This window comes from Lampetra planeri, chromosome 7 (assembly GCF_965212315.1).
Source record: "Lampetra planeri chromosome 7, kcLamPlan1.2.h2, whole genome shotgun sequence".
NCBI classification, from domain to species: domain Eukaryota; kingdom Metazoa; phylum Chordata; class Hyperoartia; order Petromyzontiformes; family Petromyzontidae; genus Lampetra; species Lampetra planeri.
In genome coordinates, this window is record NC_136113.1 from 947,731 (window position 1) to 1,010,202 (window position 62,472).

Below are 62,472 nucleotides of genomic sequence, written 5' to 3' on the forward strand. Positions count from 1 at the left end.
GCAACAAGAAAACTACTAATATTCGGTCACCATTAACGGCACATTGGATTTGGTGTCGTGTTTCAAACGTTGACAAATGTCACTACGGTTATGTCCACAACGGAGGCACTTTCACTGTACGTTATTGTCTTAAACGATGCTGTACAACTCTAAGAATATCTTGTTAGGTTTCTCATCAGGCTTGGCCCAAATGTGACCCAACTCCATGGTTCCAGCCACCATCACCGCACAACCCCAACCGCCCCCTCTCATCACACTTGCCCCGGGTCTCCCTCTTTCAGAGCAGCTTGCCAAAGCGCTCAAGTGGTTTCAAAAAGCCCAACTCGTCCCATCCAAAAACCTTCCCTGTCGGTGGTGGCGGCTTTTGGCTGGCCATCAAAGACGGTCACAGCATCGCGTGCTTTCGGATGCACTTTTGCGGCCGTCTGGAACGCTCTTCCGTCCGATATTAGGAAGCCACTGAAGCTATGCACTTAAAAAAAAATCTCGATTTATAACTAATTCCTTGAACTTATTTTAGTATTTAGTTTGTAGTCCTCCCGCACCTCTGATTAGCACGGTTGGCTACGTGCGGTGCAAAAGAAGTTCAACATTCATACGTATAAAGGTGATGAGGGCTGATTGCTCACACCACTGCTTTTTCGCCACCATTGCTGACAGAATGATCTCTATAGAGCTACTCGAGGCTCTCGAGGGCATTCTGGACAACTCTGTGACGCTGCGAGTATCAACAATTTACCCCCACCGCACGCAATCTACCGATCGGCTGACTTTGGTGGCTATCAGACATTGGGCATCTAACGCCATACCCGAGCATAGAATTAATGCAAAAGTTGTGAAAATTGAGAGGGGAGTGCGAAGAGATGGGAAATCGTTCAAATGGCAGGCCCTACGCAGTTGTCAAACTATTATGCAACATTGGGAGTTGATGTCATCAACGACGAACGGCAACACCCAAAAGCACTGTGGCTGCTCTTGGTATGCGGTTGCCATCGTAGCCTTTGGCTGACTTGGCTTAACTGGTCACACATTCCCCACACAGAATGTGCACCCATTCTTTGCAGCACCTCTCAGCGGTCTGCAATAACACTTGTGGCCAAAAAAATATCTTTTAGAGCTGTAAATTAACGTGGGTGTTAAAATGTCCATTCGTGTTTTTTTATAGAAGTTATCCCCAGTGTTCCATTGTGATTTATAAATCCTTGCAATAATTACATGCACTTCAATTATTAATGTATAATGCACTTTCAAAGCCTTCATCGGTGACATATTTGACGATTGCGTGAACTTACACTTTCCGAGGCAACATTCATCAGCCTACACAAGTTAATTTAACATAAAAAAACTAATCATTTTAAGTCGTCGAATTAGTCACAGCTTGCTTAAAATACTGCTCTCTCATAGATGCGACATCTATTCGATTAGTTTCTGAAAAAGCGGAACACAAACACACTGCACTGGGGATTGTTTTGTATTAGCGTATTATTATCCATAACTTAATACAGCATGAATTTGAGCAAAAGTCTCCTTCGAGAAAACTCGTAAAACAGCTCAGCAGTAATTACTTTCTCAACTCGTCCGAAGTGGATTATATTCAATCGAGCCGTGAGAGCGAGATGAGTTTTGACGCCCTGCTCAGGGACGTCGGGGAGTTTGGCCCCTATCAGAAGCGCGTCTTCGTCATGCTCTGCTTGCCCTGCACCGTCTTCTCATTCCAGTACCTCGGCGTACTCTTCCTGGGGCAAGTGCCCCGCCACCGATGCAAGGACCCGCCAGAGACGCGGCAAGCGGCCACCCCCCACTGCGGCGTCAGCCCGGCAGCCGCGCGCGGCAACTGGAGCGAGACGCGCGCCGCCGCCGCTGCTGCCGCTGCCCATGGGTTCGGATGGGACCTCCGCTGCAAGCGGCTCAACCTGACATCGTGGGCTGCAATCTTGAATTCCTCCTCTTCCTCTTCGTGCCAGCCGCCCGCGCTGGGGGTCAGAGCCGGGTGGCCACCCAACGCGTCCCTGTCCGACCACCTCGTGCCCTGTGACCACGGCTGGGAATTTAACCGTGAGGACGCAGAGTCGACGATCGTCACGGAGGTGAAGTCCACGAATTAGAGCGATTGTAGCTCGCGTGCTTCAATATTAAAACATTGCATTGACGGTTTTTGTAACAAACAAAAACGTATTTATGAATATAGGAGGAGTTATATTTCACGGTTAGGATAATCTTTTTCAGTATATGAATATTGGAGCAGTTATATTTTACAGTTAGGATAATATTCTTAAGTATATATCTTGGACGTTGTCCTACCCCGCACCTCAGATTAACACGGTTGGCTACGTACGGTGCGAAAAAAGTTCTACATACATACATGCATATTTTTCTTGTACATCTGTTTCAATTGATGTATTGCTGTTTGTGTGCTGACGTCTTGTGCTGTGTGTGTGTGCTGACGTCTTGTACTTTGCTTGTGCTGTCTTGCAGTTCGGGCTCGTTTGTGAGAATGCTTGGCTTCTCGATTTCGCCCAGGCCCTCCTAAACCTGGGCTTTTTGCTTGGAGCCATCATCATGGGCTACATCTCTGACAGGTGCCCATGTCACGAACTTCAGTTCACTCTCAGAGATAGTTATAATGACCACATCGCCTCCAATTACCACGGTTGACTAAGTTCGATGCGAAACATCAGAATCAGAATATGTATTAATACTCAAGGAATCCGATGAGCTATAAAGCACTTTTCCACAAATTTCTAGTAGGGGCAGGTTAGAACGCTACAACAACAAACAGTAAAAAAATACGATAGGAGTGCAAAGTTTTGGAAAGGTAAACAAATCACTTAAAATATACAAATAAAACTAAACTATATTTATCATATCAGATAAAGCCCACTGAGGTATTAACTTATTTTTCAGAAGCAACCTGGCCATAAATGATAGCGCAACAAAGTGGCTTATCATGTGGACATTTATGGCAGCAAAATAATCTAAATAATCTCCATGCATGTTTCTAAATGTGGAGGAGAAAACCGGAGGACCCAGAGAAGAAATCCACGCGACCACCTCGAGAGAGACACGCAAACTCCAAATATACAGCAGGCGTCACGGTCGGGATAGAACCCACGACCTCCTGTATATCAGGCAAGGAAGATAACTTCACACCACCGTGGTGCCCCCTTAAATAAACAAAGTATATAAGTAAAAATCGCATAAACAATTCCCAAACTTGAGAAAAACAGTAAAACAACAGCAAAAACAGTCCCAGACGAAACCAAGACAACACACACTCAGTCCCTCAATAAAATTGGCCATTTAAACTGAAGATCGATACATTGCTAACAATTACATTTACAGATCACGCTAATGTGGCTGTATCCAGCACTACTCTCTGCTTCCGAATATTTTTTTCCGAAGATTTATTATTTTAAGGTAAGAAATAAGGTTCTTCCAAAACGTTGGTGCTGCAACGGCAAATGCTTCGTCATCTATTCCAATTCTTGCTCTTGGGATAGTTAAAAGGCAATTAGATGGACGTCTTAGATTTCTTAGATTTGACATTGGGGTAAATGAATTAGCTATGTAAAGCACATATTTGTCAATAAGGATGTTATGGATGAACAGGACGAGCAGCGACGCAACCAGGACCTGGACCCCACACTAACAACCCCGAACCTCTGGTTCGGTCCCCCTTACATCTGCCCGGCATAGCCAAGGTCCACCTCTGGCCACGCCCCCTTTCCGGAACCTTCGGGTTGGTTCCCGGAGCTTCTCGACTGACTCTGCCCTTGACCTTTATCCCAGATACGCCCCTTCATAATAAGGCATTATGCAATGCAGCTATAACCGTAATTACCCCTACAGGTTGACAGGTGTCATCCTGTCATTACACATACACAAATACATACGTCAAAGGCCAATGGCACAAGATTTGCCATCAGTGTTGGGCGATATGTTTGCCGTTGTGTGTGTGTGTGGGGGGGGCGGTAGTGTAACGGTTAGCACGCTGCGCTACAAACCTGACGACCCCGGTTCGATTCCCACTCACGGCCAACACCAGTGACGATTATCTGAACCGGTTCTGAGCCTCCCCTAGGTCAACTCAGCCTCAAGTGAGTACCTGATGCGGTGTGTAAACATCGTCACTGGGGAGACATTTAAGGTGGCTGGGCGTGGTATTTGGCCACCCACCCTCTTGTGCCGGCCTTCAGAGGTGCTCGCTAACAGCACTTGCCCCAACAGTCTGTTAAGGCTACACGGGGGATCTTTGTGTGCGTCCAAATGACCGCCAGGTTCGGACGTCGCTGGAGCTTCCTGATCTCCATCGTGCTGCAGACCGTGTCCGGGGTGCTGGTGTCCCTCGCGCCCAACTACGCCACGTTCGTCGCCCTGCGCACCCTACAGGGGATATTCAACATGGGCAGCTGGACGACCGGCTTTGTGATTGGTACACTATTGTCTGGACTTTCCAAAATTGCATCAATTACTCGCAGCAACAACAACAACAACAAAAGCCATTGTACAAAGTCGCCCGTTCTTGGCAGACTTGTAGGCAGGTGCTATGTTTGCCTTGTGCTCCACATGGACAAAGCAATATTTAGACTTGTGAGTGCTGGAATTTAGCCAATTTGAGCGCAGAACCAAACGGAATGTTGTTCCTTTGTGCAATCATTGGTAACCGGGCTGACACTATCAACTCACTGTACTTATTGCACGTTGGAATTGGACAACAGGGCAATTATCAAAGGTAAAATAAGTAAGGATTTTTGATATTCATTGTTTTATATGAACATTCTTAAGTGCACATACGCTCATTTATCATAAATTAAACTGTTTGGAAGTTCAATTCTGTAAAATAATTTCAAAAGCTGCAATCATTGACAAATGAACAACGCATTTTTCCTGCGAGATACTGTATTCATCAAGTGAAGCCCCACACTTATTGTCTCTATATGTTTAGGCCATTTCAGCAGCCTATTTAAATCGGATTTTGTCATTGAAGTGAAATAGATTGTGACCTATCGTGCAAATCAGCCACTTGCGAGGTGGACTCCAACTGGATATATGCAGTCCTATGTTTACGCTGCTACAATTCCCGTCGCCAACGAATTTGGGAACGTAATTCGATTTAAAAAATGCATCCATTCACTGCAACGTCGTTATGAATTTTTGAAAAAAAAGAAAACGCCGAGGTGTGGTGACGACCCACAGCGCCCCCTAGCGGACGGTCCGGCATCTGTGTTTACATCTCTGTGTTTACATCTCTTTGTTTACAAACATCTCTGTGTTTACAAACATCGCAATGTTGGGTACCCTAACTCCCATCTCTGTGTTTACAACATCGCAATGTTGGGTACCCTAACTCCCATCTCGAAAAATAAAGCAATCTCCGCCGGTCATCTCTGGTGAGGAGTACTCAGTATTTACTTATTTTATAGCGTTAAAACTTGGTATAATGTAATATATTTCTGGGAATCTTTTGTCAAGGAAAACCATGCAGCCGCTGTGCATCTTAAAAGCAAAACAGTGGCAAAGAATGACGTGCGAAATAGTAAAAAAGAATCCAGTTGGTGTCCCTTGCCAGAGAATATTTGCATAGAACGCTCACCGAGTTCTGCCTCAGAGCAATGGATTGCATGGTATGAAGTAACAACTGGAATTTATCTGCGGTGGCTTCAAATGAAAAATGTCAGCATCGTTGCGAAAATCTGTGGGCAGAGTCCCTTCCCATGTAGTAGTCTGATCCAGTGGTGGAAGTTCCATGTTCTTTTGCCAAGAATCAGACCGTCTTGTTGCCTTACCACAAAGAAGGTGCTCCACTAACGCCCTCTCGTTTAACCGACCTTGGAGAGAGATGATGGGCACAGCTTGCCATGGCCCTAATTTCAACTTATAATCTCACGACTGGGTGCCAGTTACTCTACGAATCCAGCAAATTATGCCGTCGTTCAGTTTTAAATAGTGAGGATTAAATACAAAATGTGACCTGTGTGCACGTACACGGATAAAGGTTAACAGGTAAAACAATAGGTTCATCTAAATAATAGCAGGATTTCAAGAAATATATTGGTGTTTGTAGAGGCAGTCTTCAATAGCCTTGGGTGATGCATATTGTCAGATGATGGACTTGCTATGGTCAGTGATTCATCAGCATTTGAACATTAATTCCAAAGTGAATATTCAGATTCTCTCACTGAAATGTAGGGGTTTCTCACTATGAATACTTTACGGTCAGCAGGCCTATCTATCAGCTGGCGAAATGTGGCCGATTAAACCTGCTGTAATGAACGTGACTGTGAATGGGACTATCGAACACATAAGCCACGGGTCAGTAAATGCTGGCTATGCGTATTTGTGTCTGCCTTTAACCGCCTTCCCATATTTTTTCTGCGCGCAGTGACCGAGTTTGTGGGCTCCAGCCAGCGCAAAGTGGTGCACATGGTGCTGCAGATGTTCTTCAGCTTCGGAGTCATCATAACGCCTGGCATCGCTTACTACCTACGCACGTGGCGCTACCTGCAACTTGCGTTCACATTACCTAACGCCATCTTCATTACCTACTACTGGTAAGTGAAGGTGCTTCTGATGTGATGAGTGTGTTCAGCGCTCTGCCAAACCACTGTTCGTTGAGGTCCAGCCCCACATCATGCAGGTCATGGTAGTTTATTTGACCATACTTCACCACGCTGGCCAGTGCGGGTTGGTGAAGGTGGGGAGCATATACGTAGGAGCCGTAGTGCTAACCTTTATTATTTTTGTTTAATGGGTGACCACCACGCTGTGTGCAAAGCCCATGAGAGTAAAGCATCTCTTGATACAAGTGAAAAAGCCATGAGGTAAGAAGAAACCAATATCGACGAGGACATTTGTACTATGCAATGTTGAATAATGTTTGTTTTAACAAATGTATATATGTAAGGAATGAAGGCTGCCATTACTCTGTGTGTACTAACTTATTGTCTTGTTCACGACTGCAGGTTGCTGCCTGAATCTCCGCGCTGGCTGCTCTCGCGGAATCGTAAGAAAGAAGTGGTGGCCGCTTTTGAGAAAATTGCACGAGGCAACAGGCGAGTTCTGTCCAGCTCCTTCCAAAAGGTGCGCCCCACAAATTATTTCCGCCTCCACCCCAACCCCAGCTAAGTAATATTTTCACTGGCTATAATTATCTATCATTCACGTCTGGTGAGGATGGGATTACACCAGGGACGTGCGGTCAGGGGAGGCAGGGGAGCCAGATCCTCAGCTGTCATACTCCAATGAAAATAGCTGTTACGAAAAGTACAAAAAATAAATAATAAAGTACAATAAATATTAATATTTTTCCACTGATCTGTGTTATAAATATAATTTCTGTACGATTCCAATAATTTTTATAGTCAAAATCGCCAAATTTGCGGAGCTCCGCTGCAAATACAGGAAGAGACGAGAGGTGAGGCAGCGACGAGCTCAGCCTCCCCTCTGATTGCGCAACCCCTCAGTAACTGAGTGCGTGCCTGTTACTATCTCAGTATATCACCAATGTAATGTTTGTAGACCCCTTCATTTCATGTCCTCGCCTTCCATACTCCAGGTAACCTATTTCACGTATGTGTATAAAGATATTTAGGCTCGCTGGTCTTGTCATGAAACTGCAATTAAAAAGCACCAGGGGAGGCAGTTATCACCACTGCCTCACTGAGGGGGACGTGTCTAACCCCCCTCAGTGAGGACACGCCCCCCTCAGTGAGGCCATGCCCCCTCCGTGAGGCCACGCCCCCCTCAGTGTGTGAATCTGGCTCTGACACTAGCCAGTGCTTCCCCAGCCATTGACCTCACTGCACGTCACTGGATTACACTAATATGATAATTGTATCGTGGACATCTAATTTTCGTTTGTTCATTCGTTTGTCAATCTGCTTGTCCTGGTGAGGTTCGTGGCAGCAGCATGTTGAGTAGGGCGGTCTATACTCTCGCTCTTCCTGGGGAATTCCCAGGCGTTCCCAGGCCAACCGAGCGACGTAGTCCCGCCAGCGTGTCCTGGGCTGGCCCTGTGGTCTTCGCCCAGGGAGACGTGCCCGGTAGTTTTCAAGGCGGAGTCTATTGGGCGGCATCCTTACCAGGTGCCCGAACTACCTCAACTGGCTCTTCTCGATCCGAAAGAGCAGTGGCTCTACTCTGAGGGTCTCCCAGATTATTGAGCTTCTCATCCGATCATGGAGAGTGAGCTTGGCAACCCTACAGAGAATCCTCATTTCAGCCCCTTGTACCCGCGATCTCATCCTTACGGTCATTACCCAAAGCTCATGACCATAGGTGAGGGTGGGAATGTAGATCAACCTGTAAACCAAGAGCTTTGTTCAAAATCGTTACTACTACGGAACGGTACAGTGCCCGCAACATTGTGGACGCCGCACCGATCCGCAAGATCATCTCCCGCTCCCACTTGCCATCACTCATGAAAGAGACCCTGAGGTACTTAAATTCCTCCACTAAGGGCAGCTGTTCCCCCCTCACCTGGAGAGAACAATCCTATTCCACACCGCCCGCCCCCTACATCTCTTCTCTCTGGTTCCTCCCCCCTCTTACCTTATATAATCGCTTGTCACAAACAGCTCTCTTTGCCTACTACAGTATTTTTTTGTTTTTTACTGTGGTTGTCGCACCTGATGACGGAAGCTTGTGTTGCTTCTGAAACGTCCTGATTTAATTTGATTATTTCTATTATTATTTTTTCACCTACGTGACTTTACCGAAATAACCAAAGAGTATGGATCCTTGCAGTCACGAAACCTTCAAATCTAGAATGTCCAGAACATACGCCTTAGGTCCAATGATACAGCCCAAGGTGCTCTGGTACAAAGTACACTTATGAGTATCCCTGTGTTCGAACATGGTGTTTGTCATTGACATTCATTGACTAGTGCAGAATTCCAAAAACATCTCGCCATTCGGGTTCAGATCAGGGGGGCCATTCCTCCCAATCATGCCTCTCCAGCTATCTCAATCATTTCCCACGTGAGCATTGAAGTCGCCCAGTAAGACTATAGAGTTGGTAGGCCGCACTCTGTCGAGCACTGCACCCACAGTCTCCAAGAAGGTCGAATACTCTGAACTGCATAAGTTTTCTTTTCTGAGACCCGAAGTCTCATTGAGGCGACCCTCTCATTCACTTTGACAAACTCCAACTGAACAGCACCCAGCCAGGGGCTTGTGAGCTGCTACTCACTGGGACTGCTACTCACTGGGCCTGCTACTCACTGGGCCTGCTACTCACTGGGCCTGCTACTCACTGGGCCTGCTACTCACTGGGCCTGCTACTCACTGGGCCTGCTACTCACTGGGCCTGCTACTCACTGGGCCTGCTACTCACTGGGCCTGCTACTCACTGGGCCTGCTACTCACTGGGCCTGCTACTCACTGGGCCTGCTACTCACTGGGCCTGCCTAAGCTGCTGCTCCTTGGGTCTGCCTGAGCTGCTGATCCCTGGTTTGCTCAGAAATGCTCCTCATCAGCAAGGAGCCGAAGCTTCTGTAGGAAGCTCTCGACCGTCTTGACCAGCTCCTTGAGGTTTTTACCCTTCACCTGCTTGATCAGGTTATTGCCCTGTTCGCTAATATGTTCATTGAGAAAAAAAAGATTGAAGTGTTAGGTCACATCCACGCTAGCGTAGAAGCCGTACATGTGCGACGAGTGTTTGGCAAGACATTTTCTCGCGCTCGGCCTACCTGTACGTTTTTCACTTGTGTGTTTAACTGTTGTGTACCTTTGTTATTTTAAAGATGGAAGTTCTGCTGTGTATCCGACTGCTGTCCCTCCCGGTCATATCTAGTGCCATACTCAACTCTACCACCGGCAACCCTCGTTATTTCTCGTCCGTACTTGATGCTCCATTTACCACAACACATCCTAGTGAAACAGCTTATAGCCACTTCTACACTCCATCATTGTATCCTTTTAAACCTATCTCTGTCCCATTACTTCACCAGCACTCCTTCCTAACTTCATTCTGCTCTTAGAAATGTCGCCATCTGTGAGCTCTGCTATTCGTCTAAGGTTCGCCACTCTTCATCCTTTCACAGAAAATACCTGTGCAAACTATTAAATCTATTTTTCTTATTTCTGGGAGGTATTGAGCTTCACCCTGGCCCAAATGTAAAGAACTCATATAATTCTATAGATTTTTCTGGAAGAAAAGGTGTTGATGTTCTACATATCAACATCAGAGGGCTTGTGATTAAATTAAGTCAACTAAAACTAGAAGTAGCAAATCTGGACCCGGACATTACAAAAACATTTCTCACTCCGGCCGTCAATGACTTGCAGATTACGATTGACAACTACAACCTTTTTCGGCTTGACCTAGGGTCTAAAGGAGGTGGAATTGCCATATATGTGTGTAGTACTAGTGCATGTTCACCAGCTCATTCCTTGTTAACAGATATTGGTAGTGTGCTGCTATAGACCACGTAGTGGTAAGGATGTTCAAGCTGGGACTGCACTGAGGGAGCTTGTTAGGGGCCTCCCTAAAGGAGAAATAATTGTAATGGGTGGCCACAAATTTTGCAGATGAATTTAACCTATTTCAATTAATAAACGTCCCCACAAGACCCAACCTAAAAACATCAGGGACAGTCATCTCTGCTTGACGTCCTGTTGAATAATGCCCCTCACAATTTCCCACTTACTGGTGTTCTGGGTAATAACCTTAGTGATCACTCCTTCATATTTGGGGAGAGATCATCAGCCAGACCCAAAGCCCCCCCTAAATTGGTTGATAAGCACTCCATGAGGTACTTCAGCATACAGGCATTTAATAATGATGTGCTTCACTCGAATATTGACAAAGTCTGCGATATCCCCAACCTGACTACGGCTTGGGGGACCTTCAGGTACACGTTTCTCCAAATTCTTAACAAACATGCTACGTTGGTTAGATTTAAAATTAAAGGCAACTGCCAACCATGGTTTTATCCTTTGATTACTAATCTCATGAAAACTAGGAACAAGACTTGGGCATGTGCTCAGAAAAGTAATTTGGTCAATGACTGGCTAGAATACGGGATTTTAAGGAATAGATGCGTCAAAAAAATACGGCATGCAAAAAATGCTTATGTTTCCTCCACTCTCCTGGAATTACATGGCAACGCCAGGATCTTCTGGAAAACAGTCAAATGTATCGAAAAGGCATCTAACACAGATTATCTTCCCATTGCACTTAACCCAAATGGGGACTATTTTTCAGAGCACCAAAAAATAGTCGATGACAACTTTAACCTTAAATTTTCTGATGCTGGTGACATTTTTGATAATGTATTGGGAGTCACCCCTGCTCATACAATTTCTTACACCCCTGTCCAAACATTAAACGAATTTTGTTTCCAGCCTATCCACGAAAGTAATGTTCTGAAACAACTGTCCTCAAAGGGTCCTCCTCTACCAGAGTGGATAGTATTCCTGTCGTTGCTCTGCTAACTGTTGGTCAGCTAATATACAAACCTATAGCCCATATTTTCAACCTGTCCATCAAAGAAGCATCAGTACCTCTAGAATGGAAACATCCCTATGTTCGTCCACTTCACAAAGATGATCCAAATAACGACCGACCTATCTCAATTTTGTCCTCGTTGATGAAAAATTTTGAAAAATTATTGAACTACCAAATTAGCAGTTTCCTGTCCGACAACAATCTCTTACATCGAAATTAATCTGGGTTCCGAAAAAAATACAGCACCACATCTGCTGCAGTAGACTCTCTAAATCACATTTACAGTAGCCTTGATAATTGCAGTACTGCGCCAGTCGTTTTCTTGACTTGTCCAAAGCCTTTAATAAAGTCGACCACAACACCCTGCTTAGTAAACGAAGTTGCCTCCGTTTCTCCAAACACACAGTGGAATGGTTAAAAAAATTACCTCTCTTCTCACACCCAAACTGTATTCATAGATGGTTGGAGGTCAAACAGTGTTAATATAACAAAAGAGATTCCACAGGGTTCCATCCTCGCCCCCTCTTGTTCTCTCTTTATGTCAATGACTTGAGCACTGACCTGGATCATTCCAGGGTAAATCTTTTTGCAGATGACACGATACTGATTACTGCTGGCCACTCTCTGCATGACGTGATTGCTAAGCTCCAGGGTGATTTCAACAAACTACAACATCAGCTAGTTGCTCTTAAACTTGTCCTGAAATACCTCCAAAACCAAGATGCTATGCTTCTCACCAGGACTAAAGCAGGAAGTTATTTTCCCCCAATTACATTCCTTAAATAATTATAATAGAGCAAGTCAAGAGTATCTTAAGGTCATCTTTGATCAAAACTGAATTTTCAAGATCACATTGATTATATTGGTAAGAAGACAAAATTAATCATTTGTTTTCTGTATCGACAAGCACTGCTTCCCCGCTGTGTTCCGTTTGGAATTGATAAAAGCTACCATACTGCCTCTACTTGATTACTGTGACATCGTATATAAATCAGCCCCCAGTACTATACTGAAGAAACGTGACTCAATGTATCACTCGGCCTTAAGATTTGCATTGAACTGCCCATATAGGACCCACCACTGTGATCTCTACATTGGGTCAAACTTAACATCTCTTAATGATCGACGGCTTGTGCATCAGATCTTATTTATTCACGATGTACTTACAAAAAAAATCAGCAGACTACCTGCTGGATCTCCTCACTGTTTCGAAGAACAAATGTGACCTAAGGTCTTCGCTCATTTACCAGATTCACATTCCTTATTGCCGTACAAATACTGGAGGAAGGGCCTTTGCTATTGATACCCCCAGGGTCTGGAATGCTATCGCCAATAAACTGCAACTTGGATCACTACCTATGAGATCTTCACTCAAAACTGCTCTAGAGGAGTTGTACACCCCTAGCTGCCACTGCTATTCAGAGTGGCCTGAAATCAAATGCATCGCTACAGATGACCGCTGCAAAGTCTGAGCTTGAGTTTTGATTATAGTGTGCTGGTCTTTAAAGGTGCATTGAACATTTTTGATACTCCTACTGATACTCCTGCTGTTATGGAGTGACTCATGCTGCCAGCTATGGCTGCAAAGTTTGGTCATACATGTTATGTATATCGTTTACTGTTATATTTGAGTCACAGTTCCTATGATCACTATTATATTGCTTTGAAAGCTTTATTTTGGTGATTTTGAAAACGTTTGATTTAGCCATGTTTGTTTGTTGAAGTACAGAGTTAGCCTGATAACTTTAATCTAAATTGTATTATGGTTGTTATTGTTTGACTTGCATCCCACTGGGATTTTTTCACATAGCGTTGAAATATGGTGTTTTTTCTGGAAGATTTTGCTGTTTTTTCCTGGATTTTTCTGTTGTGTGTAGTCACTTTAAGATGTTCTTTGTTCGTGTTTTTGTTTGTTGCGGTTGCACCCGAGTCAAGAGCCGCATGGCTCACAGAGCTATACCGAATCAATGAAACTGAAAAATGAAAACTGAGTATCCCCACACCTGCCCGGGACCTCTCACCAGGGGTTACTCTGGAAAAGGAGACCACCCTCGATCGAGAAGTTTGGTTCCAGTGCCAATGCTGTGTGTGGAGGTGAGACCGACTGACTATATCTAGTCGGTACCTTTCCAGCTCCTCTACCAGCTCTGGCTCCTTTCCCCCCAGTGACGTGACATTCCATGTCCCAATAGCTCGTGTCCATCGCCAAGGTCCAGTCCGTCTGAGACCATCCCTCTCCCTGCCATACTGGCATCGCACCCGCCCCTCACCCTTCGTCCTGCGGATGGTGGGCTCACAGGATGGTGCCACATAGACATTTCGGGCTGGGCCTGACCGGGTTACGAAGGTCACCCAACCACCTGACACCTACCGGAGAACACCACCCCCAGGCCTGGATCCAGGGGAGTGTCCCGGTGTACCTTGTCTAAGCGAGGTTCTTTGATCTTTGTATTTTTTGTACCATTCATGAGGGGCTTTTTTGAACCGTTATTTGTCTGGAACCTCCCCCCAGACCTGTTCGCCAAGGGAGATCCTACCAGGCGTATAAGACTCCAGGCGACATAGCTCTGAAGGTCATTGGAACACACAAACCCCACCACCATGATAAGGTTACGATCCTTAGGTGGGGCGTACACCTACCTGTGTTAAGATTATCAATACAATCTCTAATGTGTGGGATTAATATGGTGATTGTACTTTGCATCCCTAACTGTTTTAGGGTTTTCAGGCGATAACAGCAGCTGACATGAAGTCCCCCAGCCCATCTCTTATGGACCTGCTGAGGTCCCCAAAGATTCGCAAATACACCCTGGTGCTCATGTTCTACTGGTGGGTGACGTGCAACATATCAACACATCAATGTGCACTACATCAGTAGTACGTTAATACAAACATCGTCTCTCTTTACAATCTCGTATAACCTTGCCCAATTCAAGAAATATGTTGTTATCAACTTTGATAGTCCTGTTTGTTGCTAGCTGTTTAACGTGTTGAGCTTTTTGGCCTGTGTTTAGTAAGTGTATATTAAAAAAACACATTATGGCTTGCACAAGTGCACGCATTGTTTTGCTTCGTGGGACTGAAAAGATCTGGTCCAAGTTTCCAATATTTACACAATGTGCATTGCCAGAATAGGAAAAAGACAGCTATCTTCTCATAATGTCTTTTCAGCTGTGCTTAGTTTCAGCTGGAACTGTCTAGGGCTTAGCTCTAAGGGCTTGGGAGTTGGGGGGGAGGGGGGCGCGTAGAAATATACCATGAGAAATGAAGCTCTGATCTAAATGTGGAGTTAACATGTGATGGTCATGTGTAAGAGTAGTGCCAGTGATGTAGCTTGCTCAGTGTGCAGGCGGCACAGCTGCATAAAAGCCCACAGGCTGGCCGGGCTCATGCGCAGGAGTTTGTGAGTTCGATCCCAACCCTGAGGATGCGTCTATATTTCGAGTTTGCGTGTTCTCCCCCTGTGGGTGCATATATTTTATTTCCGGGTCCTCCAGTTTTGCCCACCATATTGAGAAACATGCGTTTCATGTATTTGGCTGCCATACATTTCCACATGATAAGCCACTTCGTTGAGCTATAATTTGTGGCTAGGCCACTTATGAATAAGAGCTATATAGCTAAGTGGGCCTTAGCTGGTAAAATAAAATAGTTTTATGTATGTATGTTGAACTTGTTTCGCATCATACATAAGCCAACCGTGTTAATCAGAGGCAACGTCATAATAACTATCTCTGCATGTTCTGCCTCGTGGTCATGCGGATTTTAACTCCGGGTCCTCCGGTTTTTCCCTCCACATTTAGAAGCAAGCGTTTAGATTATTAGTCTGCCACTACAAATTCATACATATTATAATACAGTATAAGTCACTTCGATGAGCTATCACGTGTGGCCAGATCGCCTCTGAAAAAGAGCTAATAGTAATTTGGGCTTTACCTGGTAAAATAGAATAGTTTAAATAGTTTACATATGAAGAGGGGGGAAATTGGACTGGCTAGGCCCCCCCTCCACCTTTTCGTTCCTTCCACCGGGTTCCATGCCAACCGCGATTACATTTGCTGTATATGTACGCCACTGAGCAGTGCAATCGCTTGTGCGTGTTGCTTGCAGGTTCGTGGTAGCCGTGGTGTATCAGGGGCTGGCGCTGAGCACGGGGAACCTGGGAGGTAACCTGTACGTGGCGTTTCTGCTGGGTGGCGTGGCTGAGATCCCCGGAGCCCTGTTGGCGATTGCCCTCGTGGACCGCATCGGACGGCTGCCCCTCATGTCCGTGGGGCCCATCCTCTCGGGCCTCTTCTGCCTCGCGTCCACTCTGGTGCCCGTCGGTATGCAGCTCCAGTCGATGAATATTGAACTAGATTTAATAATATATATTCACTAAAACTAAACTATTTTTATTTGACCAGGTAAGGCCCACTTTAGCTATCTAACTATTTTTCAGAAGCGACCTGGCCACAAGTGATAGCTCAACAACGTGGCTTATCATGTGGAAACGTATAGCAGCCAACTACTCTAAACGCGTGATGTTGATTATAAAAATGTGGACAGAAACACCGTAGGACCCGGAGAAAAATCCACATGACCACGGGGAGAACATGCAAAATCCAAATATAAAGCAGGCGTCAGGGTCGGGTTCGAGCCGACGACATCCTGTATACCAGGCGAAGCAGTTAAACATATCGTCACTGGTTGCTGAGCAGAGGCCCGCAATACCAAGAGGACAGCAACAAACAGCACTTTTGAAGGTGTAACAGATAGGAGTTAATAGATTCCGTCAATTAAGCAAGGTGATGAGAACTTGAGGGAAAAGAGGCGAGGACAAAATTCCAAAGTTGAGCAGTGCGGGGAAAGAAGCAGCGAGGGAATTGTCGTGACCTGGGAAGTGTCGTGACTGGTGGCGTGGTGGTTGAACACAGCGAGGGATGGGACGACACAGTCAGTCTGGGAAACTGGGTGGAGGAGTACATGAGTGAAAGTTCATGGTAACAGTTACCATGGTAGTAGCAATAGAAGAATGTCTTACATTTCGTTCTATCAAGTAAAATGAGATATGACCTGGCTGCTGCACCCCTGCTATGGACACCAGCTCCAACTGTTGTCCAAATCCATACCAAAGCCAAATCTGTGCTTTTTTCGTCCTGCAGTAATAATCGTGGTGTCCAGCAGGGGGAGTGGTTGGGTTTTGCTGTAAACTAAGATTTTTTAAATTTTACCAGCTAAGGCCCACTGAGCTATTTAGTTATTTTTCGGAAGCGACCTGGCTATCACAAATGATAGCTCAACGAAGTGGCTTACCATGTGGACATTTATAGCAGCCAAATACTATAAACGCATGTTTCGAAATGTAGAGAGAAAACCCGGACGATCAGATTAAAATCCACGTGATCGCAGGCAGAACATGCAAACTCCAAATATACAGGGTAGCGATCGAATGCACGACCACCCGTATACGAGGCAAGGGAATTAATATCACTCTACCGTGTGATTGATAACAACCACACAATAACTCCTTATTTACATGAGACAATGATCCCCCGTATAGCACTTAACAGACTATTGGGGCAAGTACTGTTAGTGAGCACCTATGAAGGCCAGAAGGTGGGTGGCCGGCACCACGCTCGCCCGCCTTTGTCTCCCTCGTGCCAATGTTTACACATCGCACCAGGTATTCATTTGAGTCCGAGGCGATTTCGGAGAAGCATAGGACCTGTTAAGCCTAAGGTAATCGCCACTGGTATTGGCCATGAGTGGGAATCAAACTCGGGTTACCGGGTTCATAGTGCAGTGCGCTAACCATTATACTCCCCACACTGGCGCACACTCACTCACCATTTTAGAGATGGAGTGGCTGTATGTGGCACTGGTCATGCTGGCCCGCCTCTGCATGACGATGGCCTACCAGATGGTGTGTCTGCTCAGCAACGAGCTGTACCCCACGTTCCTCAGGTGAGCGGACGCTTGGGAGAACACGGTGATCAAGGGGATGATAGCGAGCTGGTGGTTGGTGGAGCGCATTACGCAGGCAGAATTTAAAAAAAACATCGAGGTTGAAAACTCATTTATTTAGAACTGCTTTTTGTGTTTAGTTTGTTGTCCTTCCCCCACACCTCTGATTCGCGCGGGTGGTTACATATGGTGTAAAAGAAGTTAAATATACATGCATGCATGCCCGACCAAAATAATAGGGGGAAATTAGCGAAGAAAAAAAGCCCACTACATTTTTATCTCAAAGCCTCTACATGTCTCCCACCAATATCAATTATACGTGTATTCAATATTTAAATAGAGTTTGAGTTCATTAGATTTGTTCCACGGATGATCCCATTTATCCAGTTGCCTGGCTATTTTATAAGGTAGATTTATGGTGCGCGAGCATCGCAAAAAAAAACAAATACACAAATATCAGTATTGCAGGGAACAAGTACAGGTATGTACAGGGTCACTACTCTTTGGTTCATTCGGTAAAGTCACGAGTGTGTCTCGCTCAGTGTGTCTTTGTGTGTGTCTCTCTCTGCATGTTTGTCTGCCTATGCTGTTCCCGTGTCTGTGTTTTATCATTCATTCTTACCTGATGATGGTTGCTTGTGTTGCAATCGAAACGTCGTATTCTATTATTATTTTATTTTCTATGTGACTTTACCGAAAGAACCAAAGAGTAATTCCTGCAGTCACGAAAGCTTCGAATTTATGTACAGGGTCCTGAAGGAATATTTTAAAAATAGTGCAACTCTTTGGTCTCCTCTGTAAGATACAGCGCCATCGCTTTCATAATATCCGATCACCCATTGAGAAGATGGTAGTAAGGTGGCTCGATTAGAAAGTAGTGGGGCATCGATAGCCCAGTAGTGGCGCATTCGCCACTTGTGGCAGAGGTTCACGGTTCGAATACAGCGCCCGCCCTGGTTAATAATGCGATTGTGTGTATTACCGTGGACGTTGAAGATCCTGTGACGTTTATTCGCCAGAGCAGGGCATTCATTGTTTTCCAGCGGCATGGTCCAAATTTCCAAATAAAAAAAATTTCCTTCAAATTAGTCAATTGGGAATCTAACACAGCAGCAATAATAGCTGTCTACTGCAAATTCTTGGCAGGACCCTCACGATTAAGAGTCATGAGGCTTAGTGAGGCTTTCCTGGGTAAACAAGTGAAATAATAATGATTTTAATAAACGTGTTGCGGTGTAAACTCACACGGAGACGAGATTCTGTGTAAGGGCTACTGCCAGTTGATTAACTATTACACTACGTACAGAATCACCGGGCTTCACCAGAGGTAGCTACTTCTACACTCGGTCCTTCCCGTGGACCGTCCCAGTACCTGCGTAACTCCTCGGCCTATCCTCACCTAACTCCCCACTAAGCCTACTCTTTCCTAGGCCTAGGCCTACTCTTCAGGCCTCTGTTCTCTCGGCTCCCCCACAACGACTGCTCCCCTCGGCCAGGGGTCCCCCTTAAGTACCCCTCCCTTATAAGTAACACGACGTCACCCTATGAAGTAATTCAGTTCTTTCCTGCCGATACCCTCACTTCCTCCCACTACTCCTCTGCAAATGCATTATCCTGTGTCACCATAGCAAACCTATCAGTAGATTTTACAAGACAAACTCATATAAAATAAGCCATTCATAATTGTCACATCAGAAGATGTTTAATTTCGTTTGGTTTAGTGTTATTTTTATATGCTCACATTGAAGGGAGCATCTTTCATGGACCATGCACGATGACTACGATCAGACTAATTGTGAACTCGCCAGAAAATGTTGTTTCTCTGCTGTTTTGTGCAGGAATTTTGCCGTGTCTATATGCTCATCACTGTCTGGCATTGGTGGGATAGCTGCGCCGTTTCTCCTCTACCGACTGTACAACATCTGGAAGCATCTTCCACTCATAATATTTGGTATGAATTGTACACACACAGACACATTGGTGCATTTGCACACATATACTGTACACGCAAATGTCTTGCTAGAGCCAAAAATCCATTACATTTGCAAATTGTGGACAACACAAACAGATATGAAAGTCTGTTATCTATTCTTTATGCAAAAGAGTGTCTCTCTGTGTGTTTGTCTCTCTCTCTCTGTGTCTCTTTCTGTGTATGTGTTTCTCTCCGTGTCTGTGTTTGTCTCTCTCTGGAAATGTGTCTCTCTCCGAGCTTGCATTCATTCACACCTGATGATGGTGCTTGTGTTGCAATCGAAACGTCGTATTCTGTTATTCATTTTATTTTATTTCTACGTGACTTTACCGACATAACCAAAAAGTAATCACGATCCTTCTAAAGTCCAGTAAATGGCATGTACTGTAACAGTGTCCAGCATGCTGCCAACTTGTAATTGCAAATGCCCTTTAAGCGTGCACACACTTACGCCTGTGTGTTTACAGGGATTCTAGCGATTGCTGAAGGATTTTTAATTCTGCTTCTGCCAGAAACAAAAGGCCTGCCTTTGCCTGAAACCATTCAAGATGCGGAGAACATCGGAAAGTACGTATCTAGAGCGTGTTTTGTGGATAACATTTTAAATGTTATTTCATATTGCAGAACATCTTAGTACTTTGATGTCAACAGTTGTATGCAAGTATTTATTAAAAATCGCTGTAATGCAACGCGTTATGGAAGTGTCGATTGTGCTTTAGAAAATGAAGTGCATATATTACAAATCTATTCTTTAAAAAAATGTGGTATGCTACAAATGTATTTGTAGATATGCAAACAATTGATATATCAAGTATATAAGACCACAAAATGTGCAAAATGTCATCACGGAGAGTGAAAAAATCAACCTTCTCGCCAACCTGCCTTCAATGTCAATACTGTCTTTTTTCTCCGCGGCGATTGTGTTTGTATGATGTCGTACAGGATTCAAAAGGCAAAGCGGGCAAGCAGGTCGAACCCGCACAGAGATGTGATATATTCACTTGGGAAGGCAGCGAGCAACAACATGGAACTCGAGTGTATATAAGCGTCGGGTGAAAGGACCCTGTGCGAAACAGCTGTCTGAAAACGCGAAGATGAATGTTATCATTAGTTTATACTGATTTGTATTTTTGTGATTATTTGTATAATTTCTGTTCCCAGTAGTTGAAGTTAATGCATAAACTGTGAAAATCAAATGCTGAACTGATAACTTTGTATTAATTTGGTTACTCTGGTGTAACAGTCAACATAGAGAGTTACTTACACATTGATATCATGTAAATGGGATTAATATACAGTGTGAAGTATACACGGGAGTTTGAATGAATCTTTAACCCCTCCATCTACGTTATATGTGTGGGAGGCGGGAATAAAAAACCCATTGCGTCATCTGCAGGTGGTTGGTCTAAGCGGCCCTTGTCTGGTGTGAGCTCACAACTGAGTTGTGCATGGCACTGCAAGTCCCCTGAGCGTATTACAGCAGGGTGGTGGCACGTGGTTGCCACCTCCAAGGTACAACAAAAACTGAGATATATCACAGAAAGAAGAATACAACCACAATACCGAAATATGTGAGAAATACGGTGAAATTCATTGACTTGATTGGTGTATTGACACAAAAAAAAGAATATGGGAAAACTCAGACAGGGTGGGTCATTTTAAGTGGCACCGTGAATAATGATAGAATAACCAAAGGCTGTTGAAACTTTAGTAGTTCGATATAATTCACAAACACTGGGAAGGATTTGCCTCTACTCGTGCCACACTGAGAGGCTGTGCTTGGTTTGGGGTAGGAGGACAAGTCTCTCGTGCCATGGCCTCGAGGTGTCTCACTTTCGCCTCACCATTTCTGCCGAGGCGGTGACATTACCGACCCAGCAGAGACATCATATGATCATCAGCCGTGAACAATCAACTCATTGATGAAGGCGTCCTCAAGTAATCGCCATCACTCACGGTTTTGCGAAGTGGATCCTTATCATAATGTGTACTGAGCGTGGCGACTCAGGGCCCCAAGTGTGAGACTATGCCTTGCGCTGATAGGGTGCTATGGTGGCGAGATGTTAACAACCTCTCATGGTATGCAGGAGGTCGTGAAGTTGATCCCGACCCTGACCCCTGCTGTATATTGGATTTTGCATGTTCTCCCAGTGGTCCCATATATTTTTCTTCGGGTCCTCCGATGTTTCCCTCCACATTTAGAAACACGCCTTTTATAGAGTGATAATCAACTTCGTTGAGCTATCATTTGTGGCCAGGTCGCTTCTGAAAAAAGCTATATTGCTCAGTGGGCCTTTGCTGGTAAAATAAAAATGGTTTCTATTTTTGTTTTATGGTAGTGGAAAGGAGGGACACACTTTAGTAATGAATATAACTGAAGGGGGCGTTTGACAACCAGCTTACCTTGGTGTGTTTGATTTGGATAAACGAAGTGCTTTGTGTGTGCGGTTGTATATCGTGCATATATCATGTTTAAGACACGCCAGTCTCTAGTGGTAGTGAGGTGTCTGCAATGGACATTATAGCAAGCCCAATTCCTGATGTATCCACATATGTTTTGAATGCCAATCCTGGGCTATTTGAATGTGGCTTTTGAAGGGGTGATACAGTTCCCCCTACACTAAAACAGGAGCACTGGAATTGGTATGGGATTAATCATCGCAATTAGGACCCTCCTGAAAATGTTTACGGGATCAGTTTCGAGGGTAAATCGCTATTACACCTGCAGTACTGATGTTTGTTGCTGGCCGTGTGGCGTTTGGGCCAGTGACGGTGCGGTGAGGTCAATGGCTGGGGAGGCACTGGCTAGTGTCAGAGCCAGATTCACACGCTGGGGGGGGGCGTGTCCTCACTGAGGGGGCGTGTCCTCACGGAGGGGGCGTGTCCTCACTGACTGGGGCGTGTTAGACACGTCCCCCTCAGTGAGGCAGCTGTGATAGCTGCCTCCCCTGGTGCTTTTTCATTGCAGTTTCATGACGAGACCAGCGAGCCTAAATATCTGTATACACACGTGAAATAAGTTACCTGGAGTATGGAAGGCGATGACATGAAATGAAGGGGTCTACAAACATTACATTGGTGACATGCTGAGATAGTAACAGGCACGCGCTTATTGCCCGAGCTGCATCCAGTCACTGAGGGGTTGTGCAATCAGAGGGGAGGCTGAGCTCGTCGCTGCCTCACCTCTCGTCTCTTCCTGTATTTGCAGCGGACCTCCGCAAATTTGGCGATTTTGACTATTAAAATGATTGGAATCGTACAGAAATTACATTTATAACAGATCAGTGGAAATTTTTAAATATTTATTTCATTTGATTATTCTTTTTTTTTACTTTTCATTGGAGTATGACAGGTAAGGCTCTGCCTCCCCTGCCTCCCCTGACCGCACGTCCCTGGTTTGGGCCTGCGCTCAACAACCGTGATTCAAGAGCAACTCAAAAGACTTTGCTACTGCTGTACTGATTCTGCCGTGGTGTAATGGATGTCAGAGTGGACTTGCAATCCAGAAGTCGCCAGTTTTGTTCTCCCACCGTTGCAGTTGAAACAGTGGGGGCAAAAATGTGTTAACCAAACCCACTTCTGTCCACCCAGCAGTATCTATGGGTACACCTCAGTCATTCAGCTAGTCGCACGTGGTGGGGTAAAGTGTGGGTACTCCCGTCTCTTCTAAGACATATGGCCAGCGTGGAAGAGTAGGCCAAATAATACCCTCTAGAGGGAGCTCGGTAGTGAACACCCTTCCACCAGCAGAAGCGTGAGTAAGAAATTACAGGGCTGCACCTTTACACATTTTACCACGGTTTGTTGTACATGTGCTGTAATTTTTTGAAGTGCAAATATTATGAGCAACGAGGCCAACATTTTTTCTATGCAGAATGTTGGTTAGGGCACTGAATTGCACATTAGAAGTGGGCTGTTTCCGAATTCCGCAACACAATTCATTGCATAATGTATCGTTGAGGATCATTTCTCTCTGTTGCAGGACGCGGCCCATAGACATAGAGAAGATCACCCTGCACATGAATGATAACAGCAGCAGATTTAATTTCCATACGGGGGGGGGGGTTACTTTACAAATAAATATAATTCGTCCAAGTCTCCAGCAAGTCACTTGAGTTTATGTCCAGGGTACGAGATCAACTAGCTCCATGTCACATTCTCTTCGCAAATATTTGACCAATTTTAAAATCCACCAACACGGGTGACAGATTTGTTAAATTATCAACTCGGTGAGGTACAATTGCCAGGGCAGATGTAATGCTGGCTGAAAGTTCAGGGGAGTGACATAAGAATCGCCTGCAGCACTGCGAGTCGCCTATATTTGGTCAAAGCAACTGCTGGATGATCGCCAGGACCGTATGGGTCATGGTGGTTACTAGGCGGGGAGCTTAGACATTGGAGTATTTGCAATGTAGCCCTGCAAGCAGCTAATAACACCCATGGTCATTCTTGCAAATGAAACTATCCTGTTCTCAGTTGGTCAGACAAATAAACTTGAGCTAACCTTTATTATCAGAATGAGAAGATGTATTCATACTTGGAGGAATCCGATTAACTATAAAGCTCTTTATAGCTCATTGGGCTTGGTGATTGCCCACCCAGGCGCTATCCAGATGCAAGCTTGCTGAGGTTACGAGATGTGATGAGATTTGGGGGCGTGCCGGGTGATGTGGCCAATGGGGCCGCGGTGTTGGACGCCCTCGAGGTGGCCTCTGCACGGAGCCGGTGGACAGAGAGGGTAGCGTTCACAGCAAAGGGTCCAGTGCCACTATTGACTCGCCACAACAGTTTTAAAGTCGCGTGTATTGACTCCAGAGAGAGATGAAGCGAGTCGATCCCCTCAACTGGAATGAAATACATTTTGGGGCATTAAATATGAGTGAGGAAATTAAAGTAACAAACGCAGGTGACAACAACTTTTTTTTTATTTGACCAGGTAAGGCCCGCTGAGCTATATAACTCCTGCATACCGGGCGAGGTAGTTAACATCTCGTCACCGCGCCGTGCATCATGCTGAAACTAAGTTGAAGCACAACGGGCTTCCACCCTGGCTAAATTACAGGACAGTGGTTATTAGTAAAATTGTTACCAAAATATATGAATACTGAAATACGTTCCAGAGCTGATATCAGTGTGCAAAAGAATAATTATACAAAAAATAATGCCTGCTTGCCTGTTGCACACATAGCGGTTATATCATCGGTCAGCCCGAAGTGCTGCAGTAGTTTCAATGGAACCCGTAACATTTTGCAGGAGTAAGCTACTTTGTGTGAATATGATTACGGTTATTTTAATCATTAAAATAACCCAGCTATGAGTGACTCAACTATTGGTGTGTTTAATGTTTACATATGGACTTTAGCACTTCCCAATCCAGTGATTTGACACATTAAATAACCCCCGTGCCACTTATGGTTTAGTTTGTGATTGCATTTTGCACCACACGTTATCTAGTTGCACGCAGTCCTGAATTTATGTCATCTGCTCGGCATTAGGAACCATTGCTGAATACAATCACACACAGCTGGTATTGCACGGCTATTGAACTGACTTTGCTATTGATACGGTTGAGCATTTAGAAGAGGAATGGCAGACTTCGATAGTGTTCTGCAAGGCGTCGGGGAGTTCGGGCCCTTCCAGCACCGCGTGTTTGCGATGCTGTGTTTACCCTGCACCCTGTTTGCCTTCCAGTACCTCAACATCGTTTTCCTGGGCCAAGTCCCTGAGCACCGCTGCAGGGTGCCCACCGAGACGAGACGAACGTCTTCCCGGTGCGGCGCAAGCCTCGAGGCGGCACACAGAAACCGGAGTCGCGCATCGGGCTCGGTGGAAGACCAATGGAACCTTCAGTGCATGCGCGTCAACACTACCACCTGGAGTGACTCGAATGCTCCGTGCGGGCTGTCTCCATGGGGCCAGGGAGACGAGGTGACCAACGCGTCCTTTTCTGGTCGCCTCATTGCGTGCGACCACGGTTGGGAGTTTGACACCGAGGAGACGGGACTGACCTTAGTGTCAGAGGTAGGTACAGAGGCGCTGAACGCGCAGCGGCGGACTGTGTTTGACGGGTGCTTATTTCTCATGCAACTCTATGTCGTGCAAATTCGGCAATATAGCGGTGTGTTATTCTGTTACCTATGCGGTAATACCGCCATATGCCATTCTTGGATGAGTACGGTACGTACATTATTTCACCGAATCGGGCCGGGCTCGCCGTGGTGCGCCAAGCGTGGAAAAATCTACACCGATTTCATTGTCGATATGAAGGATGGCCAATCAATCGCTAACAACCTGACTCTGACATATAGGCATATTGCAATCCACCATTATATACGTCTGTCTTGAAAACTCACCTCTTTAAACTGGCCTTTACTCGCTAGTTCTGGCCGTTTACCCAACTGGTTCTGTTTATGATAATTGTTTTTTACCCTTCTATCTGGCAACAAAACTGACACCTTTTTTTTACAAGGAGTCATGTTTGCATAGACCACAATACCTGCAGCCATAATGCAAACAAAAAACATAAATCTGATAATATATGCACTGTCCTTGAAGTTGATTGGTCCACACCCGAGACAGCTTTCCTTAGAGCCTAGTCTCACATGGGTTGGACCAGATGACGCCAAAAGGCGCACAACTCAAAGACAATGCACCATCAGTGTGCGCGCACGCAGCGTACAGTGGGAGCAAGTGAGGACACAGGGCGCTGATTGGCTGGTCGTTGTTGTTGTCCCAAAGGAGGTGACGTGATGTCTGAGGATGGTAGCAGGTGGCAGAGAGTAATTAAGGGTGCAGGGCGCTGATTGGCCGAGAGGGTGTTGTTGTCGGAAAATGGCGCCGCAGTGTCTGGAAAAACATGCCACGTGGCAGCAGGGGCTGGGAGCGATTGGCGTCGCGGGGGATGCCCCTGATTAATTGGGAATTAATTGGCTCGGGGATAAAGACAGGGGTTTTCGGAGGAGATGGGAGTTCGCGCCTGGGAGGAGACAGAGGATGGAGAGTCGGAGCAGCAGAGTGAATAACAGTATAGGGTAGCAGTGGAGAAGCGTAAGGTAGCAGTGGAGAAGCGTAGGGTAGCAGTGGAGAAGTGTAGAGTAACAGTGAGACGACGAAGCAGTAGGAAGCGGCTGGAGTGTGGGAAGAGAAGCTGATGTAGTTACGACGGAGTGGGACGGCGGAGCTGATAAAGAGCAGCCGAACTGTGGCTGAGAGAGTGGAGAGGAGAGTCGACGGAGGAGTGAAGGGGAGCGAGTGAGGCCGGCGGAACGTGGCGAGCGAGTGGAGAGCGTGGAGGAGAACTGTGCATCGGTGTTAGCGGGAGGAACGTTGAGCGATGTTGGATGGAGGAGTGTTGAGCGAAATACGCGAAATAAAGTAACGAGGAAAGACAAGAAGCTGTCGTGTCGGTTCGAGCACTACACATGTACGTTGAACTTATTTTGCACCGTACGTAGCCAACCGTGATAATCGGAGGTGCAGGGGAAAGACAACAAACTAAACACAAAAAGCAGTTCTAAAGAAATTATTTTCAGTCTAGATGATTTAAAAGTGCATAGGTCCAGTGGCTTCCTAATATCAGAATGTAGAGAGCATTCCACACGGCCGCAGACGCGCATCTGAAAGTGCTCGATGCAGTGCCCGTCTTTGTTTGATGGCTAGCCAAAAGTTGCGAGGATGACCGGAGTTCGAGTGATGGTATAAATTGTTGCGCCACAGTTAGTCGATTGGCATGTCGTGTGTGATGTGATCAAATGTGAGTACTCCCATTTCCTCCAAGACATCTGGCCAGTGTAGAAGAGGAGACCAAAATACCTTCCAGGGGGACTTTCTAGAGCTCCATCTCGCGAAGACCCTTCTGCCGGCAGCGGCGTGAATTGGTAATTGCAGGACAAAGCTTCTGCTTTTTGTGCACGCAGGAGGAAATATCTTTTTTCCGTTGTCCTTCATTTCCAAAGCTCAATGCCGAGTAGATTCCAGGATCCGATGCGATCGGGCGCATTCCGTTACATGCGCTCTGGTAAAATGTCCCACCCCGGCTCAGACACGCCATTAATTAATGAATAAGGTCCACAAATTCCACTTGGGTAAAGTTCGTAATTGGGCCTTGCCTACTACCCATCTGAGCAACTAGAATTGGACTACAGTTGGATCGCTGATACGAAGAAAGGCATATAAACATGAACACCACATGATGTGGGGAATCCTCCACCAAGCAGGTAAGGCAAATGTACTGTTTGGTATCAGTGATTGAAGACGGATAGATGCAGGTACTAATAGGCGGTTTTACTATTTGTAATGGGAGACCATTGATTGATTATTGGGATTCTTGTTTGTGGTCGGATTGCAAAGTATGCTGCCCAACTATATGCTTTCTGTCTGTCGAGGAGGGCATTGATCTCGAATGAAATTACGGCTACGATAATGAATTGCCACAGGCTTTTACACTCTGCTGTGTTTTTCAGTTATGGTCCCACAAAAACAGATATATCTTCACTTAATGCTGCATATTTTCCCCCCATTTGTATTGTCGAGCTGTCCGATGTTGTTTTCGTGTTGAATCGCAATGTTTTTCGGCACGATATCTGACGTTTCACTCCACGTGCCCGGAGCTCAAGTTCCTGAGGAAAAACGCATCGGAGAGATATCTTCGTTTGTTTAGCAAACATGTACATGAGTAAATTAGGTGTAGACGTGGCATAAAAACACGTTTAGTTAAAGCATTGGCACTAATCTAATTATGTGTACCCCACCACACACCTGCACGTGGTCACATACACGTGGTCACATACATGTATACGTGCTCAGCATTATTGCAAATGTTTTCGATTGAGTTTACTTGTTTTCTTCACTTCACATTCACCACAGGAAATAAAACATCTTGCATCCACTTTAATGAAGTAGTACAAGTCGCTCACGCACGCTGTGTCCTCCCCCTCCGATGTCTGGGTGTGCAGTTTGACTTGGTGTGCGAGAACGCCTGGCTGCTGGATCTATCTCAGGCTCTCCTCAATGTAGGACTCTTGGTGGGAGCCATCCTCATGGGTTACGTTTCCGACAGGTGAATTGGCACGCAGGCGTTTGGAGACCCTCGTCCAGCAGTGGAACTGTAACATGTGTATGCGCAGCAGGCGAACATTTCGAGCAATGACCCCCTACTGAGTGTGCGGTAAATATATTTTGTATACACACAGTGACGTCGTGAATATGCCACTTGCGGGTTTGGCATAAGCGTGTTCATTTGCACCCTCCGCCATAGGTATGGGCGCCGATGGAGCTTGATGGTGTCTATCGTGATGCAGACCATCTTCGGAGTTCTGGTTGCCTTTGCCCCCAACTACGCCGCCTTTGTGTGCATGCGGACTTTGCAAGGGATCTTCAACATGGGCAGCTGGACTACCGTCTTTGTGATCGGTACCTTGTCCTTGCTCATTCTTAACGTCCTTTTTTTCATAACTTTTTTTTATATTCTCATATTCTTTAAAAATATATTTTTACAAGGTCCATTGGATGACCACGTTTCTAATCAGTAAATCACCTTGCTCATTCTTCTGGACACGGCTAACCGTGTGATATTTCAACAATGGGCTTCGCAGTCAATGATACTTACGACCTGTAACTTGGGGCAGGATGTTTATTGTTGGAATTGCACCACGCGTCGGACAACATACAAAAAAACTGGATGCTTTCCTCGTGATTAAAACAATACATTTGTTACAATGCCATTCTATTATGTTTGAAAACACAATCGTAAATCTCCATGTGAAATCCTTGAAAGATTACTTTAAATATTCAACATGTAAGAAGAGGGGTTCAATCAAATGGCAAAAAAGTACAAGCTAAAATGTCACGCATTACTATCTTCTAAATGTAAGTTTAACACGTAGGCTTTCGCAACCAATATCCATAATAGGGTTTTTTTTGGATTAGATCGCGTTCTGTTTACGTGACAACCCTTACTAGTTTGCTGTGTTGGGTGGTGGCGGGTTATAATGACACTTTTATATATTTACGCGATCTAACCCAAAAAAAAAACATGTATTCAAAATGTAACTTTAAAAAAACGATTGTGTGAAGTGGACTCAAGGAACATGGAAAAAAACTCTTAACCATGCCTAAAAACAGAGAAAAATATAACTTGAAACCTGTAAAAAAAAGCGTGACATTCGGCCTCTCGGTCCACGTGGTGCATTCGTCTGTCACAGGTCCCAACTGGGACTGACTGCGGACCGGGTCCAGATATATCATAGGGGAGACCGCAGTGCGTGCGTGCCGGGTGGTGCATGGACTGCACTGAGGCCCGGCTGGCCATGTTGGTTAGGGATGCAAATTTATTGCACCCGAAAGCAAATTTATAACGGCGTGGGGGGGGGGGGGTAATGGGCGAGTCTGGGGATGGATGGTGAGTGAGAGGTGATGTGGCGGGGGGAGCGGTGGAGGGGGGAGCTTCTCTCAGACCCCCACCTGACACACGTGGTGCTCGACATCATCATCATCAATACCATGGGTACCTGGTTCCTTCTGGCCAGAATGAGCCTTTAAGTGACTCTACATATTTTCTGCTAAATATCTTCTGGATCATTGAATACCGCAAGTCAATTCTCATACTCCCCGTTCCTGTTAATACCCCTGCCCCACATGTGAGAACCATACTTGGTTTTAAAGTAGTCCGTGTGGTGGGCCCCTAATCTTTGGAATGACCTAGCCAAAATGTTTGGGATTAAAAAAAACCTTCCCATCCTTGTCCTACCTCCAATCACTTGATGCACATGTGTAGGAGAATTGTATCGCTCTGTTTTGCAGACTTTTCAGTTATAAATTCTTCTTCTTCTATGAGATGCGTTCCATAAACATCGTATTTGTTGTGCTGAGTGTAGCATGTTCATGCACGACATTGGCCATTTGGAATTTGACCATGTAAAGTTGATTTTGGATTGTTTTGTTAGTGTGTGTTTTTACGATGTGTCTTCGTTGTAACGTGGTCCCCATCGAACACGCACATCGATTGCCCACTGGGTTTTATCTGTGCCAAAACAAAACCTAAATAAATATGACTCGAGTAAGTGCTGAGACTGACCTACTCACTCACAGATAGACAAATTAAGCTTCTAATAATGCAGATACATTCGCCTGATGTCGTTTTTCCCCCCACGTTCCATCTCCCCGGCTTTGCCCATGCCTCGTGTGCATGTAGCTACCGAGTTTGTGGGCTCAGGCCAGCGCAGGGTGGTGCACATGGTGCTGCAGATGTTCTTCAGCTTTGGAGTCATCATACTGTCTGGTATCGCTTACTGCTTACGCACGTGGCGCTACCTGCAACTGGCTCTCACGCTGCCAAACGTCGTCCTCTTTTCTTACTACTGGTACAGCGGTGACTATAATACTGTATTGCGGGCACACCAAAACCAAAACCTGCACAATATGCAGTACTCCCTGCAGTGTTCATTGTCTCAAAGCAAAGGAAATATACATCAAAGAATACCACTCAAGATGTGCAGCATTATACATACGGGAAAAAAAGTTAAACTTTAAACCCAATCAGATGGTGTCTACAATTACAGTGCATGCACATAGCCGGAGTTGGTGATCTGTAAAAAACAAAACAAATTTGACGGCATGGGCTCCTTAAACTTCATGGTGGCAAAGTAATACAGCAGCATGATCACTGTAGCATAATCAAGCCACTATATATATTTCAGGGACACTAAGACAGATAGTGATATTGTCTGCAATCTCACAAAGTAGAAGACGTCCCACTCAGCACTCTTGAGTATGAGCATCTGATTTAAAGAACATATCCAGTTTGCTGTCGTAAATAATGAAGAGTACACAATTGTGCAACTACACGCATGTTCTCTGCAGGTTGCTGCCAGAGTCACCTCGATGGCTTATTTCCCAGAATCGGAAAGAGCAGGCTTTCGGTGTTTTAAAGAAGATATCGAACGTGAATGGACGGGAATTATCTGACAACATCCGAAAGGTATATCTTGTGACGCTTCACATGCATACAAAATGCTTTCCCGCTACATTCCGACAAAATGACCTTCGATTTGTTGACTCTAACATGTTTTGCTTGTATTGTCTTATTGCAAATACTGTATGCAGCTGGGCCTTAGGTAAAAGTTAAATATGTAGCCCTGCAAATACTCAATTATGCCACTGAGAGGGAAGTCTAGAGAGTCCACTCGAGGGAATTTGGCCTCCTCTTCCACGCTGACCAGACGTCACGTGTGACCTGCGAATCAAGCAACTATGGTGAACCCATTCATCCTACTGAGTGGACAAAGGTGGTGGGGAAGAAGTGGCGGGCGGGGGGGGATTTCGGAAATGTTACTCATTGTTTCAACTGCCGTGCCGGGAGATTGATCCCGCGACCTGGATTTGAAGTCGAATGTTATAACCATTTCACCAGAGCAGCATCACTGGGCCTTGGGACGACACCAGTCGCGTCACTTGGTGTAGGAGCAGGGGGTGCCTTGGCACCCCCCTGGTGGCCAAAGCTACGAGCTGGGGCCCCTTTGACATCCACCATGAGATATGTTTTCAACAACAGCGTAAAAGAACAATAAGTTAATTAAAACGCGGTTTACATTTTTTTTTTATGAAAACGCTTTCATTAACGTTCCGTATTTTATTTTACCTTACTTATGGCAGTAGTGTTCGGCTTACGCAAATTGCGCAAATCAAATATTGAGGCCCCATCTGACCGATTGCTGCACCCCCTACGCTGATAATGTAGTTACTACGCCACTGGACGACGCGAATGTTAAATCCTAATAATACTTTATGTCCGTCAAAAATGTAGCTGTGACAGTATTGCGAAACCGATGCTCACGAATGTGAAAACATAGTTCGTCATTTTGTTTTTCATTGCTTAGAACTTTGAGGAGGTGACCAAAGCCGATGAAAAGGCTGGCAGCCCATCAATTGCAGACTTGATGAGGTCCCCAAAGATTCGCAAGTACACGGTGGTACTGATGATTTACTGGTGGGTACTTTCTCTATGGCCTCCTGCTACACTCTCAGGATACAAAAACACATAAATCGCACTCTCCTCTCGAGTACCTTACATTTTTATTTAATGTCTACTTTAATGCGTTTTTTATTCCACTTTATATCATATATTTGCTTTCCTACTTCATCAAACTGTTAATTATAGTTTTCTCTGAATGTGCTTCTTTCCTCTTGGTAAAACCATCTCGAGGCTAAATATTGATGATGTCATCCCATGAGGATGACATTTCACATCATCCTCCCTTTTCTGTTCATGTTCTTGTCTCATCGGTGTTTTATTCCTTGATGCGCTCGCAATGTTTTCAACTGAAAGCACAAACAGCTGACAGATCTGGAGACCCTGCACTGGCTTTCATCTTACTGACAACTACTCTACAGCATTCCTTCATCTAACTGTGACAAACAACCTAGACATCGGACTTGTTTCTAAATAAATAAAGCTAACGACATACAAAGTGTATTTTAACATATTATATACTGCATATATTTAATAAAGGAGTGGTCATACGGTGCCGTGGATAGTGCACTGTGCTATGAACCTTATTCAAACCTAAATTTGAATCCTGGCGCATGGCTAATATCAATGCTGAGTGATATTTTAACCATTCCTTGGCCACTCATTTAACAATCCACAGGGACCAATGTGGCGAAGCACGGTCAAACAACCCCCGCGACGGGCACGGCATGGGGAAGCTTTCATCCAGCAGCGGATAGACAATGGCTGCTGATGATGGTGATCTTGATCGATAATTATCTCTGATGTGTTTTCGTGCCGTAACGCATGTTGCTCGCCATAATGTCTGAAGTTTCGATCCACTGAATCGTGAATTAAGTTCCTGAAGAAGCCACGGCATGTGGAGCAAAACGTCGGACATCGTTCCGAACAACACGCGGTACAAGCCGCCAGCGCGTCGCTAAAGTTATTCTGACACAACTGCAGAAAACCGACACGAATGATCTTGTCTGTCACGTGTAGGTTCGTGGTTGGTGTTGTGTACCAGGGGCTGGCGATGAGCACGGGGAATATCGGTGATAACGTCTACCTGGCCTTCCTCATGGGCGGGCTGGCTGAGATTCCCGGAGCCCTGATGGTGATCGCGCTCATCGATCGAGTCGGGAGGCGTCTCCCCATGTGCGTGGCCCCTGGGCTCTCGGGTCTCGCCTGCCTCGCCACTGCCCTCGTCCCCCATGGTAAGCGGTGCGGGACACGCCAGCGTCTTATTCGGTGGCGTGCTGCCACTGGTGGGTGCCGTCGGTGTCCAGGCATCCAGAACGTTCTTAGATATGACCAAGAGAACCACAAAATATTTGGCAAAATCACGTTTTTTTCTATCCTTGAACAAGGTGACAAAAATGCGATAATGCCGAAGACAGAACCTTTAAAAAAACAGTAGTGCATAAACAGCACACTCACACGGATATATGGGCGAATTAAACCCATCTGTACCGTAACCAATAACCGCTGGGAAGCATTCACTTGGTAGGGCACACCCAACCTTCCAAGGAGTGTCTGTACCCCTGACCTCATTACATGGAAATCATTCAAGGTTCAGTCGGAATTCAGTGGGGGGAATGCGAATTTTATTTTATCGGGTTAACATGAGGAACCAAGCAGCAGTGTTCTGTATGTCTCCTGGTGTTAGTGGCTATAAATTAAGGGAGTCTTCAGAGTAGAGGCATGACCATTAACTCCCTTACTTTTGATTCAAAGAATTGTCGCATTTCATGGTCAACATTCGATACAAGAATACATTTTTAATCATTGTGATGAATTTGGCTACCACTCGTAATTTCAGCTCTCGTGTGAACATATTACATGCAACATATGTGAATAAAACACGTTGATTCTTGCTCGCTTTTTTGCATATATGATGAGCGGGGGAAAAAAATCTACATCTATCAGAGGATTATTGCTTAGGTACAACTCGATTATAAAGGTAACAGGTGCATCGGGGAAGGTGGGAATGACAAAATTCACTAGACTTTCTAGAGTGGTTGGTTTGTGGCGTTGACACACAGTGTGTCTGTATCAATTAACTTAAAACTTACCACAATTAATAAAGTATGACCTGTTGCAGATATTGAGTGGCTGAATATCACTCTGGTGACACTGGGCCGCCTTGGACTGACCATGGCCTATGAGATGGTGACCCTGGTTAACAACGAGCTCTATCCGACACACCTGAGGTGAGCAGACGTGAGTCACGTGTGGGCTCGTGAACAATATATCATGCAAATTGTTTAAGTTCTACTGATGAGTTGTCCCCCCTCTGATTTCTAATTTCCAGATCTACCAATTTGCACACATGCACTACATCTCGTGGTAAAATGAAACACTGCGTTCATGGGGTTTGGGTCGATTGATGGAGAAAATTTAGACTTGGCGGAGCGACAACTTATTTTGTGAGAGCCACAGGATTTAACTTGTAACATTCTGTGGTGAGCGCATATTCATTAAAAAAAATCATAAATAAAAACAAATGTAATAATAATGATGTTGTGCTTAATTGTGGAGAAAGCATTTTTGCGTAATACTGTTTATATTTGCATCTTATCACATCCCAACTCTCACTTATGACAATTATATCGACCTGTGTATGAAGTAGGCTAATGTGAACAGCTCATCAATCTGTATCGTTTGAATACTTCAAAGTATGCATTTCCCACCAATGTCAAGACATCCCAACAAAAGAGTAGATTTCTGACAACGGAGTCCCATCTTTGATCAGCCGGAGCTGGTAACGTGATTGGCCCTTCTGCAGATTACCCGGCAGCCAATCACAGGTGAAATGCGCATCTCATGCGCAAGCGCCGGTGACACGGATGACGTTAGGGAGAGCGCCGCATGTTATTGGCCGTGGCAGCAATGCATTTGAAATAAACCATAAATACGCCCAGCAACTTGGCATTACAGAAGAAAACGAGGCAACTGTAATAAACCGAATTGTTTAGGTTCTACTGAAGACAATCTATCCTTAAATAATTGACATTCTTTTAAAAAATTACAATATCTTATTGTTCTATCTACCTGATTATTTAGCTATTTCATATCCAACAATAAGCCATACAATCTCAACACTGCAATTCTCTCATTCTCAGCACTGCACATTGTAACGGTCTCATGCACTCTCCTCACACTTCCTCACTAAACCCCGAAAAAAAACTCTTCACTCTCACCTTCAGCCCCTTTTGGTGTCCTCCACATTCATAACCACCAAACCTAAATATACACTTAGAAATATCCTAAACACCTATAAATATCCTATCAATGCCTGTTGGCCACTATTGGGTCACCATATTTCTCTGCTAGTCACATTTAAGTAAGCACATATGTCGGGCTGTAAACAACTCTCAACTGCCACCATAGCACTAGACTGAATTAAACAGAAAATAATGCAATTAACGTGAAATAAGGACGAACGGTCAAGTACCAAAGAAAATTGTTCACAATACAACTGTAATGCGGGCGTAAGCGACCTTCCGGATGTGACGTCACGGGGGGTGGAGTCATGTGACGTGGGTGGAAGGTTCGGGGCCTTAAGCGGGTAAACCGGAAGGGGAAGGCAGTCGGGGTGTGAGCGGAATAGAGTGAGGCCACGCGGGCGAGTGTGGAGAGGGGGGGCGCCGACGGCCATCGGGAGCCAACCCCGAAGATAAGAGGAAGCTGCGGAGTGGTGTGCAGCTGCAGAGGAGACAGCCAGAAGGGCTGCGTGTTAGAGGCAGCGGTGTGGCTGCCAGGAGGAGCTGCGGAGAGAGAGAGAGAGAGGGCTGCATGTTAGAGGCAGCGGTGTGGCTGCCAGGAGGAGCTGCGGAGAGAGAGAGAGACAGCAAGAGGCTGTCAGAGCTGCGGAGGGAGAGGAGTTGCAGCGAGTACAGCCAAGGGGGGCTGTGTGAGAGAAACAGCAGCGGAGCTGCTGTTGTGGATCGGGCCGACATTGGAGTCAGCACCGTGGAGAAGCTACAGAGTAAAGACAGCCGTGTGGGTGTACAGCACGAACCGAATAAAGGACACTGAGCCAGACATCGTGGTCCAGTCATTTATTACACTGGTGTCGGAAGTGCAACGGCATGTCGAAACAAGTGAGGAAGAAAGTTAATCCGGCGCCTGCATCGGCTTCTTCGTCCGACGACGACGAACTCCCTCCAACCACGGATCCTGTTGGGGTGGTGGAGGAGAGCCCGGCTGAGGCGACCACGGGAACGGGAGTGGAGGATGTTGGCGCGGTGGCGGGTCCGTCGACATCATCAGACGCGGATCAACGATGGCAAGCGATGGCGGTACAACTGGAGGCACTTAAGGACGTCCTGGCGCATCTATGCCATCTCGTCGCGCCAGGGACGATGGATGATGCAAGTGGTGCTCCGCGGGCCGCCACGTTGCCTGTCCTGCCGCCGCCATTGCCCACGTGGCAAGAGGCCGCCATTTTGCGCGCTCCGTGGCGCCAAACCGCCATCTTGGCCACGCCGCGGGCCGACGCCATTTTGAATTTGCCACCACAACCACCACCATTGGAAGACGGCGGGAAGAGGAGTCGGAGTCGCCACCTTACAACGGTTAAAGAATTTTCCGTCGGTGGGGACTGGAGCGCGTTCGCCTGCCGCTTCTTGGCGGCGGTACGCACAGCAAGATGGACCGATGCGGAGGCTTTGGAGGTGTTGCCGACTCTCCTGGACGACGAATCTGTCCGATTCTTCCGTTCCATAACGACCGATAAGAAGGCAACTTTATGTGGTGTTTTTCTAGAAATGGCCGATGCTTATGAGCCACCAGATGATGCGCATCGGCGATTCGCTCAACGACAACGAGCACCAGAGGAGTCGCCCGTGGCGTACAGGGGTGCGGTGCTGGAGCTGGCCATGGCAGCTTATCCTGAGACGCCACAGGACCTGCTCGAGCCTCTCATATTAGGGAAAATGTTGGAGCTGTCTCGGGATCTAGGGATCCCCATGCCTGTGTGTGGGCATGAGAAGCTCACTTCCCGGACGGCTGCTAAGTGTCTCGATGCGCAATTCAACCTCCGTCGCTGGAAACAAGTGACGGCGTGGACGGGGGGGCCCGTCAAAGAAGAGGATGCGCTGGGGTGGAACCCTGCGCAGGCTGTCTATGTTCCGGATGACCAGGGCCCTCAACAACTGACGGCCGCCTCCGCTCCATGGACGGGACGCGGCGGGCCGAGACCGCGCGCGGCGCTACCAGAACGGGGCCGTCAGGAGGCGAGGCCTGCGCTTCGGCGCAACGAGGCCGAATGTTTCCGCTGCGGGCGTAGGGGCCACTACGCCAGAGACTGCTGGGCCCGCTTCCCGGCTCCGCCGCAGCAGGAGGCCTCGGCACCGGTCAAGTCGGCTAAAGATCCTCCGAAACAGGCATGTCGGCACGCACCAGACACTCGGCAAGGCTTTCCACCTCACCCACCACCTGTGTTGCGCGATCCTATTGTTGTTGTTAAAGAAAGGCCATCGACGGGGCCTTGTCATTCAGTTACGCAGTGGCGCAAATTGGCACGGAGAGTTGTCGCGGCCGCTACGGGTTCGTCCACTGTACCGGGGTCCATACAAGGTGTGGACGTGCGCATTTTGGTCGACTCGGGGGCGTCTGCGACTATTATATCGGATGTCATTTTCCATCTGTTGGGCATTCCGCCGGGGGCTGTGCGTCCGGTTTATGGGTCGTGCGTCGCTGCGAACGGGGGTAGCATGGGTATCGTGGGTCAGGTGGATGCTAAGATATCTATTGGGGATGTGTCGGCCTCGGGTGTTGTGTTGATATCGAGATCTTTGGCGGTTCCTTGTTTGTTAGGCACCGATTTTTTGGCTAAGATGCCCATTTTTATCAAAATCAATGAGAATTGTATTGAACTGCCGGGGGGCCGTCAAATCTCGTTTCTGCCGTCGCCCTGGGGGCGACCTGCTTCGGCCGTACAAGTGCAGGCGCTGTCCGTCGCATCTGTGGACATCCCACCTGGTACACAGATGCTTATACCCTTGCGGTATCGGAAGCCCCTGCCTGATCGGCTAGGAGCAGTAGGGGTCTTGTTGTCACCGTCCGCCACGATAACAACCGGGTTGGCGTTAGTGGGGGCACAGACCATCGTCCGGCCGGATCAATTACCGTTTTTACAGGTGCTTAATGCGGGGGGAGAAAACGTCCGTGTCCCGGCCGGTACGGTTGTGGCACATGCCACTACGGCGTTTGCGACCCATGATTGTCCACATAGCCGGGGAGTTGTTGCTGGGGTTTCCGAGCCAAGGAGTTCGGATGATCGTTGGGTTGCTCATTTATGTGACGAAAATTCTTCCCTGTCCATGGAGCAACGTGGTGCGCTGCGTAAATTGTTGTTGACATATTCCGATGTGTTCAGCTCCGATGATTTGGATTTGGGCCGCACTTCGTTGCTTTACCATCACATTGAGACGGGCGATGCTGCCCCTATTCGATTAAATTCGCATCGGATGAGTCCTGCGGAGCGAGAACACGTACGGGGGGCAGTGGAAGACATGTTGGCTGCGGACATTATATCGCCATCTAACAGCCCATGGGGCGCTCCAGTCGTCTTGGTTAAGAAGAAGGATGGCAAATTGCGATTTTGTGTTGATTTCCGCAAATTGAATAAGATATCGGTGGCAGATGCGTACCCCCTGCCGCGTATGGATGACTCCCTCGACGCATTGTCGGGGGCTAAGTTCTTTTCCACACTGGACCTCTCTTTGGGATTTTGGCAGCTTCCCCTTGACGAGTCCTCACGGGAGAAAACCGCATTCCGTACGCCGCAGGGGTTATTTCAATTCAACTGTCTCCCGATGGGATTGAATGCGGCCCCTGCTACATTTCAAAGATTGATGGAGCTCGTTTTGACGGGGTTGCAGTGGGAGACATGTCTTATATATTTGGACGATATCATTGTCTTCAGCCGCACATTTGATGAACATTTGACGCGGCTGGAGACAGTGTTCACGAGGATGCATTCTGCCAAATTGAAATTCAAACCAAAGAAATGTCACCTACTGCAACGGTCCGTCCGCTATTTGGGGCACATTGTGAGTGCTGAGGGAGTGTCCACGGATCCGGAAAAGACGGCGTGCGTCCGGGATTGGCCGACTCCGGCCACCGTGGGGGATGTTCGGCGGTTTTTGGGATTTGCCTCGTATTACCGAAGATTTGTGCCGGGTTTTGCGACGATTGCGAGGCCCTTGCATCTCCTTACGGGTAAAGGACGGAAGTTTGTTTGGGGACAGCCGGAGGAGGCGGCCTTTCGGAGTCTGCGTGATCTATTGGCCACGGCCCCAACATTGGATTATCCCGATTTCGATCACCCATTCATTCTTGATACGGACGCGAGTGACACAGGTATTGGGGCGGTGTTATCACAGTCTAAAGGGGGTGTAGAGCGTGTCGTGGCGTATGGTAGCCGAGTCTTGTCTCCTGCGGAAACCCGCTACTGTGTCACTCGCAGAGAACTATTGGCGGTTGTTTTTTTCCTACGGCAATTTCGACCATACCTCTACGGTCGTTCTTTTATTGTGCGTACGGATCATGCGGCCTTGCAATATGCCCTTAAAATTGACCAGCCATCCGGACAGTTGGCACGTTGGTTGGACACGCTACAGGAATTTTCCTTCCAAATTCAACATCGGAAGGGAGTGCGCCATGCGAACGCTGATGCACTTTCCAGATTACCGCGGCGCGCCCCTTGTAAATGTGAGTCGGGGACGCATAGGTGTTCGCCGATTCCAAACCCCCCTCAGCCGCTTACGTTGGCCGTCGAGAAGTCGGACACTCCGATGGAACCGGGACCGGCTGACGGGGTTTTGAATCTGCCGAGGTCTGTCTGGATCCGGGAACAGATGATGGATGAGTCATTGGTGTCCTTGCGGAAGCGGTCTGCTAGGGACAATGGGAGTCCGAGTACGGCTATGGGGCCGCAAACCGCTCTCCGAGATGGTCTGCTTATGTGGCGGGAGGGGTTCCAGGAACGTTGGCGCCTGGTGGTACCAACGTCCTTGCGATTCGAGTTGATTAGAACCCTCCATTGTGACACTCTCTTACATTTAGGGGTGCAGAAGACCTTGTTGACGTTGCAACGTCATTATTTTTGGCACGGCATGGCGACAGATGTCGTAGGGCACGTGCGCGCGTGCCCTGCGTGTGCACGACGTAAGCCGCCGAAACATCCTTACGTGCCGCCTCTCCAGTCCATTCAGGTGTCTCGAGTCAATGAATTGGTGGCACTGGACATATTGGGACCTTTTCCACCATCGGCGAGGGGTAATAAATATTTGCTGGTAGGGGTTGAGTACCTCTCCCGTTGGCCGATGGCCTGGCCGTTGCCCGATCAGTCGGCCGCGGCCATTACCGACGCCTTTTTGTTTGGGTATATTATGGATAAGGGGGCGCCTGAGAGACTCCTCACGGACCAGGGCAGGAATTTCTCTTCTAAATTATTGGCGGAAGTGTGCGCGGGCCTTGGGACTAAGAAAGTACGGACATCCCCATACCATCCGCAGACGGATGGTATGGTTGAACGGCTGAACAGGACACTGTCTGCCATGCTTTGCCATACCGTGAGTGAACAACAATCAGATTGGGATCTGCACATCCCCGGGGTGCTTTCGGCGTACAGGATGACGCCTCATGCGGCTACAGGATATTCGCCGTTTTACCTTATGTATGGTCGGGAAAACGTGCCGCCGGTGGATGTGCAATTGGGAACTGGGGTGAAGGGACCTCGTAAACCACTTCCTGAATACATCCAGGACACGGTTCGCCGAGTCACGGAGGCGCGGGAGAATGCCCGCGTGGCTACGGCCAAAGCCCAGGCCCGGAACGAGCGATATGCGCGACGGTCTGAGGGGGAGTGCCCTTGGAAGGTTGGGGACCTAGCTTGGCTTCATTGTCCACAGGTACGTCCGGGGACCTCGCCGAAATTGCACAAACCCTGGCATGGTCCCGTACGCCTCATTGCGGTTCCCAACCCACAGTCAGCACGCGTCCAGATTGGGTCTCGTCGCTGGGTTGTGCATACGTCGCGCTTGAAACCATATGTTGCTCCCTTACATGATGCGTCATCCCCCAATGTTGCCTTGCCGGGGTCTGTTGCTGCTGACTCTCCCCTGCCTGCGTCCATTGATCTTGCTAGAGCGCCTGTCGTACCTGTTCCAGACAGGCCGGCCGTGACATTGCGGGGGACGAGGGGCCCTGCTCGGAGGACGCCTGCCAGGTCTGCGGGACCTTCGAGCCCTGCAACCCTTCCGACCCAGCTGCGGGCACGGTCACAGGACAAGCCCAAGACTAACTCTTTAGGGACACGGGACGTCGGTGGACTTCCAGCTGCGACAGGGGGATTACCCCCTGTCATTCCTCGACTTTCATCGCGTTCCCGTTCTGCGAGTGGGCCGCCGACCGTCCGGGACGGGCCGGCGACCCGCACACGTTCCAAATCGCTTACGTTTCGTTGATTGTTGCTGTCTTGTTATTTTTTTTTTCTTACAGTTGTATTTATTGCATGCTTTTGTACGTTCGTTGATGTTAATTGCGTTGTTGTTGTTCTTGCTGTTACATTGTATGCTTAGTGTCCTTTAGGGGGGGAAGCTCGGTTCGCCGCATTACGATTTGCTATTGGTCAGCCGAGGTCGGCTGGGATTTTTCTACGGGGGAGGGTGGTGTAATGCGGGCGTAAGCGACCTTCCGGATGTGACGTCACGGGGGGTGGAGTCATGTGACGTGGGTGGAAGGTTCGGGGCCTTAAGCGGGTAAACCGGAAGGGGAAGGCAGTCGGGGTGTGAGCGGAATAGAGTGAGGCCACGCGGGCGAGTGTGGAGAGGGGGGGCGCCGACGGCCATCGGGAGCCAACCCCGAAGATAAGAGGAAGCTGCGGAGTGGTGTGCAGCTGCAGAGGAGACAGCCAGAAGGGCTGCGTGTTAGAGGCAGCGGTGTGGCTGCCAGGAGGAGCTGCGGAGAGAGAGAGAGAGAGGGCTGCATGTTAGAGGCAGCGGTGTGGCTGCCAGGAGGAGCTGCGGAGAGAGAGAGAGACAGCAAGAGGCTGTCAGAGCTGCGGAGGGAGAGGAGTTGCAGCGAGTACAGCCAAGGGGGGCTGTGTGAGAGAAACAGCAGCGGAGCTGCTGTTGTGGATCGGGCCGACATTGGAGTCAGCACCGTGGAGAAGCTACAGAGTAAAGACAGCCGTGTGGGTGTACAGCACGAACCGAATAAAGGACACTGAGCCAGACATCGTGGTCCAGTCGTTTATTACACAACTATGAAAACTGGTGGGCACATCTTAATAATTAAAAAATGGTCCGTTACTTCTGAGTCTTGCATCGAGCTCAAATACCACTCGTGCTGCATGTGTACTATATTGACCAGTACTATACTAAACAGTACTCACGATACTCAACACCGTTGTCTCGTTTGCAGGAACATGGCCATGTCCACTTGTTCATCACTGTCTGGTATCGGTGGAATAGTCGCTCCGTTTGTCCTCTACCGTCTTTACACCATTTGGAGGCATCTACCCATGGTTATTTTTGGTACGAAATACACGCACATTAGCAACAATCAACTTGTCAGTAACATACACTTAATTAATAAAGACAGAATCGCTAAATTCCATATTAGGCTTAAAATTGGACGTGCGTCAGTAAAAAGTGAAGATGGAACCGTGGATGTTCTGGAATCGCTTGCGTACGCGTCATCGTGAATTATGTACTTCTGGTGTTAAGGCGTTATCACACTGATGGAACAAATGAGTACGTATAACAGGGGAATACCTAAAAACGTACAATAAGTTACATTAACTTCAACGGTTTCGAAAACGAAAATAAGGTCAACCTTGAGTACGCTTTGTAATTAGCTGGTCGTGAGTGACTGATGTTGAAAGAGGGCTACAAAGCTGACATTTGATTTTGGGCCCCATAAATTTGACATTAAAAAGAATGTGCAACTTTTACACTTTTTACCTCGGCTGACTGAATTTTGCACCTGGAGCTCAATCTACAGGATAGATTTGCAAAACCAGAGTGATAATTATGGGTTAATAACATTTTATGAGCCTTTAAATGGTTTAAAAAAAGACATTTATACCGACACGCTTTAGTTTCGAGAGGTTTTGAAGGGTATTGATTTCAAATATATAATACTTTTCTTGATAACTACATTTTTCGGGTACTTGAGCTGACTGAAAGGGGCATTCAACTTTTATCGCACTTGAGGATATCCACAAACTAGTTTTACTGCAGTTCGGGTTTCTTTACGTCATTCCGAGAAAGAGTACAGCATTCCCATGTACAGTCACAGATGTACAAGGCAGAATGAATGTGTGCATTCTGCAGGAATCCTTGCGATTATTGGCGGGTCCGTGATTCTGCTCTTGCCAGAAACAAACGGTCTTCCTCTACCAGAAACCACCGAGGATGCAGAAAACATTTCCAAGTATGTTGATTTGATGATGCCGGCAGCGTTTATTGGTTACAATTGACCACAAACATTTTTCGGTTTCACTAAAAAAAAGAAAGTGCACGTGAAATTTAATCGAATTTACGTTATTTTGAAAAGTATGCCAATGTGTACACCGTAGCTGCAATAAAAAAAAAATACATTGAGCTATTTTAGACATTGAATGATATAATAACTCACTAATTATTGCACGTGGAGGTAATTTCTGTCAAATAATTAATATGCGTTTTCGAGTTAAAGACAGTGTATGTCAAAGACTCGCGTTCAGTCACGCTAGTTTTGCACTCACAACAATTGGTTAAACCGAAAAATATTTGATTACTCGATTGTAACTTCTTTCCCAAACACGTGCCGTTAATATAAAAAAAGACTTGAAAATGTTTTTTAAATTAATATCATAAAACTATGCCGTAATTATATGATAGCCAGTATATAGTGAACGGTACTGTAAAACAATAGCAAGTGCTGTGTTGCAGTGCACTCTCTCATACAAGAATCAGCATATTTTAAGAATCAGAATATGTATTCATACTGGAGGTATCCGATGAGCTATAAAGATATTTTTTCATAGATGTCCAGTAGAACGTGCCTGGGAAGGAAAAGCTGTAATTGAGCAATAACAGCGGCAACATTCACTTTCGCACAGGAAACAGAAAATGCTGCGGTCCCGCAAGCTCAATACCAAGAACCCCTTGAGAAATGGAGATTCTCAGGCCGATGGAAATGTGACTGCCACTGAGCTCGAGTTTATAAATGTGACGCAATGAGTGTGCACGATGCCGCGTTCAAACAAAACTACCATGCGTATTAGGATGCCTCGGCTCATTCAGTATTTACGTGTTGTTTCACAATCAAAATTCGGCCATGCTACAGTAATACGCGTACGTTAGTTGTTGCGTTGAGGCAAATATTTGCAACTCTTTGATTATTAACGCAAGATTATTACGATACAATTGCAGAAAGTTTAAAATCACAAAGATATGTTTTACATGAAACCATTTGTTTGGAAGGGCTTTTGAAAACGCAAACAGGGTACTTCTAAATGGATTCTTAATTCTTAATTTTTAAGCGGTGCAAGAAGAGTCGAAATAGATGGTGGGTTATGTTCTTATTCACTTAAAAATGTAGTGCATTTAATTAAAAAAATATATATTTTATATCACTGTTGCTATCATCTCAAGGGAATCCATCGTATCATCTAACAATGCATTGCTGACAATGTTAACCGCTACACTATAGGGCAGCATATAACGCCCATGATTGAAGGCTACAGTATAAATACATTTTTTCATTTTTATATTTAAAGGAGAAATGTCACTCCAGAAATAGTGTAATCTCTCCATAATTGTCGACAGATTACAAAAGTTGACATAATTTTAAATATTTCATTTTGGGACATTGCCGTGACTACGTGGGGAATCTTGCATGCCTTGTAAACTTTAATATACTGGAATTTAATGTGATTGTTTTTTTCTGAATTTATAAAACTACAATACGTAGTGTGTATGTTCCTGTATTAGGGAAATAGTGGCATGGATTTGGAGGCCACAGCTTATGAAATAAATCACCATGACGCCAGACTGGGCAGCTCCTTTAAATTCTAAACATTCCGAATGAATTCCAGAGCTATAAAAGAACAATACAAAGACACCATTGGCATTCTGAGAAGGAGGTGGTGTTCTTCAACGCTCATAAAATCGAAGGCGCTTGAGGGTTCTTAAAAGTGTCTTGTTAATCATTATTTAAATGTGTAACGCGCCCAGTATTCTCTCACTCTCGAATAGAGAGGCCGACTCAGAGGCACGAATTGTCCAAGCTCTGCAGTAATCTGCATATAAAGATAGTTTCAGCCAATTAACGAGTGACTATGCACTTGAGGGAGCAATACTTTCCCATACAGATAGAAATTATTTCAAACGTTGGTCTACTACCACCTCCCACGGGAAGTTTCACGTTTGTGTGATCCACCAACGCTCGCTGTCTCCGTGGTGCTGGGTTTCAGGTGTGCTCCACCACAGCCAGACTCGCACATAGACTCGTACTGCTGTGACACACTGATGGTTCCCAGCCTCACGCCAGAGATGTGCAGTGCAGATCCCCCCTCCCCAACAGACAATAGCCCAGTGTTCTTCACTAATTTGCAGAGGGGTGCCACTATCGTCGATAAGACATCATCAGTGTGAGGGCCGCCACACATTTGAAACCATTGGGGTTTGACAGCACGATGGTGATGATGGGGGGTGTTTTCACTCTTTGTGTATTGTCGGGGACCGCACGTCAGGGGCCGCACGTCAGGGGCCGCACTAAAGGCCACCAGGGGCCAGCAGTGGCCCGCGGGCCTTGCAATGAAGAACACTGCAATAGATGATCTACCTAAAAAAATATCAATTGATTCAGGTGCTTTCCAGCTTGTTTTCCCAGTGGCTGGACACTGAACGTGTGTTTTGCTCAAACTATTAAATGTAAACAAGACCAATCACACTCGCACGACATTCCATTTAAACCTGGCACGCTTAATTTGTTTGGTTAATTGTCTGCAGCGGATAATCGGGGTTTCACTGTGAGGCGAGGCACGTGTATTCTTCAGTGGAGGAAGCGGAAATGAGTCCGTCCACTGCTCGCCATGTGAACCCCCGGAACCGTGCCTACACGTGTGGTGTGTTGCCTCCACGTGGTGTGTCGTCTACACGTGCGAGGTGTTGTCTATGTTGAGGCTGCTGGCCCCCGAGGCCTCTCCCTGCTGGGCGCCGGCCGCAGGGGGTCCGCCGTCTCCCGATCCCTCGCTCGTGTGTGAACAGCTGCTGCTGTGCTCATCGCTCGCGGGAGAAGGGCTGCCGCCCGCCGGCTCTCCTCCCTGGGTCGCACCCCCGCGAGTCCGCGAGTGGGGCATGGCTCGTCGCCGGCTCACGGCCACCTGAAAACACTCCGTTGCCTATTCTTAGGTTTTTTCGGTAAAGTCACACTGGTAAAAGATTAAAATTAATGAAAGTAAAATAAAATAAAAAATAAAAATCACGACGTTTCGGAGGCAACACAAGCCTCCGTCATCAGGTGGGACCGTCACAGCCAGATTTGCTGCATCAAGTGAGGCAATGATTCAAGATGTAATCCTCACTTGATGCAGCAAATCTGGCTGTGACGGTCCCACCTGATGACGGAGACTTGTGTTGCCTCCGAAGCGTCGTGATTTTTATTTTATTTTACTTTCATTAATTTTAATGTTTTACCTACGTGACTTTACCGAAAAAACCTAAGAATATGAATCCTTGCAGTCACGAAAACTCCGTTGCCTCTCTGCCAATCAAACGCGACGCCTCCCCTCACACAACCCTGCGCAGCAATCACACGCTCTGAACGGGGGGTCAGGGGTCGGAGGGCGAATGACGTTGCTCGCGTCCGCGTTGCCGATTGGGGGTTTTCGTTACGGGTGGTTTAAAGGGCTGTGGGACGGGTGTTCGCAAGGGGAGTTAGTCCGCACGCAGTGCAGGGGTTCGCAGCAGCAAGATGAAGCGTACACCCGTGGAGCACCGACCACACACGCTGTGAGCATACATACACACAGCACCACGCGCTTCCACACGCTCGTCGAATCCACACGAGGCTGTGATTAGTTATTAACGATTTATTACCGGCCGACTGTGAGCCACTCTCCTGAATTAATCGGAATCGGCAAAGCAGGATTAAAATTATCTCCCATTGGTCTGAACTCTATTCTGTTGTGACTTAAACTTTTTTGGCTATTACGCTCAATACCAGCTCTCTCTCTCGCTTACTCACAGTTCGACGCTCCGGTGCGCCTGTCCTCGCAGCACTTCGACTCGTCACACGGACGTTCGATTAGCTGAACTGAAGAGACGACCGCCCCGGTGGCTGACTCGAGAAGAGACCTCCCTTTTCTGCGGCCCCTTTTTATTATTACCCACATCAAAGAAAAGCCGTCGCTGATCCGATGGCCTTCCCGGCCAATCAGATTGCTCGTCTTGCGCCACAGAATTCGGAGCTCTCAGCGCCGTCCACATCCCGATTTCCATATCAAAGGGACCGCCGCTGGCTGCTGCGCCGGCGGCCGTGCACAAGCACATTCGTCCTGCCAATCAGACGCTCACCCTGGTTTCCCGCCGTTTGTGGCTCTGCCCCCCTACCTGCCGGCCGATCCATGTGTGGGGTGTGTGTGTTAACCACGGTGGCTGGGCAGCCCCGCCGTGACCATGTAATCTCAACCCAAGTCACAGCGCCGCGGTGCGAGTTAGCATCGGGGGAGATCGCCCAATTCCCTGGCCGCAGGAAACCGTGAAGATTATCCCTATGAGAGGCCTTCTGGGTGAAAACCTGTTGGCCAGGTGACCTCCCCTTGGAGCTCTATGGGGGGGAAATGTGTGAGGGTGTGTTTATGTGGAGGGTGGTGAGGGGGAAGCAGTGTCGGCCCCGTCGCGTGGTGGTGGCGAGGTCGTAGATGGGGCGCCCGCAGAGTGGCTTCGCGGCAGCGCCATCACATCTACACGTGCGGTGTGTCGTCTGCACGTGCGGTGTCGTTGTGGGAGCTGACACCACCCTCCTCCTCTTCCGCCCCTTCTCGCCTGGCTCCCGCCGATTGGGTGATTGGCCTCCCCGCACCAGCGTTCTCTCTGTGGGACATGGCTAGTGGCTGGCTCCTCACCGCCTCGGGTTTCCCACACACTCCCCACGTACACTACCCCAAATGTCCTGGGGTGGCTGCGTGCTCGCACGTGCCTGCGCAGGTTGCTCGCCACGGCTCACGCTAAAAATAGTCGTATGAATATGCACGCATGCGGGCACGGGCACGCGGGCAAAAACGACGGGCGGGTTGACGATAATATTCGCGCATTCCACCGCTGAGTGCTATGGTCGCTACGGGAACACACTGTGTAAAACGCGCTATGTAAACATGCACGCGACGTCAGCGATCGTTTATGATTGAATACACGCGAGCTTCACACGTAAGCACCACACCTACGCTCTACCCACACACAAATAAATCGGTGCTCTGTGTTAACGTTTATTAATGGCGCGCCTGAAGAAAAACCATGTGTGGCCCGGAGCAAAATTCTCAGCGAGCAGCACCCAACCTATTCCTATTCAAACCCTAGGTGGACCCTTACGCTACTTAGAACCCGGCGGACGTACTCACGGTATCTCGCGGACGCAGTGGGAGTCGGAGGGACAAGGGTCCCAGAGGTCTCTGCCTGGGGTCGAGTCGTAGCAGCGCTCTGTTGTATCCTAACCCTTCTTCCAAAATTGATATATAATGAATAAAAACACACCAAAGCGCAGCAAACTGCAAAACACCAGGTGTTGTTAAGTAATGAACTGGAGGAGGGCTAGGATGGCAGAATTTGCAACCTTGCTTCAAGGAAAGATAAGGCCTGATGAACGGGCACATGTCACCCGTGCAGGCGGCAGAGACAGTGGGAGAGTCAGCCAGACATAGTTAAGGCAAAAAGCCCAACCATCCTGCATGGTTTTAAAGTAACGTCAAAATTCGAAATTCAACAACAGAGTAGGCTAAATTATCGATCCTCGCGCTCGCTCAAATTGGAGACCAGGCTGCGAGCTACATCAATGAACCATTGCCCATTTGCTAATCCAATACTGAATGTTAACATTACTGAAGTCAAAACGAATTCTATGACCTCAGCACATGGGCGAATAATAGGGCAGTGTCAACTCAAAGGCAATTAAAGGAAGCAGAGGCGCCTTTGTCTAAATCACAATCACAGAAGCCAGGAATCATCACTGATTGTGTGTTTAGGGATTCCGAGCTAATTGGAACACGTGCACACAGGGAGGAGGTAGAAATACGCCTTGTCCTCCTGCAGCTGAGGGAGCAAAGATAAACCCAGCTCAAGGCTGTGTGCACAGGGGAGGGAGCTGATTTAAACAACCCTGCACGTCTGAACGTGAGGGGGCCTTTGTCCTGAAATTAATAACACTCCCAGAGCAGAAGGTTGGATGGCCACGACAATAAGAGTGTTGTGTATCTCTCAAGGATGCAGACCCAGCTGAACACAGGCTGCGGGGGTCACCAAAAGTTTGCGTTCGCCTAGTTAAGACAAAAAGCTCAATTATTCTGTATTGCTATTAAAGTAACGTTAAAGTCGGAATTTAACAACAGGGTAGGCTAAAGTTATTGATATGAAATGTTATTTCCATACTTTAATAATTTCTATACAACTCGACCCGAAGCATATGCGGGATGAATCACCACCAGGTCGAATATAAAATACATAATAAAAGAGCGATGTTAAACCCAGGGTCGGAGAGAAAAGGAGATCCCGGCCATCTTTGTATCCCCGCAGCGCGGGATAGGATTGTGTATACGCTCGGGGAAACACCTCCACTTGAGTCAAGCACCACGATGGGAAACGACAGACCTTAGGTTACATACAGAATCATAACTGTGAAATGGTAAGGGACAAATGTTAACTTAAAACTTTTTAACCATTTCTTTGTGCATCGGTGAGGGTCGGAGGGAGTGTTGCCCCTCCCTCCAGGTGGTGCAACACGGACAAAGACGCCTATGAGACGATTTGTAACGTCTGTGTTTTGGTTCATGAAGAAGGCCAGACAAGAGATAATATCGCACCCAGACAGAGAGACGACTTATGCACACAAGGACATACGGACGTACGGACACACACATGGACACACCTACCTACGGACAGATCCTGACACAGTAAATCGAAAGAAACCCCGCCTTGTGGGCAGGGTCCAAAGGGATTTTTCGGCATAAAAGAAAGGACCCTGAGCATTGGAAACCAGTTCGACCGGGAGGGTCGACTCAGGAGCGAGCTGCGACCAGCGGGTCGGCTCGACTCATCTTCAGTTCGACCGGGAGGGTCGACTCAGGAGCGAGCTGCGACCAGCGGGTCGGCTCGACTCATCTTCAGCTCGACCGGGAGGGTCGACTCAGGAGCGAGCTGCGACCAGCGGGTCGGCTCGACTCATCTTCAGCTCGACCGGGAGGGTCGACTCAGGAGCGAGCTGCGACCAGCGGGTCGGCTCGACTCATCTTCAGCTCGACCGGGAGAGTCGACTCAGGAGCGAGCTGCGACCAGCGGGTCGGCTCGACTCTTCAGCTCGTCTGGGACTCAGCCGAGTTCGATCGGCTCACCGGAGCCGGCTCTCGGGGCTCGATTCAAGCGGCTCCCCATCTCCTCTGCAGGCGGGCAAGACCCGCTTGACCGCTCAACTCGGCCTGCGTGGGTCAACCTCTGCCGAGTCGGAGGTCTCTGCTGCCGCCGGAGTGGTGAGAATCGCGGTTTGGCGACGAGGCTCCGTGCTCACCCTGGTCGACGACCCAACACTGCACGCTGCGAGCGAGCTGTGGGCGCCACCTACCGACCGGGTTCCGAACTGCGACAGCGTATCAACGGACATCCGAACCATTTCACCACGGTGACAGGGGAGCGACTGATACGTATGACGCGCACCGCCCCCTCACCACACGACCACCAGGCGTCTGTTTGACATAAAGAACCGACTCCGAACACTGACTATTCAAGACAACTCTTACCACTCAAACACACTCGAACCCATAAGCCATCCGTGGCTGTGAAGGCATCACAACGAGACCGAGTGATGGCCATCCATCGTTTATAAGTGTATTCGTAATTTTTATCTTTAATATTTAGTGGGCTGTACTCTTAATCGCATAAATTCCCAACAGATCCATCAATACGAATTGATTCTTGGCACCTCCTTCCGCCGAGCCACGCTCACGTGGGGAGTGGTGGCCCACCAGATCCTAATCAGGTGATCTGGTCCCCAATTAGTAAACTTGGTATAAGATAACGATCTTCGAAAAAGGAGCACCGTCGCAGGCCCTTACTCCGAGCCATTCTGTTGTTAGATAACCTGCCGATGTATCTGTTGAGATTGGTGCCTTTAAGAATAATAACTGTTTTTGATTGTGTTTTTTATCGCCGTATAATCTTTCAAGTATCTTTCAGTCATAATCGCCGCACGTACTCGCATCCCCTACAGAATATTCAACTGTCCCGTGACCCAAGGTGCTAACAACGTGATAAGGGTTGCGTATGATCAATAAGGAGTGCGGTACTGCGTGAACAATATTGAGTATAATCATTCATTAACGTTAAGGTTTTTCTTAGCATAGTATTTGCATATTTTAACGACTCTCTCTCTCACTAACAACCATCGCGTTATGCGGGATCCATGTGCCGTTGTCAAAGTGAAATCAGACAATCGTTGATGATACTGTATTGATGCCGTGTTGACGTTCCGGGATTGAGAGTTCGCATACTATATCATAGTTGAGGTTGAATTAGTAATAAATTGATTAATACAGAAGTGGTTGTGTGATTATTTCCTGAAATATATGCATAAGATCTGCTTCTGCATTGAGATCTGAACTTGGTGACCTTAATAAACACACTAATACATACTCAGTAAATGTTAAAGCGATAACGGGGTGAACCGGGGACCTAAAATATAACCACGAATACCCACTCTGGGAATGTTAAAGCGAGAATGAGACGAACCTAGACAACGATGCCGAGTTAATCTAAGTTAATCTTGCATACTTACACCACACCTGCATAACTGCATACGATTAATTGCCTTATTCCGATCGATAACCCACCCTCGTCACCGAGGCGGGGTCTGGTTATCATAACGACTTGCATTATCATAATTACACCCACTCGCATAATTACTACGATTACCTCTCGAATTGGCATAATTAAATGTGCATAATTACATAAATTAACATATTTCCGGATAATTACACATTTGGCCAAATTTCATTTGATTATTATTATTTTCACTGAATATTCATAACCCACATATACAACATAATAATTTCACCCACGCACGCATACAACATAACAAATTTTGATAAACAACATATACAACATAATGGGGGCGTCGCCCGGGATTTCTCGCAGACAGTTTATGCATGAATTCAGGAACGAATCACTGTTGTGTTAATCAAAGTGTTGTGAACTAACGTTGCCTTGTGATTGTAAACGGGGGTATACAAACAAAACGCCCTCTGAGGTTAAAACCCAAAAGACAGTGGAATTAAGATAATACCGTATCAAACCGATTGCATCCTGTGATAAATGGTGTTAGAGGTACGCACTCTGAATCGGAAAAGTAAAGAATAGCTCGAGCCAAACTGACCACACTCTGTGAGATAATTGTTTTATATGCACTCTGAAAGGAAAGGTCAAAGTAACTCCTGCCACTTGAGATGATAGGATTAAGAATAATTTTTGAATGGGTGACGGGGTACGGGGAACTCGTATTAAAACGTACCGACCAATCTGTTACAAAGCAGTACAGTCAGAGAGACATATGGGAAGGGAGCTGTATCGATAACACGAACACACCTCGGGGGAAACTAATTGACTGGATAAAATGTAACAAAGGCGAACACGATGCAAAAACTACAGGAAAGGCAGGACAGGACTCATTCCTTTTCACACAGGCATACAGACAGGGATTGTGGAATGAAGGAAAATTCGGAAAGGAAACAGGAGAGAAATCGTCTCTAATAAACGAGGAAAAATGTCCTCACACCATCGTAAGGGAGGAGAAATCAGGGCTCGCGACACCAGCGAAACTCACAGACGTGGATCCACAGAATAAATATGGAAGTAACATTAAATCACACTCTTGGGTACGTGGACAGAGTCCAGGGACTAATCGAAAAAAAATTATGGATATCGAACAAAAAATCCTTGACAAACAGAAACCCTCACAATTCGAGAGAAGGGATGGAGAGATACATATGCAAAAAAAACATGTGAGATTGACAACTTCACAGATAGAGGGAAGCAAAATGTTAAAGTAAAGTCGACAGGACGTGCTCCACTAAGGGCAGAGGCAAAAACTGAAGGGAAATGGCAACACGAGCGACACGGCATTGGGCGCGCACACAGAAAATGCACACCGATTAATCACGCCCGACACAGAACAGATAAAAGTGACAGATTGCCTGATGATAACTTGTTTGATGATGACGCTGACGGCGATCAACTTTCGGAATACTTATTCAACAGTAAAACCCTTAAATTGATGGACAAGGCTCTAGTCAGAATTCCCGATTTTGACCCCCACAATAAGACTATGGATATCCACACACATATCGCGACAGTGGAAGAGGAGGCAATGATTAGAGGGTTGATGAGACGGGATGAAAAAGCTAGTTTGTTGAAACGAAGCTTAAATAAAGATTCTATCCCATGGGTAAAGTCACTACCACACAAGGTTAGAAATGATTTTAAACAACTGAGCCTGGCAGTGATTCGGAAGTTTGGAGAATATTCGACACTCACTGAGGGGTTTTATGCTGTAAAATCGATGACCCAGGGCATGGACCAAGATCCACGTGACTACCTCGTACAATTTAAAAGAGCGTATTACGCAGGCGATGTGAATCAATACCACGAAGGAGATAAAATGTTCAAAATTATGTTTTTTGAATCCTTGAGCCCAGAGATTACAGAAAGGGTGAGAATGGTTTTGAATCCAGAAACCGCATCCTTACGCCGCATAGAGAGCAAGGCGTACATGGCATGGTTATACAGAGCTAAGAATCATAATTCGGATCCAGAACACAGGGAGAGGGATAAAGAACCCAGCCTCTCAGAGAGGAATAAAAATCACCGAGCAGTCCCACAATGCAGGACGGAGCAAACACGCACGCACACATGGCAAAATAACCCAGAGAGAGGTTGGCACGAGAATGAGAGCGGCACAAAGCCGAACATTCAGAGGAATCGCAGGAGGGGGAGGTTCAGAACAGAACCATACCAACACCCCATGCCACGACACACACGAGGCCAAAGTTGCACACTAAGATGGCGAGATAACCATCCAGCGGGAAGGTACACAGACTGCGGAGGTATGGATGCGAACATGCAGGAGAATCGTAGGAGGGAGAGGTTCAGAGCAGAACCATATCAACACCCCATCCCACGACACACGCAAGGTTCAAATTACGCACAGAGATGGCAAGATAACCACCTAGCGGGAAGGTGTTACACAGACCGCGGAGGTATGGATGCGAACATTCAGAGGAATCGCAGGATGGGAGGTCAAACACAATCGATCCAATTCCGACCAATTCCTCCACCGGCTATACCAGGAGGGAATAGAGGAATAACACAGAATGCGGTCCAAAGACATGATAAACAACCCACAGTGAGCGCGAGCGAGCGGCCAACACGCGCCCCACCCGCCGAGGTATTAAACCCGAAGCTCAATGAGAAATACAGGCAGGCTGCAAGTGACAGGGCGGGCAAAAACGTGGACAGTGCTCCCGTAAATGACGCGCGGATCGAATACAAGGACAGGGTTGCATTGAAGCGTGATCGGACAGTACAAAAACAGACAGCAGGGACACGCCCTGAGGAGCGCAGGCATGAGCCTTTGAATGGAAAATATCCAAGGGAAACCAAAATTTATGTGGATCGGAGTGCTAAAATGGAGACGAATGTCCATGACGTATCGGGAATGGTGTTGAAATCCAACACACTCGTAAAAACAAAGAGGGCAACATTACGAGGGACAGAATTAAATCGACACACTGACTCGGCAAATGTGCATGTAATCGCAGAGAGAGCGAATGCCAGTGATGACGGAGTACAGAAGTTGGTTGTGTGCGCGAATTCTGATTATGTGCAGCACAATTTTACACCACACACTCCCACGACGCGAGAGAGTGAGAGGGGAAATTACAAAAACGAACCGGAAAACCGTGATCGAATGATCAAAGTGATAAGTGGTAAACCAGACACTCGGAACTTGGTAAAAAGATTGCAAGTATGTAACAGGAGGAAATTGACGCAAAAGTGCGTTCGAAACCGCTACCTAGCGTTTCCCAGGATTTAACAAAAACAAAAAAAATTAATATCCGTCGGAGTTATGAGGTATGAGAACCATGTAACTGGTGATATCGATGTTAAAGTTTTGTTGTATTTTCCTTGCTTATTTCAAATGTAACCTTGTTACGATTGTGATACATATGCGCGCGTCGTAAGAAATAACCGCCGAGAGTGAGGGCGGCTTATAGATTCATAACACAAAAAAAGGGCATTTACTTGGTTTGAAAATTCGCCAGTGGCCAAATCGACCCCTGATAATTTTCAAACGGGCGGATTGTTGTGTCTATCCTTTTTTTTAATTAAGAACAATTCAAAAAAATATAATAATTTTTTTAATCTATATATATACCTTTTTTAAATTAATTAATGAAAACAACTCACTTCTCCTCACAAGAACACCAGGAATCCATGAAACATGGAGGGCGGTTAAAATGTTGAGAGTTCGGTCACAAAGAGGTCATGGACATCCAAATGGACAAAAGATGTATGGACTAGCCTCCCAAGACATCTGGAGATATACAGATAAGGGCAGAATAAATAACGGTTGAAACTTCGCGTTTTCTTAACGTTTTCCTTACCGAAAAGTAGAAACTTAACAAAGATAATTAACCAACAAACAATCATATTTTTTCTATTATTATATGTTTCCTACCTACACGACCTTCCAAAAAAATAAAAATAAAAACTAAAGAGTACGAATTCCAGAAAGCTTAAGTGGGAACATAATAACGCTTAACCTCAGGACATTAAAATATAACTCAGAATAAACACCAATCTCTGGGGAACTAAACTAATGGGCATATCACACTACGATAATATGTAACATGTTTTCCAGGAAATGGCAGCCCTCCTGCTCACGCTCCTGCTAACGTACCTTGCCAAGCTAGAAGGGAGCCAAGAGCTGATCAAGCCAGGACCAGAATCCGGGGTGATGCTGAGAGACTCCTCCAGCTTCCTAGTAACCGAAACGAAAATAGTAACCCAACAAGTCTATGTCTCCTTGGAACCTGCCTTGGTGGTAAAGAAGCACTTCGGGAAGTTACCACCCCAAGCTACCCAAGCAACCCGAATATGGTATTAGGACTTCCTAAGATACAGTGAACAGAATGTCGGAACGATCCTGAAGAAGCTAAGTAAACCCAAATAAAGAACCGGAACAGTGGCCATGATAGCTAATGCCCAGTGGTTGATTAGCACCCCTCTAGATACGGCAATTGTTTCCACCGATCAACACTCCATAACCATGGAAGTTCCGATTCCAAGCCACGTCGCACTGGTCACAATACCAAGAGGAACATTCGTACGCATAGGGGACAAGGTATTATATAACCTAGACAAAAGCCTACACCAAGCGGAGGTAGAAATAGTAGACACATTCCGAGGCCACAAGTTTGAGATAAGCAGCACTCTGTCCAACTTGTTGAACAGTAAAGAATTCCATATGGTGAAATTATCCCTCAGCGAATCAGAGATTAACATAACAGATCTTACTTGGGCGACCGAAGAGGCTGGATATCAGCGAAATCAACAGATGGGGATGGGAATCACAGGGGCAACAGGGATGATCATACTAGTCCTGGCTATTCTAACCTTAACATACCATGTGGCCAAAATGAATACCGAACTTAAAAGACTAATCGCAGGCACAAGCCACCTACCATTCAAGCCCAGGAACACGAGATTGAGCAATAACAGGCCTGATGATGCCACCCAAGAATAACCGTAGAAACTATCTTTTTAACGATATCTCCTATAACACGTAGTCAATAGAATAATTTCTCCCTCCCATATCGTGTTACCTTCCTTTAGAATATATTTTTTTCCTCTCTCTTGTCACATATAACCATGTTAAGTTGTGACACGTACGCGCGCGTTGTAAGGAAATAGCAGCAAAACTTGAGGACAATCGATGGTTCATGATGGAAGAAGGGTATACATATTTTTTTTTAAAATAACCCGTGGCCATTTGACCACTGGTCATTTTTAAAAGGGCAGAATGTTGTATCCTAACCCTTCTTCCAAAATTGATATATAATGAATAAAAACACACCAAAGCGCAGCAAACTGCAAAACACCAGGTGTTGTTAAGTAATGAACTGGAGGAGGGCTAGGATGGCAGAATTTGCAACCTTGCTTCAAGGAAAGATAAGGCCTGATGAACGGGCACATGTCACCCGTGCAGGCGGCAGAGACAGTAGGAGAGTCAGCCAGACATAGTTAAGGCAAAAAGCCCAACCATCCTGCATGGTTTTAAAGTAACGTCAAAATTCGAAATTCAACAACAGAGTAGGCTAAATTATCGATCCTCGCGCTCGCTCAAATTGGAGACCAGGCTGCGAGCTACATCAATGAACCATTGCCCATTTGCTAATCCAATACTGAATGTTAACATTACTGAAGTCAAAACGAATTCTATGACCTCAGCACATGGGCGAATAATAGGGCAGTGTCAACTCAAAGGCAATTAAAGGAAGCAGAGGCGCCTTTGTCTAAATCACAACCACAGAAGCCAGGAATCATCACTGATTGTGTGTTTAGGGATTCCGAGCTAATTGGAACACGTGCACACAGGGAGGAGGTAGAAATACGCCTTGTCCTCCTGCAGCTGAGGGAGCAAAGATAAACCCAGCTCAAGGCTGTGTGCACAGGGGAGGGAGCTGATTTAAACAACCCTGCACGTCTGAACGTGAGGGGGCCTTTGTCCTGAAATTAATAACACTCCCAGAGCAGAAGGTTGGATGGCCACGACAATAAGAGTGTTGTGTATCTCTCAAGGATGCAGACCCAGCTGAACACAGGCTGCGGGGGTCACCAGAAGTTTGCGTTCGCCTAGTTAAGACAAAAAGCTCAATTTTTCTGTATTGCTATTAAAGTAACGTTAAAGTCGGAATTTAACAACAGGGTAGGCTAAAGTTATTGATATGAAATGTTATTTCCATACTTTAATAATTTCTATACAACTCGACCCGAAGCATATGCGGGATGAATCACCACCAGGTCGAATATAAAATACATAATAAAAGAGCGATGTTAAACCCAGGGTCGGAGAGAAAGGGAGATCCCGGCCGTCTTTGTATCCCCGCAGCGCGGGATAGGAGTGTGTATACGCTCGGGGAAACACCTCCACTTGAGTCAAGCACCACGATGGAAAACGACAGACCTTAGGTTACATACAGAATCATAACTGTGAAATGGTAAGGGACAAATGTTAACTTAAAACTTTTTAACCATTTCTTTGTGCATCGGTGAGGGTCGGAGGGAGTGTTGCCCCTCCCTCCAGGTGGTGCAACACGGACAAAGACGCCTATGAGACGATTTGTAACGTCTGTGTTTTGGTTCATGAAGAAGGCCAGACAAGAGATAATATCGCACCCAGACAGAGAGACGACTTATGCACACAAGGACATACGGACGTACGGACACACACATGGACACACCTACCTAAGGACAGATCCTGACACAGTAAATCGAAAGAAACCCCGCCTTGTGGGCAGGGTCCAAAGGGATTTTTCGGCATAAAAGAAAGGGCCCTGAGCATTGGAAACCAGTTCGACCGGGAGGGTCGACTCAGGAGCGAGCTGCGACCAGCGGGTCGGCTCGACTCATCTTCAGTTCGACCGGGAGGGTCGACTCAGGAGCGAGCTGCGACCAGCGGGTCGGCTCGACTCATCTTCAGCTCGACCGGGAGGGTCGACTCAGGAGCGAGCTGCGACCAGCGGGTCGGCTCGACTCATCTTCAGCTCGACCGGGAGGGTCGACTCAGGAGCGAGCTGCGACCAGCGGGTCGGCTCGACTCATCTTCAGCTCGACCGGGAGGGTCGACTCAGGAGCGAGCTGCGACCAGCGGGTCGGCTCGACTCTTCAGCTCGTCTGGGACTCAGCCGAGTTCGATCGGCTCACCGGAGCCGGCTCTCGGGGCTCGATTCAAGCGGCTCCCCATCTCCTCTGCAGGCGGGCAAGACCCGCTTGACCGCTCAACTCGGCCTGCGTGGGTCAACCTCTGCCGAGTCGGAGGTCTCTGCTGCCGCCGGAGTGGTGAGAATCGCGGTTTGGCGACGAGGCTCCGTGCTCACCCTGGTCGACGACCCAACACTGCACGCTGCGAGCGAGCTGTGGGCGCCACCTACCGACCGGGTTCCGAACTGCGACAGCGTATCAACGGACATCCGAACCATTTCACCACGGTGACAGGGGAGCGACTGATACGTATGACGCGCACCGCCCCCTCACCACACGACCACCAGGCGTCTGTTTGACATAAAGAACCGACTCCGAACACTGACTATTCAAGACAACTCTTACCACTCAAACACACTCGAACCCATAAGCCATCCGTGGCTGTGAAGGCATCACAACGAGACCGAGTGATGGCCATCCGTCGTTTATAAGTGTATTCGTAATTTTTATCTTTAATATTTAGTGGGCTGTACTCTTAATCGCATAAATTCCCAACAGATCCATCAATACGAATTGATTCTTGGCACCTCCTTCCGCCGAGCCACGCTCACGTGGGGAGTGGTGGCCCACCAGATCCTAATCAGGTGATCTGGTCCCCAATTAGTAAACTTGGTATAAGATAACGATCTTCGAAAAAGGAGCACCGTCGCAGGCCCTTACTCCGAGCCATTCTGTTGTCAGATAACCTGCCGATGTATCTGTTGAGATTGGTGCCTTTAAGAATAATAACTGTTTTTGATTGTGTTTTTTATCGCCGTATAATCTTTCAAGTATCTTTCAGTCATAATCGCCGCACGTACTCGCATCCCCTACAGAATATTCAACTGTCCCGTGACCCAAGGTGCTAACAACGTGATAAGGGTTGCGTATGATCAATAAGGAGTGCGGTACTGCGTGAACAATATTGAGTATAATCATTCATTAACGTTAAGGTTTTTCTTAGCATAGTATTTGCATATTTTAACGACTCTCTCTCTCACTAACAACCATCGCGTTATGCGGGATCCATGTGCCGTTGTCAAAGTGAAATCAGACAATCGTTGATGATACTGTATTGATGCCGTGTTGACGTTCCGGGATTGAGAGTTCGCATACTATATCATAGTTGAGGTTGAATTAGTAATAAATTGATTAATACAGAAGTGGTTGTGTGATTCTTTCTTGAAATCTATGCATAAGATCTGCTTCTGCGTTGAGATCTGAACTTGGTGACCTTAATAAACACACTAATACATACTCAGTAAATGTTAAAGCGATAACGGGGTGAACCGGGGACCTAAAATATAACCACGAATACCCACTCTGGGAATGTTAAAGCGAGAATGAGACGAACCTAGACAACGATGCCGAGTTAATCTAAGTTAATCTTGCATACTTACACCACACCTGCATAACTGCATACGATTAATTGCCTTATTCCGATCGATAACCCACCCTCGTCACCGAGGCGGGGTCTGGTTATCATAACGACTTGCATTATCATAATTACACCCACTCGCATAATTACTACGATTACCTCTCGAATTGGCATAATTAAATGTGCATAATTACATAAATTAACATATTTCCGGATAATTACACATTTGGCCAAATTTCATTTGATTATTATTATTTTCACTGAATATTCATAACCCACATATACAACATAATAATTTCACCCACGCACGCATACAACATAACAAATTTTGATAACCAACATATACAACAGCTCGCCCGTGTCGCTTGGACGCTGCGAGTGGCTGGGAGTCTGACCGGGTAGCTCAACCGCTCCAGGAAAACGGACTAATGTTTTTGCCTCCCCTCCCTTTGTCTCCTTCGAATCTAAAATATCCAGGGTCACGTGGTGTTACCCTGCCGACCAATCGGGCGCCTACCTTGCCATCGGGCAGGGCAGGGCAGAGGGCAGGGCAGATGCCCCGCCCCCTACCTGGCGCGGCGCCGCCGGCGTGCCTTCACCCATTGTTTGCGCACCCGTCCTCCCCTCCGACTCCGGTTGAGGTTTAGCTTTAGTCAGCTCAGGAATTTCCCTCCCAACTCCTCTCGCGCGTTGCTCGCTGGGTTTTTTTCTCCCCCAAGGCCCTCTTCCCTTGTGCTGGGAGTGTTCTCACTGTGGTTTGCTCGGTGAGCTCGTCGTGCCCATGCAATTTTAAGCTAATTCACTAAGAAATTTCTTCTCCCTGAGAAATTTTGATGTACAACAGTGTTTCAATAGCGCAAAACATTGTCCCCCCATCCAACTATTCCCATCTCCCCCCTGTTTCCCCCATCCACAACATTCGTCACACAGGCACCGTACTCACACTCACCCTCCCCTGGCATCACAAAGAAAAAAGATGGTTATCTATCGGCTTAACTCATGCTAATCCCCTGCCCAACCGCCCACGACGCCACACGGCCTGCCGCATGCCCCCCCCCCTGACCCCTTGGCTCCTCCCCCCCCAGTACCCTATATAAACATGCGTCTCTAAATAGCTCTCTTCATATGCTACAGTAATTTTGCTGGAGCACGCACATCTGATGACGGATGCTTGTGTTGCTTCCGAAACGTCGTGATTTAATTTAGTTGTTTTATTTTTAGTTTATTTTGTTTTCACCTACGTGACTTTACCGAAAAAACCAAAGAGTATGGATCCTTGCAGTCACGAAAACTTCAAATATATATTTATTGTGTCAAAGGTCACTCCAGTGATAGATTAGTTCCTCCTGATGCTTTCAGCAAGTGGTTTCATAGCCAGAGTCAAGAGCAGTAGGGAAAGAGGGCAACCCTGTCTCGTTCCTCTGCCCAGTGTGAAGTTATCGGATGCTCGTCCATTCA

General features: G+C 46.9%; 2 protein-coding genes across 2 annotated transcripts; both read left to right on the top strand.

Moving 5' to 3' along the window:
- The first annotated feature begins 693 nt into the window (after positions 1-693).
- Positions 694-20,760, top strand: LOC144719711 (solute carrier family 22 member 3-like). The gene is made up of 11 exons (XM_078595849.1): positions 694-2,087; positions 2,476-2,579; positions 4,278-4,432; positions 6,383-6,551; positions 6,963-7,080; positions 14,169-14,278; positions 15,560-15,774; positions 17,287-17,395; positions 19,234-19,346; positions 19,835-19,934; positions 20,310-20,760. The coding sequence occupies exons 1-11, from the start codon at positions 1,617-1,619 to the stop codon at positions 20,410-20,412; spliced, it is 1,767 nt and encodes a 588-aa protein (XP_078451975.1). The 5' UTR covers positions 694-1,616; the 3' UTR covers positions 20,413-20,760.
- A 1,915-nt stretch (positions 20,761-22,675) lies between these two features.
- Positions 22,676-46,303, top strand: LOC144719712 (solute carrier family 22 member 3-like). Its single transcript, XM_078595850.1, has 11 exons — positions 22,676-25,388; positions 28,322-28,425; positions 28,624-28,778; positions 30,559-30,727; positions 31,227-31,344; positions 32,243-32,352; positions 33,355-33,569; positions 34,457-34,565; positions 42,790-42,902; positions 43,704-43,803; positions 44,474-46,303. The coding sequence occupies exons 1-11, from the start codon at positions 24,954-24,956 to the stop codon at positions 44,592-44,594; spliced, it is 1,749 nt and encodes a 582-aa protein (XP_078451976.1). The 5' UTR covers positions 22,676-24,953; the 3' UTR covers positions 44,595-46,303.
- The last annotated feature ends 16,169 nt before the right edge of the window (positions 46,304-62,472 follow it).

What these genes read in the sequence shown, in the direction of transcription:
- LOC144719711 (XM_078595849.1), top strand. Translation starts at nt 1,617, where the DNA reads ATGAGTTTTGACGCCCTGCTCAGGGACGTCGGGGAGTTTGGCCCCTAT. An exon ending in ATGGGCTACATCTCTGACAG is followed by an intron (nt 2,580 to 4,277) that starts GTGCCCATGTCA and finishes AATGACCGCCAG; the next exon opens with GTTCGGACGTCGCTGGAGCT. An exon ending in TCTTCCACTCATAATATTTG is followed by an intron (nt 19,347 to 19,834) that starts GTATGAATTGTA and finishes GTGTGTTTACAG; the next exon opens with GGATTCTAGCGATTGCTGAA.
- LOC144719712 (XM_078595850.1), top strand. Translation starts at nt 24,954, where the DNA reads ATGGCAGACTTCGATAGTGTTCTGCAAGGCGTCGGGGAGTTCGGGCCC. An exon ending in GACTGACCTTAGTGTCAGAG is followed by an intron (nt 25,389 to 28,321) that starts GTAGGTACAGAG and finishes CTGGGTGTGCAG; the next exon opens with TTTGACTTGGTGTGCGAGAA. An exon ending in GTGGTACTGATGATTTACTG is followed by an intron (nt 32,353 to 33,354) that starts GTGGGTACTTTC and finishes TGTCACGTGTAG; the next exon opens with GTTCGTGGTTGGTGTTGTGT.